At 59.6% G+C, this 68417-nt stretch overlaps 1 protein-coding gene across 1 annotated transcript; it reads right to left on the bottom strand.

Moving 5' to 3' along the window:
• Positions 1 to 7734: 7734 nt before the first annotated feature.
• EFNA2 (ephrin A2) lies at positions 7735 to 57448 on the bottom strand. The gene is made up of 4 exons (XM_056338662.1): positions 56861 to 57448; positions 14850 to 15139; positions 11735 to 11800; positions 7735 to 10200 (listed from the first exon to the last, which is right to left on the bottom strand). The coding sequence occupies exons 1-4, from the start codon at positions 56980 to 56982 to the stop codon at positions 10079 to 10081; spliced, it is 600 nt and encodes a 199-aa protein (XP_056194637.1). The 5' UTR covers positions 56983 to 57448; the 3' UTR covers positions 7735 to 10078.
• Between the last annotated feature and the right edge of the window lie 10969 nt (positions 57449 to 68417).

The following is a 68417-nucleotide window of genomic DNA, read 5'->3' as shown; positions in this document are numbered from 1 at the left end:
GAGATTCGGCCACCTTGGGCACTGTGGGAAGGAGCCGAAGTGGCATTTGGGTGAGGGTGAGCTGTTTTCACAGGGTTTCTCCTCCCGCAGATCAGGTCGGCATCTCCTCTTAGCAGTCACCACGGTTCCATTTGACTGTCTCCAGATGCGTATTTCCATTACCCGGCCCCTGAAAAGCCATCTTCCCTGATCAATACCCATGCCTTTATTCCTGATTGATTGATTGACTGGTAGAGCAAACCACCACAGGCTCCACTCCAACTTTCCCAGGCCTTGGGGAGCTTTGCTGGATTTCTGCTACATTTTTCTCTTTCTGCTACATTTATTACTCTTTTCTTCAACCTTTGCTGCTGGGCAAGGGGGGTGCAAACGCTGCCACGCGGTGCTGGCGCCTGGTGGGCTTGGTGGGCATGTGCTGCATGAGGATGGGGCCGAGCAGGTCTGGGGAGGGCTGCAAAGCTTTTGAGAAATGGAGTTGCACCAGGAGAGGGTTGCACCAGGAGGCGGTTGCACTGAGGAGTAGGTTGCACTGAGGAGTGGGTTGCACCAGGAGCAGGTTGCACCGAGGCGTGGGCTGCACCAGGGAGCTGCGGCTGTGCCCTGGACCCCCTGTGGTACCCCCAGCCCCCCAGGAGCCGGGTTACTCAGCCATGCAGGGGGCAATGGGTTCAGCCAACACCGGTGTGCGTCCCATCGCCGGGGCCACTGGGCTGGGTGGCTGCTTATGACCATAGATGAATGTGTATGATCGAGGGTAGGGATGGATTCGGGACTCTTCTGTGCAGGAAAAGAGGAGGGGGTCTCTGAAGCCCCCCGCCTCATCTCTCCCAGCCATGGGCCTTTCTCCCGCTGGCGTGGCCCCGGCGTGGGACCCGGCTGCTGGGCTGAGCCCCCACCCCACGCTCTCCCCTCCTCGGCTATTTGCTTCTCCCTGCCTGGCTGCCTCTGAATACAGTTCACATTTCACTCCTAATCTCCTCTCCTTAGTTTTTAATCCCCTCTCTCCTCCCGGGCTGCTTTTCCCTCTCCTCCCTCGCCTCCTCTCCTTTCCGCTCTCCCCCTCCCCGCAAGACAAATTACCCTTAATGATATGCTGAAGGCCATGACACCCATGTTGTCTCTTTGTCATCCTTCGTGGTGCAGCGTGAAAAGATAATACAAAATGCGGCACTTATCTACAATTGAGCGCCAAGACAACTTGCTAATCCCTTAATAACGCGACGGCCAGGGCCCCATCGGCTGGTGGCTCCTGCCGCTGCATGCCAAATCACTGCGCCGCTGCCAGAGCCCGCCTGTGCCCCTCGCCAGTGCGTGCTGTCTGCGGGGGATGCGGGTGTCCCCTCCCCCAGTTCTCCATGGGGAGGTGGTGGTGGCAGATGAGTCCGTGAGGGGACAAAAAAACCCCAAAAACCCAACCCCCACCCCCCCAACCCTCAATAAATGGACTCCGAAGGATGCGGCGAGGGGATGGGGCAATGGAGCATCAAGTGGTGGCGTGAAAGGGGTGGATGCCAGCGCCAAGGTTAAAAGGGTCGTTTCCCTGTGGGCCCGATCCTGACTCCACTGACGCCCAAGGGAAACCCATCCCTGATGGCTGCTCGCGGTCCAGCCCCGCTGTGGAGCGGTGCAGGGCATGGATGGCTTCGATGTGCACCAACACATCACAGCGCTGGGCACCCCTGCAGGGTTTCTGCCTTGCGCCTACTCCCAGGGTGCTGCCAGGGGACGAGCATCACTGCATCCAGAGCACGACCGCCCAGGACGGGGACATTGGGGTCCCCTGAGTCTGGTGTCCCCCCGCCCCGCGCTGGCCATGACAGACAGAAATTGCCACTTAATTTCCGGCTTCCTTTCCCCTTCCTACCCCCGCCGTGATTTACCTCTCCCCAGAGAAGCCCAAAAGCTGTAAACACACTTTTATTTGTCAGTTGTATCCCTGCAGCCAGCGAGGCTGTTGAAAAGGTAATATATGATTTCAGTCCTCTTTGCTTGATGATGTCGGGATTAGGAGCCCTACATATTTTATAGAAACCTCTACATGATCTTCCTTTATAAATCATTTAAATAGGAGTGTCTTTTCTTGGTGTGTGATATAAAATATTTACTGGAGTGGGTGAAGGCTATTCATCCGTGTTTACCCTCTCGCTTTCCAGCCCGGCTGCATTTACAAACAGCTCAGCCCGGCGCAGCCCCTCCACCAGCTGCCTGCGAGGAGGAGCCGGTTCAGTGGCAGCTCGGCCATGGCACAGGGACGGTGACAGCCAGGACAGCCCCCTGGGGATGGGAGCTCCCCCCAAGGGGAATTTAGGGGCTGACATGTTCCCCTAGCTGCGTTATGCTGCAAAAAAAGAAATTATTTTGGTAGAGCATCCTCCCGGTAGCACCCAGCAGCCCCGTGGCAAGGTGTGCTGACCGCAGCATGGCCAGCTCCAGTTTGCAAAACTAGGGTCCCCTGGCAGCTCCTGCATTCCCAGGGCTGAGTCCCACCCCCCCCATCCCTGCAAATCCCAGCCCTGGCTCCAGCCCTGGCAGCCTCTGCAGCATCCCACTCCTCACTCCATTAACATTCATTGCAATTCTTTTCATTTGTTACCTGGCAGGGGAATGAAAACACGTTGTTCCCCCCAGCAGGGTGTTTCCTACAGCGAGCCCCAACTTTTCAATCATTTCTTGGCACCACCGTGGCAGAGAGTAGCCCCCCCCACCCCCCGGGCAGGAGCCATTGCTATTAAAAGGCTCACCCAGGGGCATGTATTTTACATAAGACGCCGTGTACATGCTGTGCAACATTCAGGAGGATCATGCTGGAGCAATTGGTCCGAATATAATGCCGGTTACCTTGCGAGAGAGGAGCTTGCCGAGGGGAATGGATGCTTACTCCTTGCCTGGGGGAGAAATCGCTCCTTCCACCACCACCCCCTCCAGCAAAGCTCTTGGGGCTGGCAGAGGGCAGGGATGGGGATGCTTGGCACCGGCGTTGCTTCTCCCACAGCCAAGCTGGGCTAGGGAGGGGGAGGGGGCAAAGTGGCAGGAAAGGTGCAGGATGTACTGCCATCCCGAGATGCTCTCGCTCATCGCTTCCCGCAGATGCTCCTGCTCCCAAGGGGCTACAGCAGCCCCCAGCCTTCCCCTCTATCAACCTCCCTGCAAGGCCACCCTTATCCCCTCCTCTCCCCAGGGTGGGAGAATATAACAGCTGAAGAAAACTAAATGTCTAGTGGCCTGAAAAGTTTCATTTCCTGCAAGCAGGGCCCTGCCAAACAGCATGTAAAGGAGCCTGCCATCGCTGTGCGCAATTACACACCCGGCTGGGTTATTTCATGGAAATCAATGGCCGCAAAGGGACAGCACGGGGACTCCACGCACCTGCCTCCCCCCTGCGCCACCCGTTCCAGCTGCCCACCGGCACCAGGCACGGCCCTGCATCCTGATCAGATGGAAGCAAAGGTACCGGTGCGGCTCAGGGAGCGGCGATGGGAACTGGCATCCCTCAGCCCTGCTGCAGCTCAGCAAACTCCCCGCTCTCCTCTCTCTCTCTCTCTTTCATACATCATCCCCTCGATCTGGTATTCTCCTGGGTGCTCAGCAGCCGGCAGCTTGTTACATGAATGTTTCTGGTTGTATCGCTTGTACCTATCAGGAGATAAGGCTGGGGAGAGGGACGGCGAGAGGGGAGGCAGGGAGTGAAGTGCAGATGTGACAGCCAGGTAGCAGAAAACAAGCAGCAGGGACGGTGGGTCCCCCCCTGCTGCTTTATCAGCACGTTCCCCTGCCAGCCTGGCTGCTTCTGGTGGTGGTGGATGCAGGATTTTATCAGAACCGTTTCAAAACGGGGCAGGAGCCTGTGGCAGGAGATGCTGGAGAGAAGGGATGGAGCCTGGGAGGTGCCAGTGATCCCATGGTGAGCACAGAGTGCTGGTGTCCCCTGCCTGGGATGGGACCAGGGAACGGCAGGTATGGTGCAGCTGGGGCTGTGCTCTGCTCTGCATGGCTGTGGGGAACCGCAGGGGCAGAGGGAGCAGGATGGCACCTTGCAAACCTCAGTGGCTCCGTGTGAGCTGGTGCAGGCAGGAGCCTGAGCTCTGCAGCATCCCTAGCCAAAGGCACATCGCCACGGGGGATGCAGGGAGGCGAGGGGGCAGCCAGGCCTCTGGGAAGTCATTTAAATAGCACAAATTGCAGGCAGACGCTGGAGGAAGGGTTGTGGGGCAGCTTGCAGGGAGGGGAGCCCAGAACATGTGGCAGGGGGGGCAACATCTCAGTGTGGGGGCTGGCCGGAGCGGGGATCAGGGTGCCAGAAAGTTTGGGAAATTGAGCGGGTTTTATAGAAAGGATCATTTTTAGCACAGGGCGCTCCCAGCCCCCTTCTCTGCCTCAAGCAGCCCCAGGGAGAGCTCAATGCAGCCCATCCTCATGGTGAACATTTCCCTCAGCACACCGCGTCCAGTGTGGCATCCTGGACACGGAGGAACCCAGGTGGCATCCTGGCCCCAGCAGGCCCCAGCTGGCCCCTCTGTGGCACAAATCAGGCAAACCTCACTGCAGAGCACAGCAGGGACTGGACCTGCCCAGCTGAGCATCCTTCCTCTGGCTGGGTTCTGCCTGCAGGCTTCTGAGTCCAGAGCAAGAACAAGAGGATGGAAGCCAGAGAGGCACCAGGGGAACTGGTGAGGGGCTAGCCAAATCCTGAGCCTCACCAAGGTGTAAACCTGCACCATATCACCAGGGCTGGGGAGGCTACACTCTCCCGAGCAAGCTGCAGCTCAGGTTCCTGCACTGTCTGCAGCCCTAACTTTGCACCAGGCAGGATATTCCACGGGCCAGCGGAGCATGGTGCACCCGCTGCCTTCATGGGATTAAACAAAAAAACCCTATTAACGCTGTTGTTGAATGAAATGTTGGAACGGAGCACGGAGCAGCGTGCCGGTGGAGACACACAGATGCACACCAGGATCAGGTAGCTGCCACCGCGGGGGCTCAGGACCCCTGAGCCGTCCCAGTGCTGGCCCTGGTGCCTTTGCACTGGAGCAGATCGGGAGCACCAACGCAGGGTCGCAGCCCCAGGGCTGTCACCTCCCAAAGGTGCCCTTGGACGTGCAGCTGGGGTGACCCAACCGTGCCCGCTGGCACCGCACGCAGCCATGAGCTTCGTCCCCCCGGGATCGCAGGGGGCAGCTCCTGCCACCGCCTTGACGGCCAGACACACGATGGGAGAGAGATGGAGCCAAGAGCATCTCAGGCTGGGAGGAAGAGGAGGAGGAAGGTGCAGAGGGAGAGGGGGTGCTGGAGCGGGGGGCTGTGCCGGAGAGCTCCCCTTCGCTGCTCAGGGGAGGAATTCAGCTGGGAAAGCTGAGGCCCATGAGCTGCCCTTGTCCCACCTCCCCACCTGAGCTCCTGGAAGGGGGGCATGGCCCTGGCCCCCTGTGCTGAGCCCCGAGCTCCTGATGCATTGGTGCAGCCACATCCCAGTACAAACCAGTCCCTAGCACAGCATGCGGGGGTGAAGCTGCATCCCCATCAGCCCTGAACCCCCAGCTGTGGCATAAGGGGGCTGTCAGCCCGGGGGCTGCCGGCACCTGCGTGGCTAGAAAGCCCTGGCAGTGGCAACATAAAATTGGCACTAGAGGAGACTCAAGCCCACAAAACCCCATTTCAGAACCCACCAGCCATACGTGACCCGCCCCGCCCCCCCCCACTCTCTGCCTACGGTGTTGGCTGTGCTGGGGGCATCACCCGGGCAGCTCTGCCCCCCCCTCGCCCACCAATGTGGGGGTCCTGGGGATGCCCCATTCCCTCCTGCTGCCCTGGCTCCCCTGCTCCAGCCGCTGCCCCGGGGATGCCCAGAGCCCAGCTCATCCCTGCCAGCGAAATCCTGCTTGCAGCTGGGAGTAAGGATGTTCAGGGAGTCGTGGGGCTGGGGGGACCTGCCATCGGTGGTCGGGGACCCCCCCCCGGGGCTGGGTGCTGTTTCCTTCCCCTTCCTTTGCACACACCATCACATTTAAAGATGTAAGATGCATTTCATTTCCTCGGGTCAGCATGCAGCAGAATTCTTTGATTTCCAGCAGTGCCAGACACTTCAAAAAAGGAAAGAGATGGGAAACCCGTTCCACAACAGCCCCTCTGCTGGGGTGGGTTATCCCACCCAGCTCCCCCATACGGGAACACGGATGCTGCCAATGGGGTTTAGGATGCAGCGGGAGGGTGGCAAGAAATGGCAAAATGGAAAGAGCTCCACGGCATTGGGACCTTGAGCTTCCCTTGACCCAGGGCTCAACTCCACCGTGGCTGTTTCAGCCCCCAATTACCAGCTGCATTAATGACCTGGCTCCAATCACGCACACGTCAACAGCACACGGGTCCCCGCAGCCCCTCTCCCCTTTGCACACGGCTGGCGAGACCCCAGAGCCACGGGGACCCCCTTGCACAGGGCCAGCGGGTGATGCGGGGAGCCCAGCCATGCCCCCTGCCCCACATGCCCCCCGCCAGCCCTGGGGTAGATATAATAAAGAACTGAACGGGGGAGGGGGGGATACCTGGCGGTACCCAGAGCAGGGCTGGCCCCAGGGGGATGCAGCAGGAGGAGCCTCTCGGGCTGGACCAGCTCTCTCTCACCACAAACCCTCACACCAAACCTCAGCGCTTCTGCAAAAGAGACGGGCTGCCTGATCTAAATGATCCCTTTCAGGCCTTAAAAATCCATGACTCAATTAATTAATTACTAACGATGATCTGTCTCAGCCTTGCGCCTGCCAGTTTGCTATTTTTAACTCCGGATTTCCAACCCCCGGTGCTAAAAAAATCATGAGTCAGGCCTCAAAAAAACTTACGGAGTGGCTCTAAAAAATTGCCTTTTTTTTTTTTTTTTTGCCAAGTCCCTGCCAGTCTCTTTCCCCGGCATTTGTCACTGCCCCAGTCCATCACTGGCAGTGACTGGTATTCCTCCCCACTCCTGGCACACAGATGCCCCTTATTAAAAAAACAAATTAAGTGTTTCACCCTCTTGTGGCAAACTTCAGAGCCTCAGATCAGCTGTATGAGCCTGAATTAATTAACAGCGGATTGTTCCTATTCTGCTAATTATGCTGAAATATGCATTCAATGCCAGGAACGAACATGGGCTGCACAAAAAAAGTTATTTAGTACATAAGGAGAAAAAAACCCACAGGTGGAGGGGTTGCTCCCCCCCCCCCGCCCAGGTCTGCTGGTCCAAGGGGTGGGAGTTGCAATAGGGTTAGTGAAGGATGCTTGTACTGTCACCTACCAGCAGCCTGTCCCAGCTTTGGTGGCTTCCTGGGATGTCACCTATGCCGTCCCAGCCCCAGGGAAACTGAGGCAGAGGAGGGTGAGCAGCTGGGGCTGCAGCAACACCCGAGGAGATGCCGGAGCATGCCCAGCCTCAAGCGCCCACCCAGCAGCCTGCAGCACCTCCAATAATTAAGTACTATCAATAATTGCATATTAATTAATTTAATATCCATTATTATTAATTAACACGGTAATTAAATCCTTCCCGTAATTAACACACCACCTAGCAAAGTGGTCTGTCTTCACAGCCCTGGTGCACCGAGGGAGAGGGCTGCATGGGGAGCAGGAGCAGTGTGGCTGCCCCAGTGCTGGCGCTGGACCCCCCAGCTTGCCCCCACCAGCGGCTCCTGGTACCCATGGGGGCCTGGACCCCCCGGGGAACAGTGTGCAGCTCAACTGTGTCAGGAGGGCAAGTCATTTCTCGAAAGCAAGGAGCTCACAGGACATTTATTTTTATTTTATTATAAAAAAATACAGAATCCAAATGGGGCGGTGATCCGGTTTACCATCAGCACAACGTCGAGGACGAAAGCGGCGTGTCTAAGGACGAAGCTAGGCGGAATGGAGACCAACACGCAGAACCAGCACCAATGATGGGCTGCACCCAAGGGACACAGCCCGGCCACAGCGAAGCACCCCCAGCCCCCACCACCCCTCGCCGCGGCTGCCGGCCCCTGCCAGCCTTGCTGCCGCACTTCACTTTTCCACTCTCCCACAGTCGCTGTACACAATATAGATATTTATATATATAATTATATATATATATAAAAACACAGACCAAAGGCCAGGTTTTTGCCATCACTGCTCCCCCCACAAGCCAGCACCACGGCAGGTGGGTGCTGCCAGCTCCTTGTCAGAGCCCGGTGGGTGCTCAGCGCCCGGCTCAGTGGGTGCCCTCCCTCATCCCCTAGATAAACATGATGCTTTCGCTCGCCTTCGAGAACCACGACCTGGTCTGGACACACGGGGACAGGGACAGGACGGCAGGGAATGTGATTTTTTTTTTTTTTTTTTTTTTGTATTTTTTGGATGGTAGAGATGAGCTTATTGCGAGATTTCAGCTTCCTAGTCTAAAAAATAAAATAAAATAAACCCTTCCATAAAATTCATTCTCAACAATACATAAAAAAAACCGCTCACAGTATAGCGCTGTATGTACAGGGACGGAGCCCCCACTGGTGTGTCCCCCCCACTGCTGGAAGGGGCTGGGGTGCGCTTGGAAAAGGCGCCCACAGGAGGGGCTTCAGCTTGGCCTGAGCCCATCGCTGTCATCCCCCGGGACCACTGACCCCCTGGGGCGTGGGGGGGCTCTGCAGGACAGGAACAGGACCCCCCTAGGTGGGACAGCCCCCGATTTAAGGCGAGGAGGGGTCGGGCCCTGGGGGCTGCTGGGGGACCCCTCCGTGGGGACCTGCCACCCCTGGGGGCAGGGCCAACCTCAGCTCGGGAGGTTCAGGGTAGGGGGTGTCTTATTAATGCAAAGAAGGAAAAGGAAAAAAAAAAAAAATAAATCCCCGCGCCCAGCCCCGGAACCCCAGAACATCCCCAGCTGGGGATGCCAGCAGCAGCCAGGGGATGAAGGGGTGACCACGGGGAATGCCGCGATGGTCCTGCATGCGGCTGCCGGCCCACCCCATGGGGGGTCTTGTCCCCCCATGGCATCAGGGGGGGATGCTGTGCAGAGCAGAAGGCTGCGGAGGAGGAAAAACCTGCCCCAGGGGCAGCGCTGGGCCAGCACGCTCCTCCTGCCCAGCAAGATCAGCCCTGCCAGGGACGGGGGCTCCAGCCCCCAACCCTCGGAGCAACCCCAGCTGCTGGATGAGCCCGGCCCGCCGGCTCCCAGCACCCCCGGTGCCCCCCATGCCAGCTGTCCCCGCTGCTCCCCTCGGGTACCTCCAGGTTGCTTTGCTGCTCGCCGAGCTGCCCCAGGGTCCCCTGGGGACAGCGGTGACATCCGTGGCACGAGCGGTGGGGATGGGGTCACCCTGCCGGGTGCTCAGCGGGGGCTTGTGTCTGTCCAGGCCCCGCATCCCCGTGGCACAGGGGGGGCAGGGGAAGCGCGGTGGGGCTGGCACAGCCGCAGTGTCCTGTGGCTGCAGCGATGGCCAGAGCGGGAAGGAGTCTGTGACAACGGAGCAGTCGGCACCATCGCTGGCGTCCGTCTCTCCCAGCATCCCGGCGCTGCCCGTGGCTCTGCCCATGGCTAGGCAAGGCCACGGTGCTGTAGCCACAGTGGCCAGGGGCTCAGTGGGATGGGGCTGAGCCTGGCCCCGTGCAGGTCAGTCTGATACGGGGAAGCCTGGACTGAAACAACCCAGCAAATAAAAATAAAAATCTTTTTTCTTTAAAAAACAAACAAACAAAAAAAACCCCAACCCCAAAAACCCCTCAAAACAAAATAACGAGGACTCTATATTTGGTCTAGAAATGTAAAAAGCGACATCCCACAGGGAGGGCCGGCGCTGAGCGAGCCGCAGCACAGGGACGGGAGCTTTCAGCGTGCACCAGGATCCATCCTGCCGGGCAGACCTTCCCCATCCCCCATGCTACGCCCTGGCGTGGTGGCCGTGCGAAGATGGGGACTTCAGGCGGCGGCAGGATCCAGGTGAGCTTCTGGTCAGCAGCACCAACCCTCCACACCGGCAACCTCCCCAGGCACTGTCCTGCTGCCGCAGGAGCCACGGCTTGAAGGCGATTCAGGGTGGTCAGGATCCGTCCCCGGGCTGCTCCTTCCCTGCAGAGCCCACTCCCTGGCGCGTCAGTGTCGGTGCTACGAGGCCAGGAGCGTCCAGACGACGGGTACCACCACGAGCACAGTGTGCGGGACCCTGAGGCTGCAGCAGGAGTTGTTGCTGGTGAAAATGGGCTCCGGGGACTCGTAGAGGGAATCGTCTGCAGAAGGGAAGAGAGAAGCAGGTGTCAGCCCTGGCAGAAGGGCAGCGATGCTTGGCACCCCAGGGGTTGGGGGCCTTGGATGCTACTGATGCAGCAGCATCCCCCACAGCAAGGAGCTGGGTACCAATCCTCCCCCGCCCCCCCAAATCCTTGCACCACCCCCAGGACCTGAAACAGGGACACCAGCACGCAGCTCCAGTAGCCCTGTGCGATGGGGCCAGGCAGTACAGGGATGCTGGGGGTGGGCGAGGGCACAGGGCGCTCCGGGTCCTGCCCTCTAAATGGGATTAGGCAGCGTTGCATCCCATCTTCTCCTAAGCCCCCCTGACAGCCCATGTGCCAGAAGTGGGTGCCATTGTGCGACGGGGATTATCTGCGGCAGCCAGGGTGGCTTGGATGTGGCTGGGGATGGACCAGCCCACATGCGACAGGGGTACCCACTTGCCAAAAGCCTGGTGGTCCTGCAGGCAAACCCCAAGCCCGGAGCACATGGGGGAACAAGTTAAATGATGGCTAAAGCTGTTAAGCTCCCCAGGCTTGGCTTGCTCACGTTTGTTACGGGATTACAGATTTTTATGCAACCAGAGCCAGGAAAAGCAGAGTCTGGTGCTGGCTGGGGATGCTTCATCCCTCCATACACCTGGCCCATCCATTCCTCCTGTCCTGGAAGGTCCCTGTGTGGGGACCCCAAGACTGGGGTCTGCCCATGCTGGGCACTTGTGATTGAGAAGTTTCAAGGACTCATCCTGGGGCCAGACCCAACCGAGGGGTGTCCAGCCCGGGAAGCCCCTGGAGCAAAGCCCCTCTCCCCGAGCAGCACAACAGCAGCCCTTCCTCCCTGTGAAGCACTGGCATAATAAAATCCTGATATTATTAAAATACTAAAGAATAGTATCAGAAGATATTTTTCCCCCCCTATTATGCCCTAGTCCTGAACAAAACAGAATGATTTTTTACAGATGGTTTCATTATATTGGATTTTATTTTAAAGCCATGCAAATAAAAAAAAGAAAGACATCCTTTTAAATGGTGACATTTCGTAGGCACTCTTCCCCAGGGAGAGCTGCTGCCATTTGCTAATTACACGTTAACAGGAGAAGAAAAGACATCCTTTTAAATGGTGACATTTCGTAGGCACTCTTCCCCAGGGAGAGCTGCTGCCATTTGCTAATTACACGTTAACAGGAGAAGAAAATTATTATTTGTTTTTTTAAATGGCTGAGTTATTGATTCTGAAAAGTAGCCACTGTGCAGAGATCATTATTATTCCCCCCCCCCCCCCCCGTCTGAAACTTTGGTGACAAATGTCCACCACACAGGCAATGTGCCCACTGCTGTCCAGACAATGCTGGGATGGCTCCGGCAGGGCTGTGGGCACCATCCCCATCCCTGTCACGGTGCTACCCAGGTGGGACCCGGGGTACCCCATCCCCCTCCACAGTTCCCACTCCCTGGGACCACCAGCCACCAAGAGCATCACCCTCGCCCCATGGGACAGGACTGGTCCCCCGGGCCACCCCAGCTCACTTACTTGTTGGCCGAACATAAACCTTCAGCTTCAGGCAGGGCCTGTCCACCATGTTTGGGGGGGATGCGGGCTGCAGAGAAAAGGGGAAAGAAGGCAGCAGATTAGGGGGGGCAGCAGCTCAGGCCCCACCATGGGGATGGAGCAGAGCCCGGCTCAGGGCAGGGACCAACCTCAAGGACCCACCTCAAGGACCCCCCCAAGGGTGCACCACAAGCCCCTGTGGCACAGCCAAGATGCCTGGGGTTGTGGTGGCAAGATGGGTGGCCACATCCAGCCCCACCGCATGGGACCAGTGAAAGGGGGGTCCGAGCCGGAACTGGGACAGCCCCCACACAGGGTTTTCCAGCTCATGGTGTCACTGAACCTCAAAAGCCTTCCCTGGTGCAGCTCCAGCGGCAAACCCTGCTTGCTGAGCCCATAGCAGGGCTGTTCCGGCTGCCCCCACCCTGGTGGGACATGGCAAGTGGGGGAACATCCCGCATGATAAGCTGGGTCCGGGGCCCCTCCTGGGGTGGGGGGTCAGATAAATGCTGGAGCAGCATCAAACATGGACCACAAGACGCTCTGCTGGAGAGGCTCCCTAGAGCATCACCTTGGGCAGAGGGATACTGGGGGGCCCAGCACCTGCCTGCCCTGGGGAGAAGCCCCCTGAACTGGGGAGCCACATCCTGTGGGGAACTTAGAACAAGGGGGATGGAGACTGAGCTAACACAGCATCCCAACACAACAGATCCCTTAGCCACCCACCTGCCTGAATTATAGAGGGGGTGAGGGGTGGGGCTGCCCCTGCCCCATCCCAGGTGAGCCCAGTGAAGGGCCCCTGATGGTCCCAGCACAGCTGGAGCTTCCCTCTGGGGGCAGGGGACAATGGCACGAGTGGCTTTTGTCCCCGTTGTGGCGGGCTGCAAGCACACAGGCAGGGCTGCGCAGCTCTCCCTCAACAGGCAAAATGAGGATAAAGCCACAGAATAAAAATAATACTCATTGGGAGAGAGAAAGGGAGTAATTGCAATAATTATCTCGGTGAAAGTCCCCTCTCAATATGAGAAAATGTGATTTTTATATATATGTTTTTAAAGGAATTTAATTTGCTTTTCTCTTTTTTTTTTTTTTTTGAATTACAAGAAGGGGAGAGAGCATTATTCGCAATAAAGTTTAATTTCATCTAGAAGAAGGGGGAACCAGGATGCCACTCACAGGAGAGGTGGCAGCAAGGGGCCAGCCTGGGCACAGGTGGTCCCCTCCAGCAGCACCAGGCCACCCCCACCCCTCCCCTCTGGCACTCGGGGGGGGGCATGCAGGGTCCCCGGCACCGATTGTGACACACAGTCACTCCGCTGCTCCGCCAGACCCATTCCAATTGATTTTTACCAAATAAAACCGTGGGGCAGCTGCAGAGGGGCCATCAGCTTGGGCAGGTCCCTGCCCCCCGCATCCCCACTTGGCCCCTCTCTGCACCCTGGAGCTGCGCAACCACCTCGTGCACCCCAGCCCTCCCCCCCTGGATGGGGGCCATGCACCCCCAGCCCCCTCAAAAGCCGCATCCAGCCCCTGCACCCCGGTCAGCATCTCGCCCGCACCGGCAGCGCTCCCAGGGGAACGAGCAGGGGAACAGGCGCAGCGCCGGTCATTTCGGGGAGCCACTAGGGATGTTGCAGAGCCCCCACGGCTGGGGTTTATTTTTCCTTTTCCTTTTTCTTTCCCTCCCTGGCGCTCCACCACACCCCAGGGAAGAAGGTCACGCCAGCTGCACCCGACGCCCGCCACGCCGTGCTGTGCCATGCCGTGCCGTGCCATGGGCATCCTGCAGCAGCTCCGGGCACCGTCTTGGTCCCCTGGGCCACCCCATGCCCTTGACCCAGCACGGGGAGCACGAGTGCGTCCCCGTGCCTGCGAGGTTAATGGCATTCCAATTTGCGAGCTCGAGGAGGAGGTAATTTCTTTTCTTTCATGTCTGCTAAATACGGTTCCTCAAAGAGGCATAATTTCTAATGTTCCGCATGACATGAATTCTAACCGTTTAGCAATGATCAGCTTCACCATTTACTTCTGTGTAATCTCTCCCTAACGACATTAAAATAAAATAAAATAAAATAAAATAAAACGGGGGGGTGGGGGGGTGGGGGGGAAGACAGAGTTGTAGATGCAGTTATTTCACGAGTGACATTTTACAGAGGGAGAGGGAGAGGGGGAAAAATGGTAATTTAATATAGATAAAAGGAACAAATTAAGTGGGCTGAAAACAGATGCTTTAGGAAAAAGGGGAGAAATAATAAGGCAGATAAGCATGCTGGCTGGCTCCTGTGCGAGAAGAGAGGCATCCCTGTCTCCCTGTGACACCGTTGAGTGCTTGGGGGTCATGGTTTCTCTTTTCTTTTTTTTTTTTTTCTTTTTTTTTACCATTTTATTGATTGCCAGACTCCCAGCACCTGATCCGAGCCCCATTAGCTTATTTTTCCATGGCTCTGGCGGGCTCCCGAGGAAGCCGGTCTGGCTCCTCTCCCCCTCCGCTGCCCTGGCCCCCGCGCCCGGTGGCTCCGGAGGCAGAAATCCAACGAGGGACCAGATCTGCTGCATCTCAGGGGGCGGCCCATCCTGCACCCAGCGCCCAGGCGCCTGCAGAAAAGTTTCCCCTGGCGTGGGTCGGCCAGCTTGGGCTTCATCTGTTAGGTGAGAAAGGGGAGCGCAGACCCAGGAGAGCACAGGAATACACAGAGGGTTGGGAATACCTGGGAGAGGACGAGAATACACGTCCACTGCCCCAGTGCAGCACCTTTACCGGTGCCTGGTGGGTGGTCCCATGGGGATGGCATCAGCGTCCCCATCATCCTGCAGTCCCAGGGATGTCCCAGTCACTCTCACGGCCACCCCATGCCACAGCTGTGACTCAGCCCCGACGAAGGGTTTCGGGCACCAGGCATGCACTGGTCGGAACCTCTGCCTTGAGCTGGACGTGTCAATGCTGCAGCACAAAGGCATGGCTTGGGTCTGGGGGCTTCCGCAGCATTTTGGGTCACCACGCAAACCGTCAGCATCTGGGTCCAGCCTGCACCAGCGGGGTGACGTGGGGACCCCCACCGTCCCCCTCCCCACATCCCTGTGGTGACCTTGTACTCACAGATGTAGTAATACTCATGGCCGGGTCTGAACTCGAAGCCCAGCGAGAAGGGGGTGAAGAGCTGGAACTTCTCCGAAAACTTGAGGGGCCCGTTGGGGGAGTCGGGCCGGTTGCACTCCCAGCGCTTGAAGCCTCTCTGCCGGTGGTCGCAGGACGCATGCCCCTCGTAGTTGACCATGTAGAGGATGTAGCGTTCCATCCGCTCAGGCAGCGGCTCCTCGTAGTGTGGGCAGTAGATGTCCAGGTAGTCGTTGATGCTCACTTCCACCGTGTAGTCCCCGCGGTGAAACCTGCGGGAGAAGCTGGCGTCAGTGGGACCACGTTTCACCAGATCCCACCGTGGGGATGCCAGAAGCCCAGGTTGACCGTGACCCAGAGCCTGATCCAGCCCAGCTGTGCACCACTCTCCCCTCCCCATCTCCCCCTTCCAGGCACCCCAGCCCCCTGCCCACCCCAATATCCCCATTAACCGACGAGATTAACCCAGAGACTCCGTTTTATGCCCCATAAACCAGCGCCACTTGGTAGTAAGTCGCAAAAAGAATCATTATTCACAGCGATACCATCGAAGCGTTGGCATTGCTGCAGCTGTGCGCTGCAATCCCAGTGTAATTTGCGTTTCTGGCACTGATTATCTGAGAGATTAAGGGATTAGCGGTGCTGGAGAACTCCATAGCACATGCCGGCAGCTCCTGTCTGGCAGCTGCGCCCCCCCCTTCCCGGCTCCTCAGGGCGACACCTGCAACCCCCCCATCCCCAAACTGCACCCAGTGGGGGGATGCTGCAGACCCCGGCCGCAGCTGATGAAGCTCGCCGGCCAAACTCACCGGCTCCCCCAGGACCCAACCTGGCAGCTTGGCTTCCCCCTGGCTCCACGTTGAGCACGTTTTCTTTGCTAATTAATTTGAGGCTCCTGGGGCACGACCCTCCTGCCAGCAGAAAGCCCCCGCCTCAGCGTGACCAGGGATGGGGCACGTCCCACGGCTCCAGGGGCAGCGCTCCAGCATCCCGAGGAGCAGCCCCGCATCGCCACAGCTCGGCCCAGGGATGGCCAGTGGCTGGAGTGGATGGGCTAGGATGGGATGGTGGCCACCCACCCCCAGCCACCCCACAGCAGCACCCCAGGGCTCCCCGACGTCCCCTGCGCCCACCTGAGTCTCTGGCAGCTGCAAGCAGGGCTGAGACCGGCTCAAACTCATCACACGGGATGCAGCGAACCGCTGGCGGTGGCAGAGGGTGACCCAAAAGGCACCCGGCACCCCAAAAAGGGAAGGGGGGACCGAAGATGGGAGGCTGGGAGGGGGGGGGGCTACTCCTCCAGCCTCACCGGAGCAGCTGACGGATGGCATCGAGCCCCCATCCACCTCATTACCTGCTTCATAAGCACTCTGATCACACAGGGAAATACGCTAATTAAGGAGAAGGGTTTTTCTCTCTCTCCTTCTCTCTCCTTTCCCGAGTCAGTTGTGCCAACCCTGCCCCTGGCAAGGTAACATTTTAAAATGTAAAATTAATACAAAGGGCTAGGATTTACTGGGAAACAATTTTCAAACGCACACACAAAACAATAAATTTTTTTTTAAAAAAAATTTTAAAACTCCCTCTTCTCTCTGCCTTTTATTTTTAAAAAAATTATTTATTTTAATGATTGTTATTAAAGCTCAAGCAAAGGCGATTGTAACAGGAGGGCTCATGCTTACCAGGGGAATAATAATAATAATTATGGGGTTTTTTTGGGGAAAAAAAAAAAATCAACTAACTCCAAGGGCCTTTGCTGGACTGACAAATTGCTGAATTAAAGCTGATTAGCTGTGATAAATGGCACAGACAGAGACAGGCGCTGGTGGGGGCTGCGAGGAGGGGTCACCCTCTGCTGGGGGGGACGGTGGGTGCTGGGGAGCCATGGGGACCCCCGGCACGGTGCACCCCCGCAGGCGGGGGGCCCTGGGCTTGCCCCACAGCCCCACCGAGTGTGGGCAAGCCCCCTGTACCCAACCTGGCTGCTGCCCTTTGGTGTCCCCACCCCCCCCCACCTGCGAGCCCCCCGTCCTGCCCAGCCCAGCGCTCTCGGGGTCCCAAGGCACAAAGCTGGGTTAAAAGCTCAGAGCAGGCTTTCGGGGGCATGGGGGTGGGGTGGGGGGCTCCAGCCTTGTCCCCATCCCCGTCCCCACCCTGTGGCACAGGCGACCCCAGTGGGATGGGACGGGCAGGGGACACCCCCAGCTGCCATTGCCGGACACCTGCACCCCAGCCCAGACCCTCCTGCATCCCCCCAAGTGCCGGGGGGGCACCGGGGCTGCCCAGACACTGTGTTCGGTGAGCGGGCAGGGGCTGGGGCACTGACACCCCCAGGCTGCGCGTCCCCAGGTGCCACATGACTTTGTCTCGGCTCTGCCCTGGCTTGCTTTGCCAGAAAACCTTCACGTCTCCATTTCCCCCCACGGATTCACCCCCGCCACTACCACATTTCTGCCTGATCAAATATTCCCTCCCTGCCAGCTCTGCCCAACGCGGCCACACGCGATGGGGGCCCAAAGCAGCTGCTCGGTGGGAGCGTGGCTGTGCCTCAGCACCGGGCACCGTGGTCCTGGCACACCGGGCACCATGACCCTGGCACACTGGGCACCACGGTCCTGGCACACCAGGCACCAAGGCTGTGGCACGCTGGGCACCGCAGTCCTGGCACGCCAGGCACCATGACCCTGGCACACCAGTCACTGTGGCCCTGGCACACTGGGCACCGCACCCCTGGCACACCGTGCACTGTGGCTGTGGCACACTGGGCACCACAGTCATGACACACCAGGCATCACGGTCGTGGCACACTGGGCGCCATGTCCCTGGCACACTGGGCACCGCGGTCCTGGCACACCGGGCAAAGCCCAGCACAGGCGGGGCAGGGAGGCAGCAGCCGGCACGGGGCAGGGGCTTATTCAGGGGTGCCCCAGGGAGGGGGATGCAGGGGTGGAGGGACATGGGAATGGGGGTCCGTGCCACTGTGCCAGGCATGGGGCAGAGCACTTGGTGCCGGGACAGTGGCTCATGCTTTGTGCTCATTCCATCCTGGCTTGGGCACTGGGAATACCGACCTCTGCCCAGCTGCCACCACCTCATCCCGGCTGGTTTTACATCCCTCCAGCACCATCAGGCCGGTAACGGCACCGACAGCCTGAATCTGGGGGTTACCAGGACATCCCCACATCACAGGGTGCTCACCCCAAGTTCCTCCAGTGTAACCGCTCACAGCCAATCCCAGCAGAGCACCCGGCTCTGCTGTGCCACCGGGACGCCAACACTGGACCAGCAAGGGAAGGAGGATGGATCCAGTAGGCAGCACCCCCAAAAGCATCCCCAACCTGAGCATGCATCACAGGCACGGGGTGTCCCTCGGCACGGAGCACCCGAGCGCACGGGGAGAGGCACCGGCGCCTGGACACGCTCAGATAACCGAATTTGCTCACAGAGGCGCGTGGCGGAGGCTCACGCCAAGCCAGCCCTGCGCGCACGCACGGAGCCGTCTGTTAATTTGTTATCGTTTAAGTCATTCAGTTCGCAAAATGTCAACAGCATTTTAAAAACCCGCCACCTGGAAAGCGCACTGTCGCCCCGTGTAATACCCGCAGCAGGGCTGCCAGGCCGCGCTAATTAAAATGAGTGGGATTTCAACTGTCTAAACGAGGCACATCGCTAATTCATCTGCTTCAAAACAGAAAAAAAAAAAAAAAAAATTAAAAAAATACGCCTTTCAGCAGGGCAGGGAAGGGCGAGCGGCTGGGGCTGAGCCGGGTGCCAGCAGCCCCCCTCTAGTCCCCCGGGTTCAGGGTGCTCCCCGTGAGCAGCCACATGCTTGCGGGAGCCACAGCTTTGCAAAATCCATCTGGGATCCCTTTGGGAGCTGCAGCAGGGATCTGGGTAGATCCCTGTGCCTGGCACACGCCGCTCCACGCCGGGCATGTACCGCTTGGGCTGAGCCCCACGCCACAGTCCCTGCATCCCCATCTTGGACACGCACATGGTTTCTGCTCCCCATGGGTGCCAGCCTGGGGTGAGCAGGACAAGTCCCCACCGTCACTGAGACCTCAAGTCCCTGAGACACGGGGATACCAGCTCAGGGCAAATCCCTGGATCTTCAGTCCACCGGGAACTGCAGTCAGCAAGAAGGGCGACCTCCCCCTTGGCACCCCAAGAAATGCCAACTCACTACATTTTCCAGCCAAAGGAAAAACTCAGCTTTGAGCAAATCCAGGTTCCTGTTACTCCACCTGGAATTGCGCAGCCTCGGCCCCTCTTCGCAGAAGGGACACCACATCCCCCCACCCACAGAGCCAGGGCAGGTCCCCCTGCCACGCTCGGGGTGGGGGGCTGCGGCAGGCAGCCAGGTGATGCTCCATCCAGCAGCTCCTGGGTAATTCCCAACCCCTCGGCAGCCTGTGTTGAATATTTGGGAAAACAAACCATGGTTGTGCTCTGGAAGATGTGCCAGCGGCACGGCTGCACCCCGGGGCTCACCGCGGCCGCTCGGGAGTCAACAGTGGCAGCCACGGAGCCACCGGCATGGAGCAGCCCCCTGCCATGGGATGGCTTTGCTGGGAGAGGCTGGGGGCTCCCCCAGCGCCCCAGCCAGCCCTCGTTCGATGGCACGGAGCTCAGCAGGGGACGGGGTGGGTTTGCCTGTGGCTTGGGCTGCCTTTTCACGCCCTGCATGAACCAGAAAAACAGAAGGTGGGTGCCAGGCTGCACAGGGCTAGTGGGGTGTCTGGGGGTCACCGCAGTATTGGGTGCAGGACAGCCCCCACCCCTCTAGGACAGACACCAGGTCTGTGCCATGGCCAGGTTGATGCACACTGTGGCACAGGGCTGACGCCATCACCAGGGCTGATGCCATGGGATGGGGCTGATGCCATCACCAGTGCTAAAGCCATCACTGGGGCTGATGCCATGGGATGGGGCTGAGGCCATGGGATGAGGCTGATGCCACCACCGGGGCTGATGCCATGGGATGGGGCTGATGCTATGGGATGGGGCTGATGCCATCACCAGGGCTGATGCCATGGGATGGGGCTGATGCCTTGGGATGAGGCTGATGCCACCACCAGGGCTGATGCTGTGGTCCACCACGGCCACCGCAGTCCTGCTGACGGGCACAGAGCTTGCCCACCACCAAAGGGGTTAACGCGGGAGCTTTGTTTTTCCCTGACAGAGACGGATGGAGCAGCCTCCCCGCCTCACCCCGGCGGGATGTTACACTTGACAATTGACTACTCGCAGCTTTCAGCTCTGTCAGCTACCATTAAGGCTGGGATCCTGGCTAATTGGGTGCTTCATTAGGGGCATTCGTTACTGTTAGCAATGCCTGACAGCCGGGCCGGCTCTGCCAGCAGGGCAGGGGACAGGCAGGCTGTTCGGTGGGCTTGTGGCCCCTTTGCTGCCCCTCAGGCATAGGGGCTCTGCCCGTGGTGCGGTGGAAACCCCCCAGGGACAGCCCACGGCCTCGCAGAGCACACCGTCCTTGGGACACCGTCACCATCCTTGGGACAGCCACAGCACCCTCCCGGCAGCGCTGCGGAGCTGGGGACGGCTGTGCCACACTCCCACTCTCCAGCACCCTGGGGTTCATCCTGGTGCCAGGACCCCCCACCCGCCGAGCCCGGTGCAGCAGCAGCCACCCCACCCTCCCCAGCTTTTGGTTTGTGTTTCATTGATAACTTTCCTGGTGCTGTCCCGTGCCTGCCCCTTGGCACAAGAGCAGGAATCCACTGGAGTGAAATTGCCTGGAATAACATACTGGGAGCTGCTGAAGCCCTCCCCTCCTCCTGTGGCACCCAAACCCTGCCCGTGTCCCCATGTCACACCAGGCAGGGTGGCATCTCCATGCAGGAACCTGTTGGACATTCACCGCCGAGGGGAAAAAAATTCCGAGCGCCCATCCTGCAAATCCGTGCGCCAGTGGCATCCTCAGCCCGAGATGCTCAGCCCCCACAGGACAGAGCCAACCGGGGGGGGGCAAACCCTGCCTGCACCCAAACCCCTGTGGCTCTCCCGGCCCTGGGTCTGGGTGTCGCGAGACCCCAACCCTGGTCCCAGCCCCCCGCCGCTGCACCCAGTGCTGCAGTTTCCCCCCTGGGCAGCAGCAGCCCCCAAAACTCCCCAACAAGGGCAGCAACCCAGCGCAAGAACAAAGCGAATTCATCTCTCGGTCTCACAACACCCTGCAAGACCAGCCAGTGTCCCAAGGGTTAAATAATTCAGATTTTTCTTTCCTGAACAGCTTGAAAAGAGATATGATTGCGCTCGCTGAAATACGGGGGGGGGGGGGGGGGGGGGGGAGGGGGGGGGAAGGAGATATAATGGATGGAAAAGAGCTATTTAAGCTGAAGAACAGTGTTGGCACATAAACAAATGGGTATAAACTGGCCATGAATAAATTGAGGCTGGAAATTAGGAGGTTTGTAACCATCGGAGGAGTGAGGGGTTGGAAGGGGCTCACTGCGGCGGGGGCGGCGAGGCGAGGAGGGGGTTTGGGGCAGGGTGCTGCCAGTGCCAGGGTCCCAGGTGCAGGGGTCCCTGGGCTCCAAGGGCACCCGTCCTTGTGGGGCCTGGCACTGAGATACTTAAAATCTCCCTTATGCTTTCATCTCCTGAAATCTCCTTCATTCAAATAGTCACAGCATGATCAGGAGTAATAAGCCTATTACAGAGCAAAATAAAACACAGCAGCAGCACCCCCTCCCCGCCCCCCAAAACCAGCCCCCAACATCGCCTGCCGCCCTCTCGCTGTCTTTTAAACACAACCTGATGAAAATTCAGCTGAGGAGCGGCCAACGCCAGCCCCCCCGCCAGCATCCAGCCCCCCGCCAGCATCCATCGTGGCCCCTTCCCCCTCCCCCGGGAAATGGGCACAAAGCGGCTGTCGGTGCTGGGGGGGCGGCGGGGAATGGCCCCCGTGGGAGGAGGCGCTCGCCCGGCTCCGTTACGGCTCTTTTTTCCATTAATCCTGTTGCTCGGCTGGTTCCTGGCATGTCCGTAGCTGGCAATGGACTTCACGCCGGGAACGTTTAAGCTGCTTTTCCCATCTGTTTCTCTTGCTCCTTGGACAGCCAGCACCGCTGCGCCGCAGGGCTGAGCGCTGTCCCGCGGGATGCTGACGGCAGCGCCGGGCACGAGCGGGTGGGAGCTGGATGAGGCCATCGGGGGATTTTGGCCACGTGTTGGTCACAGCCTGAAGGCAGATTCGTTTTTCCCCCGCTCAAGAGCGGTCGCAGCGCTCAGGGCCAAAGAGGCAAAAGCAGGGTCCGGGAGGAGATGGAGCCAGATGCACCGGGACACCTGGGTCCATCTGGTGTCAGTCCAGTGGGGTCGCGTGCCCCCCTGCTCCGCCGTCCCGCCAGTGCTCAGGTTTATTGTAACCGTCTTGGTAAAATGTTTTGCAGGGCCAGAGAGCGAGCGCAGCCGCAGCGGCAGCGGCACCAGCACCCAGCGCCTCCCAAACCTCCACTGAGCCGTGCCAGAGCATCCCAGCACCCCAGCCCTGCCAAGCCCCAGAGCTTGCAGGAACGAGACGATGTCCGAGGTTACGGCAGGAGCCGCCCCAGCCTCATCTCTCCCAGCCGCACGGAATAGAGACAGCGACGAGCCCCATTCCCATCGGAGCCATCCGGCAGTGTCCCCAGCGCCACCATGGCGGGGCAGAGCGGGGATGCGCGGCTGGGGCTGCGGCTCACGGTACGCCTGTAATGTGGTCCTGAGGGACCTGCCGTACACACACCACCTAAATTATTTAATTTCTCCAAACTGCTGCACCTTTATAAATCATTAAAAGCTCCTTTTGATCTGTGTTAATGAGGTTTCCTGAGTGCGGTGGTTGGAAACACAACTTCGGCGCCAGATAGCAGATCGGCTCATTAAAAAAATAAAGGCGTGAGGAGTGGGGCAGGAGGAGGGATGGGCACCGGCATGGGGCAGCGGGCACAGGGCGATGGGCACAAGGGCTCCCTGTGACCCAGCTGGGTGGTGGAGGAGCAGGGGGTGGGTTTGGGATGCCTGTTGTGTTTTTCCCCTTTTCTTTTCCTCAGGGATGGGAGAGTCCACGCTCAGCTCTCACCACCCGTCCCCACCTTGCCGCACGCCCTGACGGTGAGCAGCCAGCCTGGCAGAGCAGGAAAGGCGGCGAGCGTCAAGTGAAATCTGGCAGGAGCAACCCAAGAGGCAGCGACAGCTGTGGCAGAATTACATTGACTTTTGAATTTCCCAAATGTTTGAGCCCCGTGCCCGCTGGCCACTGTTTTACTGGGCCAGCCAGGCTGTGGGTGCCACCCCATGGGCTGCAGCACCCATCGCCTGCTGCCCCCACCCAGGAAGCCTTTTTTCCCCCAACCATGAGCTCTCCAGGAGCTTTCCATCCAGGAAGCCCTGGGAGCGTGCTGGTCCCGGCTGCAACTGCATCACTTGGAAATGCCCATGGAGGCCAAAGCACAGGTAGGGCCGGGGTCCTTGGTCCTCCTGATCCCTGCTGGGGCGGGGGGTGGGAGCTCCCTGAACCTCAGGGTGTGAGGACCGTTTCAGTTGGGGACCGCAGGTGTCACTGCGGACACTGAGAGCCTGGGGTTGTTCCTTCGCTTCAGCCGGCAGTGGTGAGCCACCAACCCAGCCGGTACTGCAGGAAGCAGTCCCCACTCTGCATGGGGGGGCTGGACAGGGTGAGCCCCCCCCCCCACGGGGCTGCCGGGGCCGTGCAGAGCCACAGCTGGTGGGAGCTGATGGGTCAGGCGGTGAGATACCAGCGGAGCAGGTGTCAGTGTCACTTCGCCAGCACTGACAGCTTCAATATCAATATTTATCTCAAATACAAAACTCTGAGCCCAGCTACATATTCAGCAGCTCGATTACAGTTATCTGGGATGACGGTGATGGCTCCCACGGACGGGAGGTTAGTTTGGGCTTAATGCCATCTGACAGCCCCGGCACCGCCACGGCCAGCAGCTGCGCAGCGGGGATGGGGACAGGGATGAGCAGCACTGCCTGTCCCCATTGCCCAAACTGGAGACACCGAACCATGCCAAAAGGTGCCGGGCTGGCAGTGGGACGCCAGACCAGCTAATGGGGTGAGCCCAAGGGTGCCCAGCAGCCCACTGAGCCCCCTTGGCACCCGTTCTCCCCAGCGCTGGCTGGCAGCGTGCGGGGGCTGCTTGATGCTGCCTGCTCTGAGATGTGCCTGTGAGCCTCTCCTGACACACGGAGCTATCTTACTCACCAGGGCCAGCCCAGCGTGCCGTGACTTGGCTTCAGCATCAGCCTCCCTGAGTCACCCCTAGTCGCATCCCGTGCAGCCTGCAGGGACAGTGCACTCCAGCATCAGTAAATTGTTAATGAATTCATCACGGGAGTGTTTTTCCACCCGGTATATGAAGGATGCGCACCTTGGTGGGAAGGACCCTGAGAGCCAGGTCTCCTTTATTTTTTCAGCCTTAAAAACCTGGCGACTATGGGCTGGGTGCCGGTGTGCAGCACCGAGCGGTGGTTTCACCGAGCGGTGGTTTCATGGCACAGGCGGGTCCCCGGCAGGCACCGCGCCTGCAGCGCAGGACCAGCTCTGCTGCGAACCCCAAACTCGCTCCTTCTAAATACTGCTTTTTTCCAACTTTCTGGGGGTGCCGCAGAGGCCACTGGCTCACCTGCACGGGCACCACAGCGTGACAGCGAGCCAGAGCACACGGCAGGAGGACAAGCTGGCACACGCAGCCTCCCAGGCGGACTGGGGCGGGCAGGGCATTGTGCATAATGAATGCAAATTCCCATGCAGAACTGCCACTCCAGCCTGTGAGCCCTTTCCCCAGCCCTGGCACCGGTGATGCCACTGGTCAAGCTCTGGTGCTAGCCCAGCCGGGAGCGGGGAGCAGCAGCCCCCCAGGCTGGTTCAGCCTGGCCCTCCTGACGCTCACTCCTTCATTTATGGCTATTTCCCTTTCCCTCCTTTTAATGTAAATGACTAAAAAACCCATAGTGGCAATCAGATGGGGGAGAGCGGAGGTAACCTCATCCCCGCTCTGCCACGCTCCCACAGGAGACAATGGCCCTGTTACCTGGGGCAACAGCCGGGAAATTACGGCCGGCATCTAAATTGCCATCATTATGCTCCAGAACCAACACTCCCCATTTACACTTTATTGTCATCTTTTGCTTTAGGGAGATGCTGAGATATTACAGGACCGGGTGACAGAGTGGGATGCGACGGGATGCACGACGAGATAGACACAAGAGATAAATGGGTACACCCGGAGCTATTATTTCAGCCTGTTCGCAGATCTAGAAAAAGAGCAGCAATCCCCACTCCTGCGGGCTAAGGGTAGGCTTTATAACAGAGAAGAAAACAAAATTTGTTTAAATGCAAGCGCCACCTTGCCGAACCGGCAGCGTTCGGTGGCAAAACGCCGGTGCCGCGTCCCACAGCTGCTGCCTGGACACACAGCACATCGGAGAGGTTTCCCACCAAACCGGTGCCAAAAATGCAGCTGAGGCAGCCCCAGCTTCCCTCCTGCTGTGGCGAGTGGTGGTACAGCAGAGCCGGCACGGTGCCAGGTGCATCCCACCGCCGTTCCATCATTTGCCCAGCGAGGAAGCACTCAGCCGCTCTCCCCTCTCCAATACTCTCCAGGCTTATCTCACAAGATGTGCCCTCAGCCACATGGATTAATTTGAAGACGCAACCACGCTGGCCGGCTCTGCGTGTACCAGGCAAGTGATAAAAGTGACCTGGATGGAATAAATCTTCTAATGGGCTTTCGTGTACAAGGTGATCCTCGCTGGCACTCACGGGCAGCCGGTGCCAGGCTGGGGCTGGGACCCCACCGTGGGGCTGGGACCCCCTCTGCAGGGCCACCCCCGAGGGCACACACGGGTACCCCAAAGCAAAAGTGCTGTTGATATTTGAAAGTCCAAGTTTGTTCTACAGACACGCTGCAAAGTTACACAAAGAAAATGAAAAGGCAAACTCGGGCACGATTCCTCCCGCTGTGTAAGGGGGCTGGGGGGGCAGAGCTAAGGGAGAGCTGCTAGAAAAAGTGGAAGGGGAAGAAATGTGGTCTTTCAAGTAGTTTCAAGGAAAAAAAAAAAAAAGAAAAAAGGAGTTAAAAAAATGTGAAGCTTTTCAGGAAAGAGCCAAGGCTGCTTCACTTCCCCAGCCCCGTGCCGGGCTCCAGGCTGCATTTTGCTCTGCACAGGATTGGGAACCTGCCATGGATTTCACCTTCTGCCTTGGCAATTCCTTCCCACCTGAGCACTCTGTGACAAGGGAAGCCAGAGCTGGTAGCACCACACGTATTTGGGTCCAAACCTGACCAGACAAGGCAGAGCTTTTACCACGAGTGCTGATCCGATGGGAGCTGGCTGCTCCGTGATGACCAAGCACAGCACGAATGAGCCGGGCAGACGGATCCTGCATCCTGCTCCTGTGATGCCGGCGCAGACCAGACAGGTTTTTTTCCTCAGGCTCACAAGGTTACTCGCTTATCCGGAAAAAAACACAGGTGTCAATCAGAAACAGGTATTTTTGGCAGAGCCTATCCCAAGGGGACAAACGCACTCCTGGCCAGGTGAAGCCGGCTCCCCCCAGCAGCAGCTCCTGTTTGGGGTGCTCTGCCCTTGCCCCCCAGATCCCTGGAACCGCATCAGCTGCTGCAATCCACACCCCTCATTAACATGGATGCTAGTTAGCCCCGCACTGAGACTAATCAATACTGCCGTTAGATAGTCCGTTAGACTATCCTGAATTAATGCATTTTAACCTGGTAGGCCTTAGGATATTGGTCATTTTTCCACTTAACCTGGCAGGAGGAGGTTGTTTTTTTTTCTCCGTTGCTGGTGCGTGGCAAGCGAGGCAGTGGCTCGGGGATGCAGGGACTATTTATCCCAACTGGACTGGCTCCTCTGAGGTGCTGCTGAAGGGGAGCAGGACCCCCTGCCCAGGAGCCCTGGAGGCAACTGCACTGGGAGCCCTTCTCCCTTGGGAATGCTGCTGAAGGCAGCACTTTGCCACCAGTTTTGCTCAGCCCATGGCTGCCAGATGCTCCCAAAGCTCAGGGAGCATCATCAGCGCAAGGGAAGGGCAGCCTCTGCCCCACGGCCATGGGGCTGGGGACCCCTGAGAGGGCTCTGGAGCTTCTGCCTCAGCATGGAGACCCCCAGGACCCAGCCCTCCAGTGCTGCTGCATCCCCACACCTGCCCAGGCTGGTCCATCACTGCTGCCATGGGTCCCTGGCCCCAGTGCCCTCCCCAGACCTCAGGCAGCAGCAGCTGAGCTGTTTTCCCCCAGGCACCCCAGAGCCACCCTCCCCTGCTGCTCCCGCCTGCCTCACAGTGCCTCTGGCTAAACAGAGATCAGAAATGTTAGATCTTTCTTAACATCTCCTGCCAGCACTGTCAGTGGCCCTCTCCAGAGTACCAGGGCCCTCTGTTATGTAAACACAGCACATTCTCTGTCAAAGATTAAAAAAAAAAAAAGGCTCATTTGCACATAAAAGCAGCCTCTGCACTAGTTACGGGCACTGTGGCATGTAAGGAAGACTGTAGGTTAAATTCAATAATAAAGTGAGGCGGCACAGAGGTCCCTGCTCCAGCTCCCCCTCCTGCAGCCCAGCTCCGCCTGCTCCTGGCCAGGCTCTGTGGCCACTGAACAGTGCTGGCCACAAGCCCGTGGGCCAGGGACCAGCAAGGCACAGGGGTCCCGAGGAGCAGGACGTGGGTGAACAGCCCCGATGCTGCTCGCTGCACCATGCCCAGCCACCCTGGGACCCCCACCCTGACCTCCCTGCCCTGATGCTCCTCGCTGCACCATGCCCAGCCACCCTGGGACCCCCACCCTGACCTCCCCGCCCTGATGCTCCTCTGTGCCCCCCTCCTGCCAGCCGCTTGCCCGCAGCACCCCCAGACCCCACTGGATCTGCAGCTCAGCATCGTCTCCATCTTGGCGTGGCATCCCAGCCAGAGTGGGGGATGCTGCCCTGCATCCTTTCCTGCATGCTTCTGGGAGCACCGGGCATGCCTGGGGGGCTGCAGCCCGGAATGAAGCTGACCCCCACCCTCACACCCCCACCCTCACACCCCAGCACAGCTCCACCGGCCATCGCCACCGCAGCAACTCCTGGCTAAGGAGCCGCAAGGAGCTGCTTGCCCCCCATTGCGCATGCAATGACATCTCCTGCTGCTAGCCCTCCGTGCAGGAGGTAAAGCGGTACCCGCTCCACTCCTCTCCAGCACGACGGCACTTGGGGGGTGTCTCTGGCCGCCGCTGCCCCTCGCCCTCTCCGGGGAGTGCCCGCGCCTGCTTGGCTCCAGAAATGGCGGCAGACAGCCGTACATGCAGCCGGGGTCCACGCAAATTTAATCAGCTCAGAAATTCATTGTGGGAGAGACGAGGGCTGGGAAGTGTAGCAGTAATAGCGTTAGTGCCAGCAGCCCGGCTCGCCGCACTGCTCCCGGTCAGCCACGGCAGCACATCGGGATGGGCATGGCGATGCTGGGGCAGGGGGCTCGCTGCAGGCCCAGAGCCCCCCCCAGGTCCCAGTGGGGAGCAGGCAGGGAGGACGGAGGGTGCTGGCACGAGGGAGGGAGCAGGGCGAGGGCCAGAGGAGGGCAAGCGGAGCTCTGCAAAATCAGGCAGCCAGATGGCTCAGGGGACGGCAGAGCCGTGGCAGCAGAAGGTGTTTACGGTAGCGGCTGACAGCAAAGGTGAGAGGGGCACCGGGCTCCGGCGGCGAGGAGAGGCTGCCCGCACTCTCCAGATCACAGCTCAGCACGGTGCAGCATGTGTGCCCCATGCCCACCCAGCCCAGCGCGTGTGCCCCATGCCCACCCAGGCCTGCGCACACCCTGCCCCGTGCAATCCCACGTCTACATTCTGCTCACGTCCCTGGACCGGGGCAGGAGCTCCTGCGGCCACCGGGCCCCGCACGTCCCTCCCAGCCAGCCACCAGCCACGTGCCAGCCCATGCACGAGGCCACGCGTGCACATACGTGCTGCGGCTGCTCACGCTGAGTGCCCTAATTAACATGTCTGGCGAAGCGGGTGGGTGCTGATAACGGGCACGGGACGGGAGCTGCTGGGGGTTATCTGCCGGCGGCAGCCGGGCCCCCCACCGCCCACGCCGGCTCTGCGCCGCAGCCCGCTGGGACAGCGAGATCAAGGCGCCCGTTTGGGGGTCTCCTGCAAGGGGACGGGGTAAACAGCCCCCGTGGCTGACCTCATTAGCACTGCCGAGCCCCAATACTCGTTAAGGCTGGTCCTGGCATGCTGTGGGCAGAGCCCCAGGCTGCAGAGCCCCCAGCACCACGGCCATCGGCGCACAGCCCCATGGCACAGGCAGCGGCACTGTGCCAGCCTTCTTGTCCCATCTGCCGTCACCTCCCTGCTGCCCCACAGCACCCGCAGAAGGGTGAGGGGCAGCCCTTCCTCGGGGTGCCCACCCTGCCAGCCCCACTGCCACCGGGCTGGAGGGAGATGCTCAGAGCAGCCCATCGGTCCCCGCCAGGTGATGGCCACCACCCCCCTGGTCTGCAAACCCCTTTAGCTCGTACTCAGCATGCAGCCCGGCTGTGGTGTCCCCACTCCAGCCGAATGGCTCACGGGCTGGTGGCCAGAGTGCAGCTGGGTGCCACGAGGGCCAGGCACTGGGATGGGTGGCAGCAGTGACTCAAGCTGCCCAGCTGCAAAGGGCACCAGGGACATCAGTGTCACCCTTGGGTCTCTGAGCCAAACCAGCACCCTGGTGCTCCCCGGAGCTCTTTCCATCCGTCTCATCCCAGAGCCATGGCTGGGACTTGGCACAGTCCTGCTGTGACACCGGCGCGGCAGCTGCTGCCTCCGTGCCTCAGTTTCCTTGTCCCAGGGTCGGCGCATCCTGCACGGCGTGGGTCCAGTGCCACGAGCAACAAACAAGGAGAGCCTTTCCTACCCCACTTTGTTTAAGGCACACAAATTAATAAGGATAAATGCGTATTATTGCATTATTTCGGTTGTCAGCCACTTCATTTGCTGGTGGCGTCTCGGTCCCAGGCAGCTGCAGGGGCTGGGGGGGCAGCGGGGCGCACCGGTGACTCTTTAACCTTGCAACACTTTAATTCGCAGGAAATTTCACGCGAGCGGTGGGAGCGATTTCTGAGCGCATTTGCCGGCGAGCACGACTGGGGTAATTTGATCGGCGGGAGCCAGAGAGCACGCCGGCCCCGCAATCACTGCAAAAACGCCGACGAGGTGGAAATCGGGCGCCCGCCGGACCACTGGCTGCCCAGTGGGACGCCACGGCGGGGCCAGGCGGGTGCTTGGAGATGGACAGAGGGACACGGCTCAGAAGGACAGATGCAGCGGGCACAACCGTTAGCACCCGGCAGGGACCTGCTTGCTGGACCCCCAGCCCCCTCTCTGACCCCTCTGCCCCAGCCCTGTGCTACCCCTGCGTCCCCGGGGGATGCCAGGCAGGATCCAGACCCACGGTGACCCCCAATCAAAAGGACAACGTGGGACTTTTTCCCCCAGCCCTGACGGTGACGGGCTGCAGAGCCCGCGGAGCCGTAATTTATCACGCCAGCCCCTGACAGCTCCCTTTGACAGGGTCCCTGGGGGGGGCGAGCGATGCCTTTTGTCTGCCCAACAATTAATTATTTCCTAGCTAATGATGAACTCCAACTTGCAAAGCAGGTAGTGGCTGTGTGCAGGAATGAGAGCCATCCCCTTCGTTCCTCTCCCTCACCCTGCTGTGCCTCCTGCCCACCACAGGACCCCTGCCACCTCCCCCGTGGCGGACTGAGGCAGGGGTGGGGGTTAAGGCTGGGCTTTGGAACCCCCCTGCACCCCAACATCTTTTCTACAGGTACAGTGTCCCCCCAGAAGGGCACCCCCGTAAGGAGGAAGGAAGGTGCCGGTCCAAGGGCACAGATGGAGCGTGCCGGGGAGCCAGGATGGCAGGACGGAGTCAGCTTTGGCAGTGCCGGCAGGTGGGTGCTGTGCTGCGGCAGCAGATGTTGGCTGCGCTGGCGGCGAGCACTTTAAGTGCCAGTCACTGCGACCGCAGCCCCAGAGCGCTCTGCGCCGAGGAGCTGATAACTGGATGATGGGTCTGTGTTAATGGAGAAAATCCATTTAGGTTCACTCGATACTCTCCCACAGGCTTTCATTACACCTCAGGGGTCCGCAGTGCATGGGGCCCTGATACGGCCAAGCTGCAAGCCCAGATCGCATCTCTGCCGTTTATCTGCCTCTCGGCAGAGGCTCCGGTGGGATGCGGGGAGGATGCACATGCAGGGAGGGATGCGCACGCAGGAAGGGATGCGCGCACGAGGGCTCAGCCCCGAGCTGGCGGCCGCAGGTGGCGAGAACAATATCGGCATCCCGCTGGCTGCAGCCCTGCCAGGGACAGGCAGCAGCAGGCAGGGCCAAATTCTGGGGGTGCAACGGGGACCCCGGCCCGGAGCAGTTCCCAAGGAGCCCAGCCTGGCTCAGCCCTGCGGCGCAGGCAGGGCAGCCGGCACAGGGACCCCCGGGGCTGCCGGCGGCGGGGTGATGCGCTGGAGCCGGCCCCCCGCAACGGAAAAAGCAACGGAGCCGTGAAAAGAAGTAAAATAATTATCGGGAGCTCCCAGCTCGGCCTCCCCACCTGGTGCTTTCTGTTTAAGGCTAGTTAATAGCTAGTGTTCTCTGGTTAGGCCTGAATGACATTTCCAGAGTTATAATAACTGAGCTATTACTTGCCGTATTGATGCATTCCCCCTGCCGGCAGCCTGCTCATCCCGCGCCGCGCCGCCCGGCCGCCGAAAGCTCCTTTAGTCAATAGCACTTCTATTTTTCATTACTCCCTGGAAATGTGGCTCTTGGAAGCTCATCCGTCATTCAATTACGCCCTGGTTCAGTCCTATCATACACGTGTCATAAAGTTCCTCAGATCTGAACTGCTGTTAATTTTCTGCGCCATCCCAAGGGGATGCCCAAGACGTGCCTGGAAAGCAACCAGGCAGCCGAGGGCATGCCGGGTACGGGCGCACCAGGGAGCGGGGGCTGCAGCAGTGCCGCCGGGTGCCCGGGCATGGGGGGCTCACCGAGATGCTGACGCTGCCCCCTCCCCGCAATGGCAGCAGCGGGACCGGCAGCGCACGACCTTGGCAGCACAGGCAATTTATTCCTCCGGCTGGTTTATTCTTTTATCAGGTGTTGGTTTAACAGGGTGAGCTCCCCCCCTTCCCCTTTAATCCTATCGGCATCTGTGTTCAGCACGTCCGTACACAGAATAATCACCTGCCTGGCAGATTTGTCACTTCACCAGATGTAATCGGGGAACTTTTTTCGTTTGTTTTTTTTTTTAAAACCCTCCTTATTTTCCATTTCTCAGAAGCTGAAGCTCCCAGGCAGAGGCAGCTGTCACAGGCGGTACCTGCTCCAGGACATTTCTCCCCTAACCCAGGGGTCGCTTTGTTCCGCTTCGCTCTCCAGCTGCATTTTGGCCAAAGGAAGCAGGGAGGGTGGCAGGGCACTGGCATGAAGGGTGGATGTCAAACGCTGCTCCCTCCATCCTCTGCTGCCCATGAGCGCTCCCGGCCGAGCACAAGCCTGTGAGCCGGGGGCACAGCTGGGCGATGCCGGGTCTGGGGGACGCCAGGGGCAGAGGGTCTCAGTGCAGACAAACCCCAGGTCCCTGCTGGTCCCCAGGGTGGCGGCTTGGCAAGGTGCTGGAGAAGGGGACCAGCTGCTGGGCACCCCACGGGCACCAGGATGAGAGCCCAGGGCAGCGGGAGGCACGCATCCTGCTGTGGGGTCCACTCACCGTCTCTGGGGGGGGGTTGCAGAGTTTGCTCCAACATGGAGGAACCGCAGGCAGCCCTGCCTGGTGTGTCCCTGCACAGGTGATGACAAGGACCTGCATGTCCTTCACAGGCTTAAAAACTCAAGCCATGGGAGGTGACGCTCGTTTGTGGAGGGGAGCAAAAGGAGCATCGTTCCTCCTGCTTCCCCAGGCTCCTGCACCCTGGCGATGCTGTGGTCACCTCGAATGGTCACCTCCCAGCTGGGGCTGCTCGGGGGCCAAGCCAGGGATCCTGTCCAGCATCACCACTTGGGTGGCCTCGGCCACGCTGGTATGCCTCGCTTGCCTCCCAGCAGGACAATGACTTCGCCAGCATCCTGCTCCTCTGCACGCCGGTCCCCGCAGGGCCTCCCACGGGCTGTTTTCCCTAAGCCAGGCTGGACACACGCCCGGCCTGGGCGGTTGCGAACGCCGCACATCACTTGTCAGCTCCCAGGACAGCCGTGTGGTGCCTCCGGCCACGCTCCTCCCCGGCCCCTTCCCGTTCCTCGGGGCAGCTCCAGCCACGCCAGTGTCCTCCAAAATGCCTTATAAGCAAACGCTCCCCATCAGGAGCATCCTGCTGCCGCACAGCCAGGGCCAACCCCGGCCACGGGTCTGCCACAAGGTCCTCACAGCCCCCAGGACCATCACCAGCCCCTCGGTCCTGCTGGAAAGAGCCTCTATCCCAGATGCTGATCTGGGAAACGGCGGTACAGAGGGGTCTGCGCGTGCTCAGGGGGAGATGGGTGTGCTTGGCAGCTCCTGAAGCATCGGGGTGCTGACAGCTGCTGGGACATCCCCACTCCTGCAGGAAGGTGATGACCCAGGGGACCCTGGCAGCTCATGGCAGTGGTGGTGCTGGGTGGGCACCTCCTCCCAGCCTGGCTTTTCCCCCACTCCTTCCAGCTCCCGACCCAGACTCACGCTTCGCTCTGGGGCACGGCTAATGACTGGCCTAATTGATCTCTGACGAGGTTCTGCTCCTCACTGGGAGATCGATGCTGGAACCCGCTCAAGGCTCTGCGAAAAGCCATTTCCCCCTGCCTGCCTGGGCAGCAGCACCACCCCTCGCCCGCAGGGAAGTGCCCATCGATCGGGGCAAGGGGCGATGGGATGGAGAAGAGGACGAGGGGGTGGGCAGCCACCCCTGCGGAGGGGACTGGCTGGGGGGGGAACAGACCCCTGGGCAGACTTTGCTCCCACTTAGTCCAACCCCAAGGCGCCGCAGGAAGTCACCAGCCATGGGTGGGACTGGGGAGACCCTCCCAGCTATGCTGCTGGGCTCTCCCATCTTCCCAAGCCTCCTCCCAGCACAGGCAGCTGCCAGGCTGCTCCTGCACAAGGACGTGCTTGTGCCACCACTGACAGCAAGTGGCACGGCCATCGCCGGCCCTGTGAGCCCGCGGCACACGAGCATGCAAACTGCCTGTCCTGCAACACACCACGCTTTGCTGGGTTTGCCCATTGTGGTTGCATTGCCCCCCTCCCCAAAAAAACCCAGGTGCCACCCCTGGGTGCATCGCTGGAGCAAAACGACGTTCACATCCGCACCCACCCGGAGGTGCTGCTGGCGCAGGCGGCACAGGGTGCCACATCCTGACCTGGGAGCCAGATGGATGGGAAGGCAGAGCATCGTCCGGCACAGCTCTGCCCACACCGGCAGCCGTGCCACGCTGCAGCCTGGCACCCCCACCCCATGGGCTTGGTTCACACCTCCAGATCCCCTCTGGATCCCCTCTGGCACAGCCTGGCTCTGCTGTGTCTGGGCACTGTGACTCCCCAGGAGCAGAAGCGGTTGACACAAGTTACCAGAGATATGGCAGGCTTTACCGGCTCACCAGCACGGCGGTACCCAAGCCGCGCTCACGGGCGAGGGGCTGCCACCACCACCAGGAGCTCCCCCCGCACCCAGCTCGGTGGCACCACAGGGTGTCCCAGGTGGGAGGCCTGGGGAAGCCCCTCGTCCCCATCCAAGGAGCCGGGTGACCACCGGGTGCAGCAGTGAGGGGGGCTCCCCACTCCCCACCGTGTGAGGCTGGGGGTGGGAGGCAGCCCCCCAGGCAGGGGAGGGGGTGAGCACCCATGGCAGTGGGGCCAGGGGTCACCTTCATGAGCCCGGGGGAGGTCACAGGGCCAGCAGAACCACACTTCTTTCTTCCCCTGGCTCTTCCTCCCCCCCCCCCGCCACCTTATTCCTTCCCCTTGTGTTCCCCCAGCCAAATTTGACCTAATTCGGCGGGACCAGCCAGGGTCTCCACTTCTCAGGGCACAGCAGCACCCCCGCCCCTCCCCGCTCCTTTCACTGGGGTTTAAGCCTTTTTGCTTTGTCCATTCGCTCCAAGACTAATCAGATTAAAGCCTTGCCCAGGGTGCTCCCCCCACCCCTCGCCCCGCTTCACCCCCTTATCCCCAGTGGGTTCTGGCAGCTGACTTTGAGGTCCGGGCACCCCCACGCCAGGGGCCGGCGGTGGCACCAGGCTGCCGAGGGACCCCAGGGAAGGGTGCAGCGTCGGGGGGCTGCGGGGGCAGAGGCAGCAACCAGGGGCAGGGATGGGGATGAAAGCAGCCGTAGCAGCAACTCTCCGTGCCAAAGCCATCTCACTCTTTGGGGAATCCCTCTCCCTTCTCAGCCAACTTCCCATTTCAAGTCTAAAGGAGCATCTAAGAACAGAAGAAATGTAGAAAAAAGGTGGGTTGGTTTTTTTTTTTTTCTCCCTCCTCTTTTCGCCCAGGAGCCACATGTGCCAGCGCTGCTCCACGCCAGCTGCCCTTCACCAGCATCCAGGGAGCACGACGGGTGCCTGCCTGTGGGGTGGGCAGCGATGGACAAAGCCAGGACCGTGGCTCCAGCCCCAGTGCCCGCACACACGAGACCCTGACCTGATGCCCAGGCACTGGGGGCAGCCGGCAGCACCGGCACCCCATCCCCACAGTCCCCCACTCCACAGCAGCACCCCCCTGCCCAGCCTTGCTCCTCAGCAGCTTTGGAAAGGGCATAATCCCCCAGCAGAAACTTTCCAGCTCTGTCCCACTCCCCTCCCCATGTGCTCCAGCCCCCACGTTCAGCCCCAAAATCACCAAATGCCCCCCGCCCAAACCTTAAAAATTGATTTCAATTCACTTTGGCCCAGCTCCGCACACAAATGCATTCGACATGGGCACTCTCCCCCAGCCAGGATTGTATGCAAAGGCAGTTAGGGGTCAATGAATAATTCATACTTCGCTGTCTTTCAGAATTATACTGTGGAAAAATAAATCTGAGCCTATATAAAAAAAAAAAAAGAAAGAAAAAAGAGGCTGGGGGGTGCAAGGAGGCAGCTCTCGCCCCTTCACCCTCTTGGCCAAACTCAGGCAACAGGGATGAAAGCGTTGGCGCATCGGCATCTCCTCTTCCATTGAGCAACTCGACATTCAGGTCTGTGTGGAAACCACCTAAATTCCTTCCTGTGCTTTGTTCTGCTGCCTTTTCAACCGCATCTCACCGAGATGGGGAGCAGGCGGCGGGGAGGGGGGGCACAGAGAGGTCTTGGGGGGGGGGTGTGTCCCTTTGAAGAAACCCACTCATCCATTCGACTGGTTGAGTTCAAGGGGCAGCGTGCTGGGGCAAGCAGGGGGGCTGTCCTAGCTGTGGGGCCAGCGTGCCCCTGCCCCAGTTCAACCAGCACCTCCCAGCACCCCCGGCGTCACCCTGCCAGGGTCACCTCTGCCTCCCGCCATGGGCTCTGCAAGCCCAGGGTGAAGGAGAGCAGCTCTGCCTCATCCCGGAGTGGTCCTGTGGGACCAGGCTGAGTTTTGGGGTACCCGCACCCCACCGTGCCCAGAGCACCCAGCCCAGGGCCCAGTGTGGGACCGGCTGTGCCCATCAGCTGCATCCCTCCCGAGCTGGCGGGGGCCACGTGCTTGCCGCACGATGTGCTAACGGGGAGGAAAGGAAGCGGGAGTCACTTTAATTTGGCTATTTAAAAATAAAGAAATAACATAGGCTTTGAAAGCCCAGAGGGGTCCCAGCGGAGAGACCTCCATCTCCCCCTTCAAAGGCCGCCTCTGCTTTCTTCCCCCCGTTAGCAGCACACAAAGGTGCACGAGCACTTTCGTCTCTGTGGAAAGACCTTTTTAATTGGTTCCAGGCAGAAGGTTAAAATCTCTCCCCTTCCCTGCATGCTTTTCTAAGAGGGGAAAGGGGCGGGGGGGGGGGGGGGGGGGGGGGAGAAGAAAAAAAAGAAAGAAAAAAAAAGGAAAAAAAAAAAAAGGAGGCAGAAGGGAGGAGGGTTTGTATGAAGGCAAGGCAGCTCTGCCCAGTGTGGGGCAGCCAAGTCAGGGACACCTGGGACCCCACCATGGGGTCCAGGGTGGCCAAGGGTGATGGGGATCACCAGTGAGAGCAGGGGCGGCTGAGGGGGGTGTGCCAAGCTCCGGAGCAGAAGCTGATGGGGAAAAGGAAGATGCTCGGTGTAAGGATGCTTGGTGCTCCCGTGGGAATGCAGGTTTGGAGGGTTTCTGCAGGGATTCCCAAAAAGACCAGTTGCAGGCATGCTGCCCAGGGCCTCCCCCTGGGGAAGAGGCTGGGCAGAGCAGGAGGGTGCACAGGGGTCTTCTCCCACCTCCCACCTCCACCAGCGGGACACCCTGGGCTGTGGGACACCCTCGGCACATCCCTATCCATCCCCAGTGAGGAGCACCGCGGCCCCAGGACACCACCCCCGAGCATCACACGCGGCACCCCAGCTCCTCGCCACTCTCCCATCCCCACCCCACCGGAGCCTCCATCCTCCCGGCACTTGGGTTTCCTTTCACGGAAGGGGGAGCTGAGAAAAACGCATCAATTATTGAGCCGGGGCGCCGCGAGCCCGACGCGTCCCCCTTGCTAATGCCGCTCAGGTAGAGCCGCGCGGAGCCGCAGCCAGACACCTCCTAACACGATTAGCTGCAGGGCTCTTCCAGCGCGCTTCAAGGTCAATTTTTCTGAGGCTGACAAAAGGCACGGGTGGGCAGCGGCTGCCCCCCGCCACAGCCCGGGATGGGGTGGCAGGACCCTGGGGATGGGCGCTAGCAGCCCTAAATGATGCCACCCAGCCAAGGGAACCTCCAGGGCAGGGTGGCAGGGCTCCCGGTGGGAAGGGGGCACAGCAGGGGGGGGGGCTCCTGGCCCTGGGATGGGGATCTGGTGGGTCCCTCCGCAGCAAAGTGGCTCCCATCACACTGTGTGGGAGGAGCGGGTCTGGCCCAGCTGCACACGGAGCAGAAATTGGATCCAGATGTTTTCCCCAGCAGCCAGAAAACGCTCCCCCCCCCCCGCCCCCATCAGGAAAATGCCAGGCAGCCCCTTCCACCACCCTGCAGCAGCTTCACCTTGGTGGGGACAGGCAGCGTGGGCAAGTCCTGCCCGCACGGCCGCGTGCTGCCAGTGCTGGGATTTATCCCAGTGCAGCGATGGCACTGGCATGGCAACGCCAGCTCCGCCACGGCATTCCCACACTCCAGGTTTCAGGACTCACAGTGAAGGGACACCCAGGTCCTCCAGCCGGGCTGGCACACGGGTGTCCTGCCAGCCACCGTGTCCCACCACCATGTGCCACCCTCCAGAAACCACCCCGGACTCGTGCGGGGCGAAGGAGGGAGCTGCAGCAGCAGGCAGGGTGGACACCATCTGCTCCCTCGCAACCGAAAGGAAAAGGGGAGGTAGGCATCCAGGGCTCATCGGAGGGGCAGGAGCCCACCGACGGCTGGTGCAGAGCCAGGACAGAGCCTCCGCAGGGCGGCTCTGCTTGAGATGAGCCACCTCCCTGCCCCAGAGTTCCCCCCCTGCAGACACGAGGTTTGCTCCAACACACCAGCACGAGCATCCCTGCGGCAGAAGCAGGGCTGGGTGCCCACCATGCCGGGCAGATAGTAGCAAAGCCAAAAACCTCCCCAAACCTCAGCCTGGGAGGACCCAGCTCCAACGTCCAGGCACAAGCCAGTTGGGAAAGGGTTGGCAGGTGGCTCCATCAACGGGGCGCACGATGCAGGTCACCACCAAAGCTGTTCCCAAGGGGTCTCCTGAAGGACACCAAGACCTGTGGGTCCCTGTCTACCCCTCAAGTCACATCCTTGCTTTGGGGAGGGTGCCCAGGGCAGCGTGTCTCCACACGGGACACAGGACGTGGTTTCATGGCCCCTTCAACCTCGGAGCAAAGTGAGGGAAGACACAAAAAACCCACAGAAACCCATCTGAGGAGCCAGAACCAGAATTCACCCACTCTCACGTTATTTAAAGCCCATCGCAGCTTCCAAGTCCTGCAATGATGTGAGAATCTCAATTACCATTAAAAGAATGCATTTCTGCTCTTCACATTATGGAGAAAAGCCTGAAAACCAACCCCTGGGGATTAAACAACTATAGAAAGAAGAAAAATAAAAAATTCATATAGTTTATATTACTTAAAACCCGGCAGTTGGCAAACCAGTCTCTTGACTGGAGAGAACTGGGGCTGTTCACACCTTGCAGAAGACAAGGAGATGGTCGGGGCTGGAACCCACAATGCCAGCCCTGTGGCCACGCAGATCCCAGTGCCACCCCCTCCACACCCCGCACTGGTCTGACGGCAGGATCTGGCTTTAAATGGGTTTTTAAACACCTCTGAGCTTGTGGGATGCAGCACGCTGCAGAAGGACAGCGTGTTATTTTTATCGTTGCATTAGTTCCAGTTTAATTGCCGGGATGTTATTAACTGCATGGAGCAGGGTCCGGGCAGCGGGGACACTGCTGTCAGCCTGTCCTGCCTCAAAGCCCCCCGACGCCCTCGGCAGAGCGGGGTTTGAGACCCAGCACGCTCACTGTGCACCAGCACGTGCCTCTCCTCACACCGCCGCAGCTCTGCACCGCATCTGGTGACAACCAGGGATGGGAGCCATGGACCAGCACCAGAGCCAGGCTCATCCTCTCCCACCTCCTCCAGCCCAGATGCTCCTTCTCCTCCAGCTCCACCCAGCACCACCAGACAGCAGAATGGTGGCTTCCCCTGGAACTCCCCCCTCCTCACTCCACTGCAGGTCCCGGTCTCCTCCAGTGCTCTGCAGCAGGAGTGCTCCCGCTGTCACCCACCCTCCCGTCCCGGGGCTCCATCGCAACCCATCAACCCGTCCCACCCAGGACCGCACCATCCTCCCACCATCTCCCCCCCACCAGCCAAAATTTTGGAAATTGCATGTCTCCAACATGACAAAAAGCCACCGTTCCGTGCCAGCACTCGCGGCTGAGCTCCCTCGGGTCATCAGCAGCCAGGAGAACATGCTCAGCTCTTGCCTTGGCTGCTCCCGTGCAGGAAACCTCCCGCCAGCAATAGTCCAGAGATGCCAAAACTGACAGAGATGCCAGTTTCACCCCCAGGGGCCCACAGGGACGGCCGTGCCATCACAGGGACCCCTCTGCCAGCACCGTCCCCAGTCCCCAGCAGCTCCGTGTCCCCGCAGCGGAGCAGGAGGGAGGGCAGGAGAGCACCGCAGCGCAGAGCCGCTGCTGAGAAATCATCTCGGAGGAAACAAAACCTGCCAGTCAGCGATCTGACTAATGGCATACGGGAATTAAGATACCAGAAAATGCCCTCCCGCGCCTGCCAGCAGCTTCCCTGGCAGGTGTGTTCGCAACAACTTGTTTTCACGGGGAAAGCCGGGATCATGCCTGTGCAGCACCAACAGTGTGTGCTCAGCGCTTGGGCTCACGCTTCTCCCGGTACAGCATCCCCAGCCCTCTCGGGACTGAGCCACCCTCCTGGCCAGTCCCTGCAGCCCCCCGAGATGCTGGATGGGATCAGACCCATGATGTGGGATTTGCTGGGGGCACTTTCCCACAGCGCAGGTGGGGACAGGAGCATCCAAGCAGGTGGAGCCCGCTGGGAATGGGGGATGCCAAAGGTGCTCAAGCAGGCTGGGCAGGGACGAGCAGCGTCATAGCAAGGTGATGGTGGCAATCCCAGCATACGAACTGCTTCCAGCAGGGAAAACCTGGCAAAGGAGAAGGATCAGACCCAGGTGGCCGCACTGGGGAGCGAGCAGAGTGCACCCCAAGCTCTGGGACAGTCTTGGTGTGACAGCTGCCACGGAGGGCACCAACCCTGGGACCCCTTGTTCTCCTCCCAATACCACTGGCCTCCCAGTTCAGCACTGGGGAGACGACGCCTGCCAGGGACTGGGCCGCCTGGCTCCTGCAGAGACCGGTGACATCCCCGGGTAGATTTGCTTTATAGGGTCACGGAGGAAGGTACCAGTGCGGAGATATTTAAGTGGCATTTTACCATCGGAAAAAATTAGAGTCACAATATTAATTAATCCTCAAAGCACTTTACGAACATTAACTAATTAAGCCTCCCAACCCCTCTGCAAGGTGGGAAAGGTATCATTGTCCTCATTTTACAGCTGCAGAAAATGAAACACACAGAGGTGACGTGACTCACCCAAGGTCGCTGCGAGCCAGGCGAAGGTGGGAAGGGGACCCCAAAACTTCCCCACGCACCCTCTGCCTCTCCTCTTGTCCCTGAGCAGGATGGGACCCAGCAGTTCTGGGCACCACACAGCACCCTGAAGCCCCCCTATGGCCAGCGTGCATCCCACCTCCCCCAGCATCCCAGTCCCCACCCATCGGACAGAGGGACAGGGCCGTGGTACATTGCATGAGCCGGGTACCACTCGCCACATCCCTGCCTGCCTGTACCCACCGCGGCAGGCAGAGCCCCGGGGGAAAACTCACCAGAGCCAGGGGCAGAGAGTTAAAACAGAAAATGCTGAAGGGTTTTATCGAAAGCACAAACGACCCTGCATGGTTTAAAAGCGATTAGAGGCCCTGGCTGGGTTATCAACCGGTGTCTCAATCACGCAGCATCGATCCAGATAATAGCCGGCAATTGTTCAGATACAATATCATAAAGTCACTTTAACTACAGCCATAAAGCTTCCCCCGCCTGCAGCACTGCCGGGCACTCCCCGCACCACACTGGGGTGGGGGGGGACCAGAAGGCGAAGCCTCGGCCGTGCTGAGCACCGTGAGCGCATCTCGGGGCTGAGCGTGGCAGGATGCTGGGGGGCCACTGCCAGCCCACGGCTCCATGCCGGGGCGCCAGGGAGCAGCTGTCCCTGGGCCACTGACCTTCGCAGGAACGAGCCCCCCAGTCGCCTGGGAACGGAGGGTTCGGGGAGCTTGAAGGCAGCCGCTGAGATCCGCCGTTCCAAGGTTTAATCCGTGGGATTGACGGTAGCCAGGACAAAACACACTGTGACAGCCCCAGCCTCCTGTACAGTGGCCGTGAACCTCCGGCACTCCCCAATTTTGCTCTTGCCCCTGACAAAACGGGGCTCTCAACCACATGCTGCCGGGATCCTGCTCCTCCGTTGCCGTAGCACACCAGGGAGTGGGGCTTCCCACCGCCAGCCCCCAACCCCGGAGTGTTTCCGTGCCATGGTCCCTGCCCCGGCTCTCAGCCGGTAACTGCTGGCTCCACTTTCCAGCTGGAGGGGGACGGGGTTCTGGTCACTGGCAGCCCCCGGGGACACCGCCGGCAGCCCCTGCCTGCCCTGGAGAACACTGCTTCCTCACCCACCGCTTCCCACTGCTTAATGAGCACAAAATATTTCCATGTTGCCAATTACTTGGTTCGTTTGTGCTGCTGCGGGCAGCACTGGTGCAGGGAAAATCCCCCTGGAGCTGCCCTGGCTGCTGGGAGAGCCCTGACAGGGTCCCCCCAGCCCCTCCGTGACCAAGTGTCCCTGTCCTGATCACGCGCCCCCAACACCTCCCCCCACCCCCCCTCACCCCGTCCTGTTTGTTAGCAGCCAGCTAATGGCCTTCCCACAGCCCCAGCGCGACACCGATGCAGCTGTGGTGAGAACATGAGACCTCCCTGGGATTTACACCGGCCGTCAAAGGACTTGGCCAAGCCTCCCAGTTTGCACCAGTTGCAAATCCCGGCTCTGTGAGTGTCCCCACACAGAGTTACAAATGTCCTTGGGGCCCAAGGGTGCGGTCACCCCAGCATGACGGGGTCCCAAAGGGCTGAGACCCCCGTTCCCAGCTGCCGAACCGAGCTGAGGTGCGAAAGCCAAGTGCCATGAAACACACCGAGATGCCCGTTTTGCCCCTCAGAGGCTGGCGGGGCCAGTCACCCCAGGGGTGCTGATACTCCTTAAGCACCGCAGCAGGATCTGTCCCCACCAGACCCTGTACATGGCACAAGAGCAGGTCCAAGCCCAGGCTAGCCCAGGGCACCTCACACAGCTCCATCACTTGGGAATGACACCGGGAAGGGCTCAGCCAGGCTGCTGGACCCACCCCCAGGCTTTGTAAACCCCCTTTTTGGATTATCCCCCATTTCAGGCTCCTGATTTACACCAGAAGATGATGGCTGGGGGTACAACCTGCCATTGTGCCAGCCCTGCAACCCCTTCCAGCATGGAGAAAACCCTGAGCAGCACCACAGACATGTGCCAGACCTCCCACCATCCCAGCCGGGTCCATCCCGCTCCAGGGACCGATCCCCGCTCCCACCACAGCCCCAGCAGCACCGTTGGGGCAGGATTTAGAGCTGGGGAAGACCTCTCCCCTCGACGCGATCACTGCTGCAACACCGTCATTATAAAAACATTAAACCAGGTTGGCCCCCAGGAACAGCGTTCCTCTTGCTGCAGCTACACCTGCGCCCATAAATCCTCCCTCTACAAGGCAGCCTGGGCGGGGTGATTTATAATGTGAAGCAAATATTACAACGTTTAAGCAAAAAAAAACCCAAAAAAACCAAACCCCATCCAGCTGGGCTCCCCTCCTGCCGGGGATGGGACCACGGGGGTGAACCGGTGACACCAGGTTTTTGCCCACTCTTGGAGCAGCGAGGGATGAGGGACGCGCCGGCAAAGGGCCATAATGAAGTTGGGCTCTGGCACTGTCAAACGCGCTCAGCCGTGCGATGCACGCCGGCGCCAGCCGCGGCTCTGAGCCACCGCGGCTCCAAACCAGCCCAGAAGGAGCGGCACCCCCTCCTCGTGCCCCCGCTTCGGTGGACACGACGAAGGGGCTTCGCAGACGACGCCACCGGCACCGCTTGCCACGCTCCTGGTGCTGCCGGGGGATGCTCTGGCTCCCAGCCGAAATTCCCAGGTGTGGCCACGGAGCAGGAGGAAACACCGCACGGCGCTGGGAGAGCTATGTCCTTTTCAATCTCTCCATGCACTCTACAAATATTAATTGCTTAATTTAGCCTCTGGCAGCGATCCTCACCTTAACGGCGGAGAAACTGAGGCTGGGAGGGGGGAAGCCATTTGTCTCCGTGTAACGAGCTGGAAACCGAATCCAGAACTCACACCCTGCTTGCTGTCTTAACGATGAGAGTATCCCTCCACCTTATCCAAAAGCTTTCTATTGTAAAAGACAACATTATGATTTATTATTATTAATCAGCTCTAAAACGTTTTCTGGAGTCCAGACTCCTGCTGCTGTACGCGCACACCAGGCCCCCGACACCCTCCCAGCATCGCCCAGCCCCACCAGCACATCACATCGCAACACCAGAGCGCTCCAGGATGGAGCCAGGGCAGAAAACGAACGATTGTGGATGGCAGCAGGGATGAGCCCGATCCAGCTGGAGAGCCGGCGGTTGGGTGGCTGGACCCGAGAGCCACTGATCCCAAGAAATAGCTCGGACAGGGATAACAGGCAACAAAAGCCGGGAACCGTGGGCAGGGGAAGACGGGAGCTGGTCCAAGGCAAAGAGAATTGATGGCGATGAATGTCAGGCACACCAGCACCGGGTGAGCTGGATGCCACCTCCGGAGCACATGTCCCACAGCAAAGGGCGATCCCTGTTCCCACCCCTCGTTTTAGCCTCTAATTCCACCTCGCAGGGCCCGGCAGTGTGGGAATGGCGCAGCAGCCGCGGCGCAGGGGGACCCCGGTGTTCCACGGGACTCAGCACCCCGCACGCCCAGCCGGCTCCAGCCAAACCGAGACCTGCAAACCCAAGGCAACCCAACGGAGACGACGCTGGATGAGGACCGGAGCCAAAAGCCATTTCTATTCTGCACAGCAGTTGGGATTCTCTGTTGGAAACCAAACCCGCAGCACCATTTTGACCAGCATTTGCAGCCGGAGCTGGTGCCAGACTTGCCGCATGCTGGTGCCGTATCCGACACCCAGTTGTAAAACCACAAAGTGGTGCCGGTGGCAGCAGGATAGCCCCTTCCCCACCCCCCCCACCCCCCCAGCCCCAGGGATGTGGCACGGCACAACCTGGCAGGACCACGGCTCCATCCCACATCCCGCAGGGCTGCCGGAGCTGGGGGGGGGCAGAGGGTCCTCCTGACCACCCTGCATGACCTTGGGAAACCCAGGGAGAGAGTCTGGATGATTTCCAAGAGAGACACCATGCCCTGAAGCATGAGGCTGCCCTGGAGATAAGAACCTTGTAGGGTTTGGGATAACAATAATTTCCTGGAATAAAGGACTTCGGAGCCTACCGCACTCCCAAACACCACAGCACTCACGCGGGGAGGGGATGGGGGACAGCCCCCACCCCAAAACGGGGACCCCGCAAGCAGGGAGCTCGCCCACTGCCCTGGCAAACAGACAGCACAGGGAGATGGAAATACAGTCACAGGTTTTGTGCAGTTTTTTAAAAAATATGGAAAATGGTGGAAGGGCACAAGAAAGAGGAGCTGGGACAAAAACAGAAGAACGAGGCTGTGGGGAGAGGAGGCAATTCCCCTCTCCCTGTACCACACAGGGAACACAGCCACTCCAGGGACCCTAGGATGCTTCTGCCCCCAGCAAAAAAGCCCCTTGGGGCAATTCCCCCTACCAGCACCCCAAACACAGCCCCTTCCCCTTCCACCAGCCCCAGGCGTTCTGGAGGAACAAATAAATCCGGGCTGATCCACAGGAGGTGCCAGCCCAAAAGGCAGCAGGTCCTGTTTTTACGGAGGGCAGCGAGGGGCTGACCACAGCCCCTCCGAGAGGCTCTAACACCCGGCGGGGTCCGGGACCACTCAACCACCCGGCTCCCAGTTTTTCAGCAGAGCACAGGGAAATGCCATTGAACACCCAAGCACCAAACCACCAGGAGTGCAAACCTTTGGGAGAGCATCTTCACCAGCAGCATCTCTCCCACCTCCAGCCCCGCTCGCCAGCACCGCGGCCACGCCAAGAACTGATCCGAGGTCTGTGAAAAGGCTGGCACACCGACTCTGGCACAGGCGGCTGCGGCACCGGGTCCGGCAAATTGTCTTGGTAAAAATAAAACAAAATTTGCAGAAGAAATGCAAGAGGAAGCATCGGTTAGCAAAGCATTGAAGAACGTTTGTGTGACGGGAAGCTGGGGAATTCAAGCTGGAAGGCCTGAATATAAAAAAAGCTGATATTCCTGGTGCGAAGGGGGAGAGGAGGCTGATAACTGTTCCCTTTCATTCCAGGGCAAGGGGAAAATAACAACTATTTAGCAAACGTTTATGTATTCTTTTAAAGCACCTAACATTTCAAAGCAACACGGAAATAAAAGCTCCCATCCCAGAGCTGAGGGTTGTTCCATTGTGTGAAAACCCTGGCTGCAGCCACCACGGCCCCACACAGCCCTCCAGGTATGGACTGGGGGGGACGCAGACACCAACTGGACCCTCCACTGGTGCACAGGGATGGGGTGGCCACGCCACAGCATTGCTCCCGCATCCTACAGCTGCTTGGGGCTGGACCAGCATCCACTGGCACTTCGGGTGCTGGGTACCCCTGGTGCCTCGCCCGCCCCGGGGGGGCTCTGCCCCACGTTTTTCCACTCAATTTCCTTCCTGAGTCGGCAGGAGATAAATCCCTCTGCTGAGGCAGGCGGCCGGAACGGCAAAGCCAGCCGTGCCAAGTTTAATAAGCAACCCTGATCGAGAAACCAGATAATAATTGGGATTATCGAACTGGCTGGGAAAGAGCTTCCCCAGCTCCTGACGGCCCCTGGCAGCCGCTTGGGCTGTTCCTGACCGCCTCGGCACCCGGCACGGGGTGGCAATGACACCCGTGGGGCTGCCAGAGGGACTGGGACATCTGCCGGGCACGGCGAGGCCGGGACACTGCCAGAGAGCAGCATTAGCTAATTTATAATTTAAAAAAAAAAAAAAACCAACAAAAAAAAAAGCAACAAAACCCTTTTTGGATGCACCACGCACGGTCGGTACCTGCAGCACAAAGAACCCAGCCACCACCCTCTGCCCCCCCAGCCCCCTCCCCACCTCCACAAGCGCACCCCTGCATCCCAGCTCAGGGGGGGGCTTACAGTGCCACTGCCACCGTCCCAGCACCTGCAGCTGCAGCAAGCTCAGCCGCTGAAATAATCCCGTCGCGGTTGGATTTTGTGCAGGGCGCAAGGTCCAGGGGCTTTTTTTCTCAGTGGAAACAGGATTGGAAAAAGGAAGAATTGGGATTTTTCAAGTTCTCTACAGGGTCAGGCTTGGCTGATTTTATTTTACTGCAAACATAAATAGGGCTTTTTAAAAATAAAATAAATAAAAAAAAAATCAAGCCAGTCTAAATAAAAACCCACTAGAAGACACAGTGAGAAATCCTGCTGGAGGACACGCAGAAAAATCTGTAGCCGGGCTGAGTGCTCAGAAATATTTGTATTTGCTGTCTAAACACTTTATCTGTTTCCTAGCACATGGGAGAGTTTTGCTCTCCGTGTAATGTTACAGAAAAAAAAAAATAAACCAATACAAATAATTTCTTCTCTTCTGCAGAAAAAAAAAAAAAAAAATCCTACAAAACTTGGTTGCAGGCACACCAGGGGAAACAGCAAATGTTTCCACTGAAATTAGGCTGAACGCCACACTAATCAAATAGATGGAGGAGACAACTCCGAGGTATCGGGTGGAGGAACTGGGGGGGCATCTAACAGGTCTTCCCCATTTCTAGTCCTTACAAACCCCCTTCGTAATTTATTTGCCGTTTTGCCAAAGCCGGCAGCCCTGGGGAACGGAGCCAGGGGAGATTAACATTTTGTACAAAAGATCTGAAATACAAAGTTTAATTCTTGGTGGGGATTTCAGGGCTGCGCGGGGAAGTAGCTTAAATAAAAGCACGTTCCTGTATTCAAATTAAAAGAAAAAAAAAAGTATTGAAGGATGGGTTTAAACTCCGCGGATCCTGGTAATGCTTCCGCAGTGCACGGTGGGAATATCGGCGGTGCCTGTGCGGATGCCTGCAAACTCACCGCTGCATCCCAGGGGACCAGCGGCACCGGGTCCAGCGCCAGGCTGGTGGGTTGGTGGGACCAATTCTGCACCGGGCACCCGGGCGCACAGGGGAAGCAATGGAACCCCCTGCAAATGCAAGAAGTAAGGCCAGGGAGGGGGCAGGGGAGGGGGGAAATGCCAAGAAAAGCAGGAAAAAAGGCAGGTCAGGGAAAGCTCACGTGCTGAGCAAGCCCACAGCTGCATCACACGGCAGCCCACCATGGCTGCCCCTCCGGCACAGCCCCACTGGGATGCAGCTCAGCACCGTGGCTGACCCGCACCCAGCAGTGGCATCGCTCACCGCTCCTCTGCTCCCACAGCACAGGTCTTGGAAAGCAAATGCAGGAAGAGGAGAAAAATTAAAAAGAGGGAGGGGGGGAAAAAAAAAAAAAAAGTCTTTATCCCCATTCCTGCCTGCATCCCTCTCCCTCCTTTAATGACCTGGAGGAAAACATCAAATGGATCCAAGCAGAGCTTGGAAATGGGAGTGCAGGTCTCACCGGTCCCAGAGCTGACTGGCTTCACCAGAGGCCGTGAGATGTCGATAGCCTCGACAGCCTCGACAGCCACGCTTTGTGGCATTTAAATCACTGCCGGGGATCGATGTGGCTGAGCATCACGGGCTACCACCACCACCACGAGCCTCGCCGGCTGGGTGAGTCGCAGGTGAGCTGGGCAGCCAGGGGCATTTCTGGACAGCGTGGGAGCTCAGGAGCCCCAGCCTCACCCCAAACCCCCTCCCTCTGCCCCAGGACCCCCACATTCCAGCACCAGCTGCCCAGCCTAGTCCTGCCCCAGGCTGATCGCCACTGAGGCACTACGTAGGCAAGCCCCGCTGGTATGCGGTGTGCCCTGCCACCCCACAAAGCCACCCCGGGAGGGCTGGCCAGGACAGTGGGGACCACCCCAAAGCTCCCACCATGCCCAAAGTCCAGCATCTCCCGTGCCTTTGCATTTCCATCGGCTCACACAGGCTCACTCCCCTCTTTGGGGGCTGCAAGCCCCTGCGGGGCCAAACCCCTCACTGCCCCATGGGCACAAGGGAAGGGGATGTCCTTCCCGCTCTTCGTTATTATTCTAGGGGGTGAATTTCCATCCTTTGTTTTTTATTTTTCCCCACTGCTGTTGCTTTGACCGCCTCATCCCCCCCTGAAGTCTGGGATCCTCCTACCCACCCCCACCACCAGCACAGGGGGGACAAAGCCTGGCTTCAACCAGAGCTGGGCAGGGTGGAGGTGGGTGCTTTCCCAATCCCTCTGGAGAAATATCCCTTTTTTTTCCCCCCTTCACCACATCTGCAGCATCGCCGTCCAGCACGCAGAGGAACCGCATGCAGCCTCATGCCCACGGTGCCACCCCAGCCCCAGGGACACACATGACGTGCCAGGATCTGGCAAGTGGAGACCAAACTTCTGCTCCTCACCCCTGGGCTGGACAAGGGCCCTCCACGGTGCTGCCCAGCTCCCTTCTGCCAAAGCGCTGGTCAGCGGTGAGGGCTCCCACCAGCCTCTCACCAAGGGATGGGCTCAGGTCAGGAGGAGACAGTCAAAGCAAAGCAGGATTTATCCCACCAAGGGCAGACGCAGGCAAGGCGTAAGCTTGGAGGAGCCCTGGTTTCAGCATCTATTGCCAAAATAGAATACGTGCCCGAAAGGTTACACAGGTCCCATGGACAGGGCTGGCAGAGGCGTCGCACTGGAGGAGCTGGGAACCTGCTCCCAGGCTCCGTGCCGAGCACCAGCGCCGGAGCCAGCGTGGCAAATCCCGTGGGGTTTTCATTTCTCCCCAGGAGTTACCAGGTGTGGGGCTCAACGCGGGACTTTTGGCAAAGCCATTCCCCAGCCATCCTTTGGGATGAAGCCCCCGGCTAGCAGCTCCGCCACCGCCAGCCGAGGAAGCCCCCAGTTTCACGGCGCGGGTGCGGCAGAGCTGAACCCAACCGCTGCCCTGGGGAGGGTCCGGTGACCCCAGCCCTCCCGTCACCCAGTGCCCTGCCAGGCAGCCTGCTTTCACCAGCCTGAAAAGCAGCCCACCCCACAGCCTCCACTCTCGCTTGGCTTTTGAGTAAGGAGCCTCATTAAGAGGTAATTAGCTCTCGAACAATGGGAAGCTATTTAGCAGCCCAGCCACAGCAGCATCAACAAGCAAAGGGGGGAAGAGGAGGGAGGAGAAATAAATAAATAACAACACCCTGACCGCCCAGGAGCAAGCTGGGATCGTGCAGGGTCACAGCATCGTGCCCAGCTGGTGGCACGGCTTGGCACGGTGCTAGCCAGACAGGCTCCCTCCTGGCTGCCCTGCTCGCATAGCCTCATCCCTTCCCAGCTTTCCTGCTGGGGGAAAACCAGTCTGGGTGCATCGCATGGGATGGACAAGCCGGGATGGCCCCATGGGCACCGCCACCCTGACACGACTCCCACCCAGCCCGGCAGCGCGGTGGGGACAGTAATGGGGACCCCAGCCCTGGTGGCCAGGGGAGAAGGGCTGGCCGGGCTGCTGGCAAAGAGCTCGCAGCCAGACAAACACCCCCTACGCACCACTGAAACACAAGCCCCGTTTTTGGGGTGTCCCTGGCTTCAGAGGCGCCTCCCGAAAAGACAAAAGCATCAGCGGTGGCCACCTGCTCACACCAGCGTTTGGCCACCACAGCTCAGGTCACAACAGGTCAGACCGCGGTGTCAGTCCCCATGGGGGCAAACCAGGGATGGTCTTGGTTTCATGATGATGCTCAAAGCACTGGAAACGGCTGGACTTGGGGCTGGAGCATCATCAGGCTCAGATGGGCCGTGGTGGGCATAATTTAAACTCTTAGGGGCTGAAAGTAACCACACAGATCTGCTTGCCTTCTGTAAATCCCATTAAACCTAATGAAGCAGGGCAAGATCTCTGCCCCAACTGGGGAAAAACATCTAGGATCAAAACGAAACCTCTAAAATCATGATTAATATCTAACACAAAAGAACCGAAATTTTCACCATCAGGAACAAGGAGCTATTTAAAGAACAATTGCTGCAATTTTACAGACAACCCGACAGATGAACCTTGTCAGACGTACGCAGGTACGGATACGGACAGCCACCGCCACCAGCACGTGGGACAGCCGTGCGTACGCAGCCAGACAGACAGACAAGATGAGGCCTGGATGCCAAGATCAGTGTTTGGAGACACGGGAAAAAAAAAAAAAAACAAAAACCTGTTTATGTCTGTCAGCCCACAGGTAAATATTACACGTGTATATAACAGGGGGACAGTTCCAGCCACGCACAGAGGAACGCCGGGTGGGCGTAGGTGTCTTTGGGCATCTGTATTATTTGTGCGTGTCAAGTGTATATAGGTGCGTGTGTACGTATACACACACACACATGTATATATATGTATATGAAAGTACTTTTAAAGCTTTCCAGTGGTAACTGAAGGCACCTCTCTTCCTTGCCTCCTGCACTGTTCCCACTCCACATGATCTTTGTGCATCCCCGCACTGGGACAAGCCGAGGGACACTGGGGGTGCTGGGGAGCAGCACATCCCCCCAGTCCCACCAGGACAAGCAGAGGGACACTGGAGGTGCTGGGGAGCAGCACATCCCACCAGGACAAGCCGAGAGACACTGTGGGTGCTGGGGGAGCAGCACATCCCCCCAGCCCCACTGGGACAAGCAGAGGGACACTGGAGGTGCTGGGGAGTGGCACATCCCACAGGGACAAGCCAAGGGACACTGGGGGTGCTGGGGAGCGGCTGGCCCACCGGCAGCACCACACACCCCCAGCCCGTCCTCGCATTAGGATGCGGCGCATGGCCAGCATTTGGATACCAAATGTGTGACCAGCAGGGAATGTAATTGCGGTCCCTAGAAAGGGACAGGCAGAGAAAGAGGGACAGAGAGAGAGAGAAAATCTTGTCAGAGATGCTGGACCTGTGTGTATGTGCTCTCCATTAACCGCGGTCGCCGCAGACCTGGGCTGGTGAAGAATAGCTAACACGGCTTAACGGGCTGGAAAAGAGGGGTGGGAAGGGCTGCAAATGATCTCGGCACAAAGGGAAAACAGAACAGATGAAAACTAGAAGAGCAGGAATTGCGCAGATGCGGGACGTGGCCAAGCACCGGCACACTCAACCACCCCGGCACTGCTGCCGGCACCCCGAGCCCCGTGTGGGGACTCGACCTGCTGCCGGTATGGGAACCACCCCAGAGTTCAAATTCAGATTAAAATCACTCCCAGGGGGAACGGGATGTGTTTCTTGCAGAGGCTGGTGCAGCCCCTGGTGCGCTCCAGCTGGGAGTGGGGAGGGGGATCACGCAGGGCTGGGAGCTGAGCCCAAAGGTCCCAGTCCGGGCAGAACTGGGACACGGAGGTTTCTGCAGAGAAGCCCCATGGCAGGGTTGGCACCAAACCTGCCCCAGCACGCAGGCGGGGGTGGGCACGTCTGCCCCCAGGCCGAGCCCTCCCGCTCAGCCACCCCTCTCCAGCACCAAATTCCCCTGGAAAAGAAAAAAAAAAACCACCCAACATACACAAAACCCAAAAAAACAAACTCGTGCCATCTTCGCTCCCTCAAAGGAGAGCCGGCACACACGGGCTGCCATCACCCTGGCCACAGCTCCTCATGACCCGCAGGCCAGTTTGCCCAGGCTTGGCCAGTCACTGGGACATGGCCCCAGCACTGCGGGTCCCCTCGCCCCAGCCGCCGCACACCGAGCTCCCAGACAAAGCACTGGCGGGCACCGGGGCTGCGGCAGCATCGGAGAAGAGGGGCACAAAAGCCGAGAGGCCGGGGAGCACCATCCAAACCCTCCCCCTGCCCAAAGACGTGCCCCCTTCACCCCAACTCCACCATCCCCGCAGCACGGACCCCTCACCCGTGCACAAAGGGCCCCCCAAAAGTCCTACTCCACCATCACCACTGTCCCTGAACATCACCTGGGCTCCCGCCAACCGTGGTAAATCCCCCTGCTAGAAAACCATTTCTCCGGCTTCCCGATCCCAGGATTGGGGAGTGCAGAGGAGCAGAACAGAAATCCCAGCTGTGCTCACAAAACAAAACAAAAAAAAAAGTAAAAAAAAAAAGAAAGAATCAGAAAATAAGCCTTCCGAGGCAGAGAAATGACCTCACAGTTAAATATAGGCCACAAGTAAAACCTAGACCATTTACAGCATTTGTATCTGTACTGTAAACAGAGAGAGGAAAATACCTAATACTTTGTACATTTCCCCCTCTGTAGATACAGAAACACACGGCAGCGTAGATGGGAACTGCGTTCAGCTGCAGGAACACTGTCATTCTGGAATTACTATAACCTGCCCATTAGACAACTATAGGTAGAGCAAATCTGAAATCCTCCATCCTTCCTTGGCTTTCCAGAGGTTTCCAGTCGCAGCCCCGCAGCCACAGGTTGGGGGTCCCGGGATCAGGGACCCTTCCAGGACAGGTCACTCCTTCCCACAAATATTATTTTTTTTTTCTCCAGAGCACGGAGGTTTCCCAGACACCCGATTTCTCGCCACACGACACCCCGTAGCACACCCAAGACATCCATCCTAAACCCTCCTGCGGCACAGGGGGCCAAAGCCGGAGCCACCGAGGTGCCTGGGCGACACCGTCCCACCGGCGGATGCTTCCCCGGGATGCCAGACTCGACCCGCTGCACCTCTCGCCCAGTCCCACGGCTGCAAATCCACCCCAGAACCCCGCGGGTAAGCGGTACCCACACCGGCTGGGAAACACAGAGTGACCACGCAGCTGCCCAAGACCCCACGGAGGGCAGAGCCCTGCCCCGGCCGGACCCCTGCCCACCGTGCCAGACCCAGCACCCTGCGGTACCAGCCGCACCGCACCTGCACCCATGGCTGGGGCACGGCCAGCGCATCCCGCACCCCGGGAGATCAACCAGCGACAGCTCGTCTGTACGTGCCACAGAGCAAAAATCCACAGTTATATGCAGGTATTGAAACAGCGCGAGTTTCTATAAAGCTACGTCCTTCCTCCTTCGGCTATTTCCAGGATAACCCTGGAGTTACATCCAGCAAAACCCCACGCGACCTTTTCCAAATGCATGCTTACAAAAGCACTTTTTTAATAAATAAATTAATAAACCTGTAAATCCACAGCGAGTGGCTAAATATCTCCACAGAACAGGCAAATTGCAGCATCCCGAGGAACCACTTATTTTTAATTTAGACCCAATTATGATATATGGAATTATTCTAATCTGGGCAAATCATATTGACCATGAGGATTTATTGCTGTCTTTTATAAAATATAGATTGCAATATAAACCTGAAGAAAAATATTTATCGCCAGATCAGGTCTGTGGATTCAAACAAGCACCAGGCATTTTAACCTTTTTTTTTTTTCTCCCCTCTTTTTTTTTTTTTTTATTCTTTTTTATTTCCCCCTTATTAAATGAGATGGTAGGGGGGAAAAAAGAAGGAAAACAAGGGATCAGAAAAAACATGTATACATGGTCCCTCGTTCTTAAGGATGAGCTAGTCTTCTAGTAACTCCGGAGACAGACAAAATAAAAACACCGCTGGGTTCAAAAAGGAAATAAGCAGAAAACTCAATGGCAGTTTCAGTATTTGTACCACCTAATAAATTGCCATGAATTCTGAGACCTGAAGGCACCCACGGGGAGCACCTTGGCCGACTGCGACACGGGGTGCTCCCACATTGGGGAAATTTGGGTCACATCCCGGAGCCAGGCGGTGCGGACGTGCCTGCTAAAGCCCACCAGCCATTGTCTGCTCTTCCCTCCCATCCCTTCACACTTCCTTTGCTCTATTTTATTTTTCTCCTCGAAAATATTTTCCTGGGCAATGTCACTATTAGAAAACAAAACAAAAAAAAAAAATGTGGAATAATGAACCACCACCTATTTTTGAGGATAAATTCCCCACTGCCTGCTCCATGGCGCCCATCCCAGCACGTACAAGGGGGTGATGGGGATGCTGTGCCGAAGCCATCCCCGATGCCAGGTCCCACGCCGGCTGCCAGGACGCCCATCACCCAAGGGCCAGGGGCTACTTTTGACCATCAGCATCACCGTAGGAACACTTGGGTGCTACATCCCAGCCACGGCCCTGACCGCTCAGCGATGCCGTCCTCATCTCCAGTGGCCGGGATGCCAGTTTAACTGGGCAGGGGGGGGTGGGGGGGGGTGGGGTGTCCTCGCAGATGTTTGGCATTTGGGAGAACAAAAGAAAAGAGCCCAAAGTGTGGGAGCTGGGGAGGACCAGGAACTGTAACCAAAAACTTTGCAATGGGAAAAAAAAATAAAAAAAAAAATAGTAATTCCCTGCCTCTTACAATCCCCCACAAAAATGTGAAGGAGATAATAAAATCCATATGCACCGCAGGCGGCCCACGGCGAAGGCACCGCCACGCACAAAGGGACAGACTCGCCCCAATTTCGGGGCGACACGAGGTGCACAGGCACACGAGGCACCCAGGCAGCCCCCCGAGGGGACACGCGGAGGAGGCTGGACAGACACCGACGCTCACAAGGGTTCTCGTCCCCGTGCACGTCCCGCCAGCTTCGGGGGTCTGCGGCCACCCGCCGAAACGCAGCCGGGAACTTTATGAAACTGTGATGGTGTCACCGGGACGCTGCCAGGAGAAGAAAAGGTGCCACCAAGGGTCCCCTCCCAGCTCACCCCCTGCCAGAGGGGACAAGCCCCCCAGGCGGGCAGCGCTGGCCCCCACCCCGCCGCAGGTCCCCAGCCAGGGGACGAGGGCCAGGCCCCACCGTGCACCCACACGGCCCCGTGCCACACAGGGACCCACGGGAGACAAAACCTCCATTTTACCCAAAATGGGTAAAAAAAAAAAAAAAAAAAAAAAAAAAAAAAAAGAGCAGCCCAAAGCTGGGGGCAGCGGGCGCAGAGCACCCACCAAAGCGACCCACGCATCACCATGATGCACCGCATGGCTCGGCGGGTGACACTGCCGGGGCCACCATCACTCCGGTTTATCAGGGGGGAAAAAAAAAAAAAATAAATGGGAGTTTGGTGGTAAGGTTTTTTCCAATTTTTTTCTTTTTTTCTCTTTTACAGGAGTCCCCCGCAAACAGGTCCGTGCGTGAGTTGTATCCGAGGGGATGAAAGGGGTGGGGTGGGGGGGTCCTGGTGGTCCCAGCACCTGAGCCAGGAGCAGAATTCCTTCTGGCTTCAAACTCTCCCAACAGTTTTTGGTTCTTCCTCAAGATGATGAACAAAGAAATACGACAGAAATTAAATTCTCGCTGAGGAGGGGGAAATAATAATGCTTGGGAGGGGGAAATAATCTAAATCCAAAGACAGGGCAACCAAAGGCGGTTTCTCTCCCAAGACGAAGCCCAGGCGGGTGGTCCCGGGTGCTGAGCCCGGACCCCCGCGCCGCCGCCAGCCCCTTCCACAGTGCCCCCCCCCACAGAAAATGGTTATTTTTGACGTTCCCGCGGCCCGCCCAGGCATTTTTTACCATATTTTGGGCTTTTTTTTCACAGGACCTTCGCCGAGCCAGGGAGAGGGATCGGGGTGGGGGGGGACGGGACATAGGGGGCTGGGGGGGGGGGAACGGGGGGGGGGGGGGACAGGGGATGACAGGGAGGAGGAACTGGAACTTCTCCGAAGTTGGGCGCAGAAGGGGGGGGGTTGGGGGGCCGAGCCGCAGCCCCCCGGCACCGCTCCCCACGGGGCGATGCTGCCGCAGCCCCCGGAGCCTCGGGAGGACTCTGGGGGGCGAGCGCCGGAGGCACCGCCGGGCCCGGCCGCACGCCCCCCGCCGCCGGGGCCGCCCAGCCCGGCTGCCCGAGCAAACCGGGGGCCGGAGCCGCACTCGCCCCGCAGCGGCCGCCGGTCACCGGTCGGGCGCGGCCCCGCGGGGGGCGGGGAGGGGTCGGGAAACGAGGATTCAAACTTGGCCGCCGCCGCAGCCCGGACCCCGCCGCCCCGGGCCCGTCCCCCGCCGCCCCCGGCCTCACCTGGGGTTGCTCCGGTTCCAGTAGACGGCGTACCGATCCGAGATAACTTTCCCGGTCTCGTCGGTCCAGACGCAGACGCCGACGAGCGCGGCGAGCAGCGCGGCCGCCTCCCAGCGCACCATCGTCCCGGGCAGCGGCGGGCGCGGCTCCGGCCGCTTCAGCGGGCGGCGGAGCGCTGGGGCCGGCGGCGGGCGGCGGCGGGCGGGCGGACGGCCCTCACCATCGCCCGCGGCCCCGGGCGCCGTCAGCGGGGAAAGTTGGGGGCGGCCGCGGTGCGGCGGCGCCGGGGCAGCCGCATCCCGCGCCCGGGCGGCGGGGACCGGGCGGCTCCCGCGGCGCACCGGGCTCACCCCGGCACCGGGAACCTCCCGCCCGCCCACAGCCGAACTTCGGCCAAGTTCCTCCGGGCGCCGCCGCCGCCGCCCGGTAGCGAACCCCGGTGCGCGTCTCCCGCACCTGCGGGGCGGACCGGGCTCAGCCGCAGGCCCCCGCGCGGGCTCCTCCGCTCCGGGGACACCGGAGAGACAAAGGCCGGGCCGGGGAGGCCGCTGCTCCCTCAGTGCCGCCGCGCCATGCTGCGCCCGCCGCCCTCGCCCCCCGCCCGCGCCGCCCGCCCCGCCCCGCCCCGCCCCGCCGGGGCCCCGCCCCCCGGCCCCGCCCCGCCGCCGCCGCCGCCGCCGCCGCCGCCGCCGCCTCTGACACATTGTTGCCACCGGCGGCCGCCGCGCGCGCCCGTCCCGGTCTCAGGGCGGGGCCCCGCGCGCCGCCTCGGTCCCTCCTCTGCGGGGTGGGGGGGAGGGGGGGGAACCGGCACCGGGGGAGGTCGGCAAGGGGCGTCAGCAAGGGGGGGGGGGGGGCGCACACCGGCACCGGGGGCGGGGGGGGGCACACCGGCACCGGGGTGGCTCTGCAATGGATGGGGGGTGACGTACCGGCACCGGCGTGGCTCTGCAAGGGATGGGGGGGGTCACACCGGCACCGGGGTGGCTCTGCAAGGCGGGGGTGCACCGGCAGGGCTGGGGTCCCTTTGCGGGGGGAGGGGCACACCGGCAGGGCTGGGGTCCCTTTGCGGGGGGGGCTCTGCACCGTGAGGCGCAGTGCACGAGGGGGGAGCTTTGGGGGTGCTTTACCGTGAGGAAGGGAGGGGCTCCCGCCGCGTGCACACGGGGGGGAGGTGTGTGTGTGATTTGGGGGGGGGGTGCACTAGGCAGGGAGGTGCACAACCGAGGGGACCGGGTTGTGTCCCGACGGACAGACGGACGCCCCATCCCGGGCCCAGGCCGGCAGGATTGGGGACCCCCTCCCGTCCAGCCTGCGCACCCACGGTGTCCCCTCCAATTAGACAATAATTTGCATGAACACACCGCCCGGCCACCTCTGCAACACGCTGACGTGAGTAACGCGGCACAGCGCCAGCTCACGCCAGCCCCCCGTGTCACCAGCCAGGGGCCACCATGTGCCACGGCCCTTGCCCCCTGCATCACTGGCCAGGGGCCACCACATGCCACGGCCCTTGCCCCCCGTGTCACTGGCCAGGGGCCACCACATGCCACGGCCCTTGCCCCCCTGTTTCACTGGCCAAGGGCCACTGTGTGCCTCAGCCTTTGTCCCCTGCGTCGCCAACCAGGGGCCACCAAGTGCCTCAGCCCTTGCCCCCCATGTCACTGGCCAGGGGCCACTGTGTGCCACAGCCCTTGCCCCCCTGTGTCACTGGCCAAGGGCCACCGTGTGCCTCAGCCCTTGCCTCCTGTGTCACTGGCCAGGGGCCACCACGTGCCACGGCCCTTGTCCCCTGCATCGCCAGCCAGGGGCCAGCCATGTGCCATAGCCCTTGCCCCCCATGTTGCCAGCCAGGGGCCACTGTGTGCCACAGCAGTTGCCCCCCACATCACTGGCCAACAGCCATCGTGTGCCACGGCCCTTGTCACCTGTGATGCCAGCCAGGGGCCAACATGTGCCTCAGCCCTTGCCCCCCACGTCACTGGCCAGGGCCCATCATGTGCCACAGCCCTTGTCCCCTGCGTCACCAGCCAGGGGCCACCGTATGCCACAGCCCCTGCCCCACTGGGCGGCACCTCGCTCTGCTGTGGCACCACCACCCGCGGTGCGGGGCCGTGGCTGGCGCAGGCAGCCGGGAGCTCAGCCACAGAAATCAGACGTGTGGGACAAACTGGTGGGGTTTTTGGTCCTCCACCCAGGAGGGGCTGGACTAGCAGGGACACCTCGGAGCCACCCAGGAGGATCTGGGCTAGCAAGGACACCTCGGAGCCACCCAAGAGGGTCTGGGCTAGCAGGGACACCTCGGAGCCACCCAGGAGGGTCTGGGCTCATGGGCTGGATCCGCTCCCGGACCCCCTCAAGTTTCAAAAACTCCATACATGAACCAATGTCGCTGCAGAAGGGTGAGCAGACACGGGCAGACTGACCCCCTCCCCGGGGTCCGCTGTGAGTCCCATGGGATGTTGAGGCCACCGAGGCAGCCACTGAGCCCCCGGAGCCCCCTGGAGCCCCCCTCCCCAGAGCTCCTTAGGTGCCTCCAGATGCAAAGGAGCATCCAGTTGGATCCACAAGAGCGACAAGGTGCCCATTAAAACTGACGGGAGCAAGCGGCTGAGGCGCCTCCGCAAATCGCACCAGCTGCCCGTCTTTCTGCTTCGGCATCTAAATATCCTTGTAAATCTGCCTCTGTCTAATGTGCTTTTAGTTTGGAGTTTGTTAGCTTTAACAGCGAGAAAGAGGTCCATTGTAAAACACCTCCGGTGCTGCATGTAGATAGGTGGGATATAAATAAAATATGGATCACGGTCATTATTTATTTAGCAAATCTATTTGGAAAAACTCAATGAACTGTAGGGCTCTGCATCCCTCCCCCCCCCCCCCCGAAAAAAAAAAAAAAAGTAAAACAAATAAAGGCAGAATTATTTTTGAATAACACTGCCAGAGCGTCCTCCCACACAGCCAACTCCTCATCCCCCACCATCAAGGTTATACATCTCTTTATCTGACTCCCATCAAGATATTTCTCTATCAAGCCACCGACAACCAATCTTTCTCCCTGTCAGTGGGAAGCTATCATAAAGCTGTCCACTTGTCTATCAAGTTTATTTGTTTTCCTTTATCCACCCGAGCCACTAAAAGCCTTTCCAGGCATGCCGAGAAGGCCAGCAGTGGTTCCTCCCCAGCACGTGGCCATGGCCAGCGTGGGGGACGCTGAAGGGAGCCCCAGAAGCGCCTTGTCCAAAGAGCACAGCTCGGGGTGGGGGGAGGCTCTGGGGGGCACCCACAGTTTGGCCAACACCGGAGCTGGCACCACCTGCAGCGAGGATGCTGCAGGAGTTGAAGCCTCCGAAGCTGGACCACCAGGAGACCGCTGCAGCCGATGGAGAAACCTCCTCAGGGGTCCTGGAAGGAGCTTTTCTGGGGAGGATCTGACTGGGAGAGGTGGATCTTGACCCAACCACCTCAGGGATCCCAGAAGAAGCTTTTCTGGGGAGGATCCAGCTGAAAAAGGTGGACCTTGACCCAGCCTCCTCCGGGATCCTGGAAGAAGCTTTTCTGGGGTGGATCCAGCTGAAAGAGGGAGACCTTGACCCAACCTCCTCAGGGATGCTGGAAGAAGCTTTTCTGGGGCGGATCTGGCTGAAAAAAGTGGACCTTGACCCAGCCCCTCCACAATGGGTCCGTGCGCATTGCAACCACATCTGGTTTGCTGATGGTGAGGGTTGTGCTGGGGCAGAACCGCACCGGGGGCTCCAGCTGCCCTCAAAAACATCACAAAGGAGCAACCCCAGGTAATCCCTAATATCCCTGCTTGAGCTGCTCCTCAACCCCTGAGCTCTCCGGCCACCCACGGAGGTCTGGCACCAAAGGCAGGTGGAGGGATGGTTCTTCTCAGGGTACCCACCACCAGCACGAGTGGGGCCACTAGTGGAGGCAAAGCACGTGTCTGCCACTGCCAAACCAGTGCAGGAGCTACTGGGGAGCCGCGCTAAACCACCACGCAGCAGGACAGCAGCTACCGGCAGGAGACTCACAAATGCCAAGATCAAAAACCCTTAAATTTCAAACATAGCCTAGAAAGCCGAGAAGGGAGCACGGCCCCCCTGCATGGGCGGAGAGGAGGCTGCGAGAGCCCCGAACGCTGCCAGCCGGCCACCCGGCTCCTCGTCGGGCGTTTGGAAAGTGAAAACATCAGCAGGAAAACTGATGGCTGAGGCCAGGAGTGTCCAGGAAGGGATCAGAGTCCTGGCCCAGCTCAAGCCATGGCAGCGAGGAATTGAGCTGCCAGATCCATCACCTCCAGGCTAGGTAACTCCAAGGCCTGGATTGGGGCTGGGCGATATATTTTTCCTCCCAGGAATGCAAAGCAAGGTCAGGGCTGGGCTCTCCCACACACCAGATTTTGGCTGCCCAGCCTCGATGAGGCTGCCAGACTGTGGGAGTGCTGGCGGCAGCGATGCCAGGGATGCCAGATCACCCTAGGTCCGGTCAAACAGCGCAGACACAGCATGTGGGACACCCTGGGACACCCTGCTCACCCCTGGCTCCGATGCCGAGCCCTCACTCGGTTTGGGCTCCCAGCTGGACCACAGGACAGACTCCTCCATGCCAGGCTCCGCGTCCCTTCTCCCAGGCACTTGGGCTTTTGAAAGAAAAGGTCACTGGGATATTTGAACACAATTAAAAATAATGTATTTTTCCTAAGCCTTGTTCTTGGAAAGAGCTAAACAAACTTGGCTGAAATTACAGGAAAAGACGCCTCGACTGAGAAATATCGTCCAAAGATTAAAGTCCTAAGGAGCTAAAAGACCAGGTACGCAGCAGCAGGCTCTGCTCCAGCCCTGCCTAAAACACCTCGGGCAAGGCTTGCCGGAGAGGCAGCGCCTTTTATTAGGCCAACTGATAGAGCTGAGGAAAGCAGATAAGCTTCCGACACCACCAGACATTTCCCAGGTCCCTGCTCCCAGGAACTGCGCCGAGCTCAGCGCTCCTGCCCGCAGGGGCGGTGGGGCAGGGGGCCACGGGACCAGCCTGGCAGAGCGAGGGGCTGTCCTGCCCCACGGCACACTGTGCCCCCCCGGCACCCCACTGCGGCAGGGCGATGGTTGGCACGGGGGTCACAGCTGCCCAAACGCTGCCGGGGGTCTCCGAAGGGCTCCGGATCAGGATCGGGAGGAAAACACCTTGAAATCAGAATTATTAAATTAATCAAACTTCACCACATCCCTGGAGACTAATCAATTCCACAGTTATTTTGTGGACTGAGAAATGGAAACCATAAAAGGACCATCCTGCTGCCTTCGCTATTGATTTTGGTCAGCCGGGGTTTGGGGTGCCAGCTCCCACCCAGGCACCCGCCGTCCAGCAGAGCCACCGCGGGCACCGGGCAGCACCGGTGAGTCCTGCTGCTTCCCCCGGTGCCCCGCACGGCTCTTCCCTGCCCATGCAGGCAACATGCGGGGAGCTGCTGGTTCCTTCACATGCAGGCAGCAAGCCCAGCACGACCCAGTGCAGCCCAGCTCAGCCCAGAACAACCCAGTGCAGCCCAGCTCAGCTCAGCGCAACCCAGTGCATCCCAGCTCAGCCCAGCACAACCCAGTGAGCACGCCCCAGTGCAGCCCAGCACAACCCAGTGAGTGCGCCCCAGCTCAGCCCAGCACAACCCAGTGAGCATGCCCCAGTGCAGCCCAGCGCAGCCCAGTGTGCCGCAGCTCAGCCCAGCACAACCCAGCTCAACCCAGCGTGCCCCAGTGCGCCCCAGCTCAGCCCAGCACAACCCAGCGAGGATGTCCCAGCTCAGCCCAGCACAACCCAGTGTGCCCCCAGCTCAGCCCAGCACAACCCAGCACGGCCCAGTGCAAGAGCTCATGCTCCACTGGAGGTGTGGGAGGCCACGGATCCAATTCACTGGAAAACAGGGAGAGCCCAGGGAAGCAGCCCCGTTAACCCTTGCCACCCAGCTCTCCGACTGCTGTTTGCGTCCCAGCCCAGTCCTGGTTTAGTTTCTACATGTCTCTGCCCGGCACAGAGCCCAGCACCAGCTTTGCACACAACTTTTTCTTCCCCCCTTCACAGTAATTGGAAGGAAAACATTTTCTATGGTTTTTCTTCCCTTCTAACAGCACCGGGCCGTTTTTCTAACCAAACAAAAACAACTATTTGCCTTAATTATTGCAAATCCTCCAATTTCCAGCCCCTAGCTACTCTAGGGGGGCAAGGCCAGTTGCAGGGAGGTATAATTTACACCCTCTTCTTTAGGTTTAATTGTATCAGCCTAGAAATTATGGAAAATATTTGCTACCGAAAGAGAAAACTTCCCACTTAAAAGGTGAAGAGTTGCAACAGAAATGCCTGGGAAGAGCCGGCGCGGAGGCAAGCCTGCTGCCTCCTTACAAAGGCTGGTTATAATTTAGCTGCAACAGGAAAAAAAGGGGCCCAGGGTCCCTCCGAGCTTTCCGAGCCTGAACACAAACCCTCGCGCAGAGGCAGGGTCTGAGCGCGGGGGGGGGATCCTGGCTGGCGGCGGGGTCCAGCCGGGCGGTGCAGTGGCAGCACGCTGGTGCTGATGCCCCAGCATCCCTGGCACAAAGCCAGCGTGGCAGCCCTGGGCACCCACCGGCACTCGATACCCACTCACACCCCCCCTCTCCAAACACCCAAGAGGCTGGGGAGGAGGGGGCTGGGGGGGGGTTGCTGTTTAAGGCATTTGCTATTTAAGTAAAGACACATGTGAGAAATGAAGGGCTAATTTACAGCTGGTCCTGGGCAGCCGGGGAGGGGAAGATGCAGAGGGGGAAGAGACAAATCCATTAAGTGACCCAAATGTCAGAAACCCCAAAGTAATGAACAGCCACAACGTTACCGCCGGCTCGTTAGCAGCCGCTGTCAGCTTGGGCATCTCTGCCCACCTCGAGCCGCGCCGGCGCTGATGGCAAAGCTCCTGACCACGGGCAGCCCTGCCTGTACTGGGGTGCACGCTGGGGACGGCTGCTCCCCCCTGCCAGGAGGGACGGGCTGGCACCAGGCCAGGCAGCCACACGGCGAGGGCCAGGAGCTGCTGGTGGTGGCTCCTCCATCGCTCTTGGGGTGGCCAGAGCCAAGCGCCATGATGCTTGGCTCTGCCCCAGCTCCCACCTTGGAGAGAGCTGGTACAAGGATGCAGAAACTTGCTGCTGGCTTCACCTCCATCCATCGGGCTGCCTGCAGTGGGGCAGCCTTGTGTGAGCCCCCACAGCCCAGAAACCATCCCGAGAGGCGGTGAGAGCTGCACTGGAGCTGCTGGAAGCAGCTGACACTTGTGGGTGCCCCTGGGCACCCGTCGCTTTGGGTCGAGCTGCCCCAGGAGGAGCATAGGATGAATGCTCCAGGCACCCTTCCAGTCGCTGGGGCAGGCACGGGGTTAGCAGCAGGGACCAGAGGTGTCTGCAGGGAGGGGGCCATCCCTTGGGGTTCCCGAGGGACAACGCCACGTTGACAAGGCTGGTGGTGCAGCATGGTGGGCTGTCCATCAGCGTGACCCAAATGAGACACAGGCACAGCTTGAGCATCCAGGTTTTGTCAGCTGGGAGAGGCCCCTGGAGCTTCCCCCCGTGCTCCCTGAGCCCACCCTTTATTTAGGAAATCCCTTCCAAATCAACAGACGAAATGGTGCAAAACACCGCAATTATAACCCAAACCTGGCTGTAGCCCAGAGCTGCTGCGTGGATCCCCCCAGGACCCCTGGCATGGTCTCCCCTCGGGTGAGGTGGGTGAGACAGCCCCAAACTGCAGCTCAGGGTGGAAACCCAGAGGAGGGGAACATCCAAACCTCTCCCACACCCTCCACGAACAGACACACTTTGCCTGGGGCCACCCTGGGCACTCCCGGAGCAAGCATGCACCTTTCCCCCAGCAGCATCGGGCATGTTTTGCTGCCTCATCCGATGCTTGTTAACACCCAGCACCAAAATCCAGCTGCAACTAAAGCCTTCCCCCAGCTGCGGAGCTGTCCCTCACTCGAGCCGTGTTGGTCTTGGGGACCGTGGTGACAATCGCCACCCGAGATGCCCCTCCACGAGATGCGAGCGCTCGGCTTTCAGAGACATGGGCAGTGCGAGCATCCGCGCACCTCTCACAGCAGCCATCCTCAAAGCAATTTGCAAACATTAATTAAACCACAGCCCCTTCGCAAAAGGGGGTGGGAAATGGTGCAGGATGTCACCTGGATGCTAATGCAGCTGCCACCTCGAAAAACAGCCCAGTAAAAACCACCCCACTGCAGCATGGGAAACTGAGGCACACAGGGATGTCTCTCAAGGTCAGATGAAGGTGACCCTGGCGGGAGGAGGGAGCGGGGGCCCGACTCACAGCCCAGCATCACTCAGACCAGGCACACGGTCCCTTTGCAGGGCAGCAGCACCATCCTGTCGGTTCTGCCATCCTTCCAGGAGGACGGGGGGACCGTACATTTTTGCAGCAAGGCTCACCTGCCCTCGCCAGGGCTCTGTAAGTCCCTGAGGCCCAGGCAGGGCAGTGCTCTCACCTGTCTGCCGTGATTTCCCCACCAGGGGCCAAAGCCCAGGCCCTTCTCATGGGGGTGGGTGGGTTTGCTCATGAAAGGAGCCCACAGGCAGGGCTGGGGCAGCTGCCTCCAGTGCAAACCTCATCCCCAGTTGGGCAGACAGGGAATGGGGGATGCAGGTGAAGACCAGGGGATGGCTGGGCTGAGCCCTCGCTCCTTCTGGAGCCCAGGGCTTTGTTTAAACCTCCTGAGGAGCTGAGCTTGCTGAACCCCCAAAGTAGCTAAATGCAGGAAAGGCATTTTCACACCTGACAGCCGTTGCCCATCCCTGGTGCGCTGCGGGTTGGCTGTAGGCTATGGGATACATCTCCCTCGCCCTGGGCAGAGCGGGGAGTGCTAGAAAAGCTCTTTGAAAAGCCTCCAGCTCCCCACGTGTGCCTTGGCAACGAAGCCTCTACCTGGAAACCCTCGCTGCAGCCCCAGCGCCTCCAGCTTGGTGAATGAACACAGACCCCCAGCGCCGAGCAGCTGCTGCAGCCTCCCAAGGGCTTGGCAGGGGACGGACAGACAGCCGGGCATCCCCTCCAGCAGGCAAACAGCGTGCGGACAGACGGATGACCCCGGCGGCACACCGCGAAGCGAGGAACAGCTTGTGCAGATCATCTCGGCAGGCGTAATGACTGCGCCCTGTTAACGAGCAATACGGTCTGGCCTTGGAAATAGCTGCACCTCCCAGCTGCTGAGCTGCCACCGCCAAGTCATGGAGGGCCCTTGCATGGGCACGTACGGTGATAACGCTGCCGGCTCCGGCACCGCTCCCCGCTCCCATGTGGCTCTGCCAGCATCGTGCCAGTGGGACATGAGCTCCAGCCTGGTCCACCCAGGCCAGCACTGAAGCTGTCGGTCCCACGCTGGCAGAGGTTTATAGCAGTCCAAGGATTATTTTCCCATGATAATAACTATTTTCTAATGGCTGATCAGGGTTTGATCCACACAAGACAGCCCTGGCAAGAGGGTGGCCAGAGCCAGCACCACACAGGAGCAGTGGGGTGGTCATGGCCCCCCCCCCCCCAAGACCCCTGGCCAGGCACTCCCCGCTCTGCCCAGGGCGAGGGAGATGCATCCCATAGCGTACAGCCAGCCCGCAGCGCACCGGGGATGTGCAACGGCTGCCCAGTCGCTGCGTGAAACCCCAGGGTCCATAATTCCAAAATCTTGTGGTTTTCACCCAAAGTTGAGGCGGGGTGGGCAGCAGCAGCAGCAGCGGCGCGGAGCCGAGCAGCACCTCATTGCTTAGCCAACACCCCCCCCTAGTGCCGGTGCCCCTCGGCGGGCTGCCCGGGCTGGGGGCTGCATCCTGCTGGTGCTCAGTGCCACGGCCCCTCCCCCGGGCACGGAGGCAGCGGCCGTCACCGTGGACTCAACCGGTCTGTGCCAAGCGCTCCGCACAGCCCCAGCCTTCCCCAGCGCCTTTGCTTTGTCTGGGGGACATTTTATCACCTGGGAAAAAAAAGCAAAGACCCCCAGACCCCCAGGCTATAGCTCCCCATAGCCCTGCAGCTCCCAGCCCCATAGCTCCCCAGCCCTTCGACTCCCATCGCCACACCCCTGCAGCCCCCAGGCAGCTGGGAACAAGCAGAAGCGGCTCAGCTAAACATCTGGGGGCTTTGCAGGGGGGTCTGCAGCCCTTCACCCCTTGGGGATAGTGAGGAACCCTCCATCCCTGCAGATGCCATGCCCAGAAGTGCCCCATTAACAGCTGATGCGAGGACATGGCCCAGTGCCAAGGCCATGCATGTGGTCCCTCTCCGAGCATCGCTACCCACCCCGTGCCAGGTCCGGAACCCCGCTGGCACCACGGTACCAAGAGCATCGCACAGCCCCGCTGCCATCCCAGAGAGCAGAGCTGCCCCAGCCACGCTTCAGGAGCTTTTGAATATGGAAAGCGTCGGGGAAAAGCGTTTTTCTTTTCGGCCTGAACCCACCCAAGTGGAATGGGAAGGGGAGGAGGGGAGGGCAGCCCAAAGAGTTAATCCACTTTGAATTGCAGCGTGGCTCCAGCCAACTCGCAAACACATCGGGGCTGACAGCTTGACAGAGACGGATTGGCAGCTCCCAAGGTGAAACATCCCGGCCCGAGCCACGGAGCCGTATTAAAACCCATCTTGAAGGGGGCAGGTTTCATTATGTCGTTTTCCACAGAGGGAAAAATAAATTAAATAAATAAAAGCGAGAGTAGAGGGAGAGCAGGGAGCTGGAACAAGCCCTGGTGGGGGGCACAGCTCCTGGTGGCTCCCCTGCCACAGGAACACACACACCCCCCAAACATGCCCCTGAGGTTTTCAGGGCTCCCCTGCGCCGACATGACCCCCCCCTGCACAGCCTGGAACCCAGGATGACCACAGCATCGTCTCCAGGCTCCCATGCACAGGCTGGGATGCCACCGAGGACGGTGAGGCCACGGCTTCCCCCAGCTCGCCGTGGGGTCTTCATGTCCTTGCTGGGACCCTCAAGGAGCTGCTGAAACGCAGAGAAACAACAAACCAGGGCACAACGGAAACCGGCCCCGCAGAGCGATGCCCTGTGTAGGTGTGGTGGGTGCCACTCAGGTGGGTGACACGGGTGAACGCAGCCCGGAGCAGGGTGTTAAAACCCTTCACTGCGTTTTCCAGGAAGGAAAGAGCCAGGGAAGGTGAGTCCTGCTGTGCCCTCCCAGGGCCGCCTGCCTGTCAGCAGGCAGGAATCACTGATCTACGACGGATGTCTCCGAGGGATGATAGGGCAGTGACCCTAATATTTTCTGCAGCAAGCACTCCTGTAGGCTACCTTTGTGCTGGAATGATAGGAATTCATTACAGACCACCTCCCGCTGCGCACGGGTTCCCAGGGGAGGAATCCGCCAGCTCTCTCCCAGCCTAAATGGGATTAGGTTCTATCTGCGCTGAAACCGAGACATGCGCAAACCGGGGAAGGTCCCAGCGCATCCAGCTGTGCACCGGCACGAGGGTTTCCTCCTCACCAAGAGATGATGGCACCTGTGGAGGCATTGCCACCGGT

Source organism: Falco biarmicus, chromosome 4 (genome assembly GCF_023638135.1).
Source record: "Falco biarmicus isolate bFalBia1 chromosome 4, bFalBia1.pri, whole genome shotgun sequence".
Classification (NCBI taxonomy): Eukaryota; Metazoa; Chordata; class Aves; order Falconiformes; family Falconidae; genus Falco; species Falco biarmicus.
Note: the sequence above shows the minus strand (reverse complement) of the source record. Positions and strands in the feature narration are given on the sequence as shown.

Excerpts from the sequence above, each read along its gene's own strand:
- EFNA2 (XM_056338662.1), bottom strand. The coding sequence starts at position 56,982 with ATGGTGCGCTGGGAGGCGGCCGCGCTGCTCGCCGCGCTCGTCGGCGTC. Across the intron at positions 15,140-56,860 it reads TGGAACCGGAGCAACCCCAG|GTTTCACCGCGGGGACTACA; the intron begins GTGAGGCCGGGG and ends CTTCTCCCGCAG. Across the intron at positions 11,801-14,849 it reads CCATGAGTATTACTACATCT|CCGCATCCCCCCCAAACATG; the intron begins GTGAGTACAAGG and ends TTTCTCTGCAGC.